Source organism: Oncorhynchus keta, chromosome 17 (genome assembly GCF_023373465.1).
Source record: "Oncorhynchus keta strain PuntledgeMale-10-30-2019 chromosome 17, Oket_V2, whole genome shotgun sequence".
Taxonomy (NCBI): domain Eukaryota; kingdom Metazoa; phylum Chordata; class Actinopteri; order Salmoniformes; family Salmonidae; genus Oncorhynchus; species Oncorhynchus keta.
The window spans coordinates 25,887,348-25,959,436 of NC_068437.1; the positions used below are offsets into that span (position 1 = coordinate 25,887,348).

The 72,089-nt window shown below is 40.7% G+C and overlaps 1 protein-coding gene and 1 long non-coding RNA gene across 7 annotated transcripts; one reads left to right on the forward strand and one right to left on the reverse strand.

The window, feature by feature from the left end:
* Positions 1 to 46,779: 46,779 nt before the first annotated feature.
* LOC118396142 (uncharacterized) lies at positions 46,780 to 48,697 on the reverse strand. Its single transcript, XR_004828139.2, has 2 exons — positions 48,505 to 48,697; positions 46,780 to 48,309 (listed from the first exon to the last, which is right to left on the reverse strand). It is a non-coding gene; the product is annotated as an uncharacterized LOC118396142 (long non-coding RNA).
* A 156-nt stretch (positions 48,698 to 48,853) lies between these two features.
* On the forward strand, positions 48,854 to 57,258 carry LOC118396705 (arrestin domain-containing protein 4-like). Of its 6 annotated transcripts, none has more exons than XM_035791063.2 (9): positions 48,854 to 49,132; positions 49,256 to 49,553; positions 53,435 to 53,504; positions 53,693 to 53,840; positions 54,172 to 54,274; positions 54,416 to 54,669; positions 54,897 to 55,059; positions 55,234 to 55,388; positions 55,506 to 57,258. In XM_035791063.2, the coding sequence occupies exons 2-9, from the start codon at positions 49,268 to 49,270 to the stop codon at positions 55,530 to 55,532; spliced, it is 1,206 nt and encodes a 401-aa protein (XP_035646956.1). In that variant the 5' UTR covers positions 48,854 to 49,132; positions 49,256 to 49,267; the 3' UTR covers positions 55,533 to 57,258. The 6 variants fall into 6 exon arrangements, with proteins under 6 accessions (XP_035646956.1, XP_052321719.1, XP_035646957.1 ...); XM_035791064.2 differs by having other exon boundaries at positions 48,855 to 49,132; positions 54,416 to 54,672; positions 55,252 to 55,388; XM_035791062.2 differs by having other exon boundaries at positions 48,858 to 49,132; positions 54,416 to 54,672.
* Positions 57,259 to 72,089: the final 14,831 nt, after the last annotated feature.

Sequence of the window (72,089 nt, forward strand, 5' to 3'; positions counted from 1 at the left end):
CGTCAGTATTGTGAAATCATTCTATGGTTAAGGTAAAATTTCAATTGAGAAAGCTGATCCAAGATCAGCGCTCACTTTTTTTTATCCTATAAGTATTGACACATGCTGCAATGACGCACATAGCGACCGTTCACTCTGCGGAGTGTTTTGGGAAACGCATTGTTAAAACACTTGTAAGCCTAAATTCCATCGCTATCGGGAAACCGTGCTCATGTTAGCAGTTTACACAGATGACTTCAGTCAAATAAAAAACATTCCTTAGCAAAATATACTGTACCTAGATACCTTCCTTTTGCTTCTCATCCAACTGGTGAAAGCTAGCTAGCTACAGCTGCTAACCTTCTACTATCTAGCTGCTACTGTTGCACAGCAACCAAGTTTTAATCCACCGTCTAGAATTCGAGCTAGGTTTGAACAAAAAATTGTCTGGCGACCCTAATGCTAACGACCCTGTCAAAAATCCAATACAATGGTTCTCGGTAACTACTGGACAGATCATAGATGTTATGTACATCCAATCAAGTTGATTTGTGAATTTCATTGATATTGGTGTCATATTGGCTTCCATCTGATGATAGAGATATTTGAATTACATTGAGCCAACTGGAACGACTATAATGTTAGCTACTTATCAACTCAAAAGTGCATAATTATGCAATGACATATGCATATACATCCTCCAAACTTTACCGTAAGTGCCATACAAAACATGATGATTTGTACACTTGGCCAGCTTGCACCTCTTATAACGGCCAGCTTGTACCTCTTATACCTCTTATACCGACAATTACGCCAAAAAGGGTGTTAGTTTGCAGGTCTGTGTGCATCAGCTAACCCTTCTCTTGCTTCTTTTTCATTTCAAATGGTGTGGCTGAACTATGAGGCCCAAGCAGTGAAGAGATGGAGGGGGAGGGGTAGAAGTCCTTTAATAATGTATTTAAGAGGGGGAAAGGCAGCCAAGGGGAACAAATAGTGTTTCTCCCAGAACCAGGCCCCTCTGACCCCAGCCCAGCGTACCTGAAGCCTCAGCCCCATCGCATTAGTGAAATTCCTATTTGATGGCATTTTAATATTCTGCCTTGATGACTTTTTAGCAACATTTACTTTCGGAGGTCTCGAGCGCTTACCCCAGAGGAAATGAAACATGTCAAAACCCATTACGAAAAAATCAAAATGTAAATACCTCGGCCGTGTTAGTGGTAATACACACAATCCCCGCCGCTCTGAGGCAAGGCTCACAAACACTCATCTGCTTGCTGGCTCGTAATGAGTCTGTTTGATGGGTAAGCGATTTGTGGGTCACAGAGCATACGTTACAGATCCAATTTAACCCTTGATTGCTTGTACTCTGCAGGACCCCAGGAAATGTGTTATTGAAATTCAATACCAGATCATTTCTTTTTCCTCCCATGCTGGCACAAAGGTATACTAATACAACTCCTTCCATGGCCTGAGCATGTGGGGGAGGCAGTGGGAAATGCAACCAAGAGAGAAGGGGAGAGAAAACGACAGTGAGAAAACAAAGACAATTTTATGCATGAACGAAGTCCCTGCCTCCTCTCGGGGTCTTGCTAAACACCAATCCAATTAGCCTGTGAAGATGTTACAGTGGGTTGCAACTCAATTGGGTTTTTCCATCATGTGATGTATGACTTTTACAATGCAACAATGTGATATGCATGGTGGTTCTGAGGGTCCAATACGACAGAAACAATGTAGGGACATTTCACAGACAGGCAGAGTATGCCGTGATGTAGGGATGTTTATGTCCCAGATGAATTGACAGTTAGATCTCACAAATAGTGTAATATGGTACCAAGGTAAGACTTGTACTTTCAACTGCTAGACTACATCAAATCCTAGATTGTTGCATTGTTTATTCATTTTCTTGAAAAGGAAATTGAGTGCCATGTAACATAATGCAGCTGTGAAGAAGACCCTGTGTGCTGTGTCATCTCCAGGATATAGTGCTAACAGAGGAACAGCCATGTGAGAAAGTGAGGAGGATGTTAAGTGGGGTGATGACTAATCTTTACCCTCTGAGTAACACAGGAAAGGGAGGCCAAACATCACTTCACAACATAATGTAGTCATAGATTACGTGTTTTACCGTCTAGGAACCACCTAGGTAAAATTGTATTTATTTTACTAGGCAAGTCAGTTAAGAACAAATTCTTATTTTCAATAACAGCCTAGGAACGACAGCCTAGTGGGTTAACTGCCTGTTGAGGGGGTTTGAACTTGCAACCTTCCGGTTACTTGTCCAATGCTCTAACCACTAGGCTACCCTGCCGGCCAAGAAAATAAGTGAATAGCAAACCACAGTGTTGTTTGTCATCCTAAAAGTGGGCTAAGTGTAACAAAGTTATCGTTATAAGATTAAGAGGTAGTCAATGGAATTATCATTCACTTCTTCTAAATACTAATTCAAAAACTACTTTTGCTACTATACTTTTACTACTACTACTAATACAAATACTTCTTCGGCTACTGTACTTTTACTACTATTACTAATAGGATAACGAACACTTCCATGCCTTCGTTTTTAGACATTACTCCTGTATCATTTTTGGGGGAGTTCTAAGCACATCTGTTCTTTTGAAAGCCTCTCAGTAAAACATCAAACATTATGAAGTATGAATATAGTTCTGTGGAGGAATCAGGAATATCTCTCTTGTTCCAGTATCCTTTCAGGGCCCTTTGATGATGAATCAAACATAATGGAGTTGTTCTTCTGCCCCACATGGATGACAAACCTTTCGCACAAGTACTCTTTCACTAAAATGTTTTTCTGTAGTTGTTGATTTTTTAATATTTGTATCAACTGACCTGTGTTCATAGTCCTCTTTACATTTACCCTACAATATATCATCTGATACAGCTATGCAATCTAAAAGTATACAGGTGTGTATGCATTGTTTCATTTAATTGTTTATTATTGTTTACATTTCCTATAGCCTTGTTGCTGTATCATTAGCTGGCAGTTTGAACAGTCTCACCCCAGCAGGGCCGTATACAGGCAGAAGGCAGGAGGACTGGTAGTGCAGAGGAGGGTAAATGGTAAGGGGGCTAATTGAGAGCTCAAGCGTGCAGTCAGCAGGCTGGCTCAGGCTCAGTTCATTCACAGTGTTTGTCATTAGACCCCACTGTGGAGAGAGAACAGTGTGCAACACCACTCATGTGTAACCAAGATTTATGCTAATGGGCCCTGCATATGCTTATTCCACATATCTATATTAAAGTTAATAGACTGTTACATTGCTTCTTAACCCCGGCTTCCATACATGATTACCTTTTCTGATTTCTTTGCAAAACGCGATATAAACACGGGGCAGGGATTTTGTCAACGTGTCAGTGGGTTTGTTTCCAGTGGCAGCTCAAGGCTGTCATAATCGTTTTGTAACTTTAGGGACTCCATCATAAATGCCTGCCTAAAGAGCTGGGCTCTGTCTAATGTTCCCAGGCTGCAGAACAGAGCAACCTCCTGGATTTATCACTGTACTATATAGCCGACAGGGAATCTGCCACTGTCAGACCAACTGATATTACCACTGCTCAAAGGAGAGCATATCATACAATATGAGTAACATACCCATTGTAATGTTCTGCTTCATAGATATTGGATGAACCGCACAATACGAACATTTTACAAAGCAGCCTCTCCAACATTGCCTTGAATTAGAGGGTCCTATTACTATAGATAAGGCTTTTCCAATTGTTACCAAACTGAATTAACATCTGAATGAATATCCACTATCACTTTCCACTAATGTGCTGCTGGTGCCTGACCACATGAGCTAACCACAGGACAGGAGGCCAATGAGGTGGCAGGCAAAGCTGCCCAGTTTTACTCGCCCCTGAATAGACCCTAGGCCCGAGCTTCACTCGCCACCACCGTTCAACTCCTCCCTCCCCACAGAAATCCACTCAGCCAGGTTCTTGACTTACAAATTACTGCTTTAGACTTGGTTTCATTGTAACAACTTTCTTGGGAGAGAAAAAAGCAGGTGAAAAAAGCACAGACAGGACACTTATTTCCCCATGCAATACAGTAAACCGGTCCTTCGATAACAGTCAGCACATTGTTTCCGCTTGTCTCTCAAAAGTACTGACCACAGCGCTGTCAATAACCTCTCTTTCCATTCTCTATCCTCCCCATCTTTAGAATTTACTTGGCTGGATTTCAAATAATGGCCATGAAAAAAAAGTTAAAATGCTCAGGACATAAGCCCTCAATAGCTCTGCTTAATTCCCTCTTTAATATGTTAGACAAAAATATCAGGGCTCTTTAGCATGCCAATGAGAGTGCACACAGAGAACTGTTCCCAGTGGTCTGCTGACAGGGAGAAGGGCAAGTCCTTGCCTAGCATAAAGAGCCACTGTGTGCTTCAAAGCCACTGAACTACCATGTGAGTAACAAGGGGAAGGAAATCTCAAACAGGGGAATGCTCAGGCGCCTACAAACATTTGTTCGTACAGTACATACGCAGGCACACATGCACATGTACATGCAGTGTACACATAGTGTATGTATGCGTCATCCCCTGGAATTCACATACTTTCCTCTGTCAAATAAAGTCCACAACAACATTGTGTTAATACGCTTTATCACATAAGCTATCTCAATGTCAAGGGTCAAAGTCTCATCTTTTAAATGTTTCAATCACCCCCTGAACATTCACCTCTTGGTTCCCAGCTGCTATCTATATAACAACAGGCTGTTGAAGCTCCAATCTCATTGAGAGCAGTAAAGGCAGTTTTTTTCTCTGAAAATACCACTTCATTCAACAGCATACATTCCATCACATCCTCCATGGGTAAAAATGTAATGAGTATTAAAATAAAATATTAATTAAATTATTGCAGGGTTTTCACTTAAGCGCACCATTTTCATAATTGTTCCATAAATTATATTTTCCAGTACATTGGCTTTAGATGGATAATTAATTTCTGACTTTACCCTTTTCAATTTGAATTTGATGCAGAAACTGCTGAACACAAATGTTTGTGCCTCGGTGTAAAGATAAGAAGGATGGGGGTGTGGTGGGTGAAGAGGGGTAGCGGGGACAACAGTGATTAGGGCTACAGACAATGGCAGCAGTCTGAGAATGAGGTTCCAGCTCCACGCTTAAGCCGCCACAGACACTGCATCAGAGAGAGGACTCAATTTACTAATCAACGTTAAACTCAAGTGGTAATTGGGATTTCATCATTGACTGATTTGTGCAATATTACAGAGTTAACCCTTTGCAATGCCTCATGCCAGGTAAAGTTCATGTGGAATATTTAGCCAGGAAGCCATTGAATCTTACAGAGGTACAGTTTTCCTTTCAGACAACAGAAATGCGTTTTTTTTTGCTTGTCACCCAAGCCCCCTTGACACATACCCTGAGGGCGTTGGTACCATCCCTTTTCATGCTTTAAAACTGCAGGGGTTAATGTTATCTGAAATGGCAGTTCTATGGCTTCAGTATCCAGTTGATGTGTGGCTGTTTTACCATTTCACAAGGCAAAAACAGAAGGTGACATATGCCCAATACCGTCCTTTGGTCCCTCAGACTCAAAACATTCATCAAAAAGCGCTGCTCTCCCATGAGCTCACCGCCATATGCTGCTAGAAAATGTCACCAGTGAAAGTCATATTAATTCACCAGTTTGAGGACACCATTTGATATTCATGCTTTCCAAATATTCTGACCCAGATTCTCTGCTGTGGTGTTAGATCCTGTCCAGCACAGAATACAAGACAGCTGTTACCATTGGCCTGTGTGTGTGTGTGTGTGTGTGTGTGTGCGTGCGTGCGTGCGTGCGTGCGCGCGTGCGTGCGTGTGTGCGTGCGTGTGTGTGTGCGTGTGTGTGCGTGTGTGCGTGTGTGCGTGTGTGTGTGTGCGTAGTGTGTGTGTGTGTGAGCATGTATCAAAAGTAATATGTTGCTGACAAAAAAAGCAAAGAAGGGAAGTGACAGTTGGTAAATACTCCCAAACTCACCATAGAACAATCTGCCTATGGCCAGGCAAACAAAGGGAGGCATCAGAGACTTGCCTCCACTAACTATACACATATACACTAAGTCACAGGATGAACCTTGGGGGGTTTATTCTGGATAATACTGGACATCACACACACACTGGTGGGAGCAATAGTATGGTTATCTTTGAAGTGTGCCAAACAAAGTCCCTTTCCTCTTACACATTTCTGCAATGACTGAAAATGTACTAACTGAAGCAGAGCTAAAACAAATCCTGATTGAGATTTGTAGAAGGCTGAAAATTCAGCTTTTCCATCCAGTTTCAAATGTTATGTGGCAGGAGCAAAGGAAAAGTTGTTATTTCCAGAGTGCTCCTAACAGCATGGATTGAGGCCTCTCTAATCAAAGGAAACAGAGAATGTCCTTCAGACTGCCGGGTTTTGGGGTTAGCTCCAGTTCAGTGACTTCATCTCATGAGAAAGAATCTCCAGTGTCCACAATCATCCACTTCCCTCATTCTTTCCCCTTAACTGTGTAAAACACAAAAATAGTCCGAATTTTCTGAGCTTTTCCCTCCCCCACAGCCCTCACACAAAAATGTTTTTTTGCTTTGGGTATCAGTGGGCTCATTGAGATTTCAGAGGGCCACCAGCTTTGCAAGGCCAAAAGATTTCCACAATTTCCACAGGACCATTTCCACAGCCCAGCCATGAGTTGGCGTTATATGAACCTGCCTTTCAGAAACAGCGAACTGAAAGCATCCTGACCTAACACCCAAGCAAACTCCACCAAAGACTAATCCCAAAGTTCACTCAGACTAAAAACCTCTTTCACCATGTAAAAACATGGGTCACCCTATGTTCCTACGCAATCACACCCGAGAGTTGTTGTCAGAGTGTCTTAAAAACTATTACCTGACATCCAGTGTTAACTCTTTTTTCACCACACCTGCTCAGTTTGTTCCTCTGTGTATGGGATTCTGTGCTTCTTCCATAGCTTTCATGAGTGTTGCAGACAGAAAGAGGTTGTACTGACACAAAATAGGGCGATTAACTTGTGGTACCAAGCCATTACATCACATCCAGGACCGTTGAGGAGAGAGATTATTGTAACCTGGCAGGATTGGTGAAAGCAGCTGGAGAAGCCTGTAACCTGAATGCATTAAGCTCTGACCAAGGAACAGGCATTTCTTGTTGCCTCTGTAACATGTTGTGAGAAGGTAAAGTGTTCTAGCTTGACCCATTGAGAGTTTCCACAATAAGTTTCTACCATGTCCAGAATAAAATTGTATGACATTGGCTAACAATAAATATGCTATCTAATCTACACGCTGTCAAACATACCCTCTTAAAACTGACAATCCTACTAATCCTCGACTTCGGCGATGTCATTTACAAAATAGTCTCCCACACTCTACTCAGCAAACTGGATGCAGTCTATCACAGTGCCATCTGTTTTGTCACCAAAGCCCCATTTACCACCCACCACTGCGACCTGTATGCTCTCGTCGGCTGGCCCTCTCTAAATATTTGTTGCCAGACCCACTGGCTCCAGGTCATCTATAAGTCTTTGCTCGGCAAAGCTCCACCTTATCTCAGCTCACTGGTCACCATAACAACACCCACCCGTAGCAATCGCTCCAGCAGGTATATCTCATTGGTCACCCCCAAACCCACACCTCCTTTGGCCGCCTTTCCTTCCAGTTCTCTGCTGCCAATGACTGGAACTAATTGCAGAAATTGCTGACGTTGGAGACATATCTCCCTCTCTAACTTTAAGCATCAGCTATCTGAGCAGCTCACCGATAGCTGCAGCTGTACACAGCCCATCTACTTACCTCATCCCCATATTGTTTTATTGACTTGTTTTGCTCTTTTGCACACCAGTATTTCTACTTGCACATCATCATCTGCACATCTATCACTCCAGTGTTAATTTGCTAATTTTTTATTACTTCGCTACTATGACCTATTTATTGCCTTACCTCCTTACTCAATTTGCACACACTGTATGTAGATTTTTGTATTGTTATTGACTATGTTTGTTTATCCCATGTGTAACCCTGTGTTGTTGTTTTTTTGTCGCACTGCTTTGCTTTATCTTGGCCAGGTTGCAGTTGTAAATGAGAACTTGTTATCAACTGGCCTACCTGGTTAAATAAAGATTTTAAAAAAATGTTTTATTAACTACCTATTTATGTTGTTCACTCACTCAATTACGCAGACATTAATAATACCCACACCTAGACAATGTCTACATGTGGTTGTACTTAATGAAAATATTCCAACTTGCTCTGATCCAGCCACAACTCATGTGAGTATTAGAGTATATCACTGGAAAGCTGGGTACAATGGTGTCAGAACTAAAATACCAATGTCTAGTCCAGGCCTGGAGGCTCTAGCACTATTACAGTACATCACACCACTGCACTCTTATCCCCTGATACATCTTTCCCTGGGAGGATTTTTACACTTCAGCTAACAGCATGATTCAGAGGTATATCAGGTGCATGACCTCAGGGTTAGGGAAATCTACAACCAAGCACACTCAGTGGAGAAAAGTCAGACAAAGAAACACACCTACATGCGCACACAGTTACACACACAGTTACACACACACAGTTACACACACACAGTTACACACACACACACACACACACACACACACACACACACACACACACACACACACACACACACACACACACACACACACACACACACACACACACACACACACACACACACACACACACACACACACACACACACACACACACACACACACACACACACACACACACAGTTACACACACACACAGTTACACACACACAGTTACACACACGTGCACACATATACACACAACACGCTTTCTTTCTCTTCTTAGCCGTTTAGAAGGCGATCTTATTTCAAGGCATGTCCGAAAACTCCAGCATTTTTATACAACCTGTGTGGTCCTTCCTTAGTTCTTGAGTCGACAAAAACTGATGACTATCAAGTGTCTGCTCAGGTGGAGGCCAACATCTAAGTAAAGTCAAGGTTCATCTCCAGTGTGATGCCTAACAGAGGCCTCTTCATCCTCTGCTTGTTCAGTCTTTGTTCCATGCATTCCGTTGTAAGTAATTTCTTGAGATAAGTGAAATCTGTTGAGCTTGGTACCATGGTAATGATCTATTTCATATGCTGCATTTGGAAGAAATATCAATTCATATTGGATTTTCCCTTATTAACCTTTAGTTCATTATTTAATGTATCACAGGTCAAAGGGTATTGTAATCTCTCTCAGTGGACATGATGTACTTGATCAGTAGGCCTCTTGGTCAGCAAACTGCATTGTTTTATTTTTCCTGCCTGTTTCAGAGAGAGGTGTGAAAAGATCATTGCAAGACTCGAAGGGGAGGCTTCCCCCAATATCCTCAAAGTAGCAGAACCCACCCGCTCAATTGTTCTCTGCATGATCATATAAAAAGATTCAGGAAGTGTTGTGTTTTTTAATTGTTGTTGTTGTTGGTGTTTTTCCTCTCATGAACAATGCCAATCCGGCACAAGGTCTCATAACAGCCCACCCCTCCCCACTCTGCACACCTCCACCCCTCACCCCACCCATGCTATCTCCTTTTCCTCATCTGGCCCAGGCCCACTTCCACATCCCAATTCCATTGTCTGGGTTGTGGCAGCACGCGCAGGACCGGGGCCAGCCCAAACATACTCATCTCATTCTCTGGAGGACTGCAAGCATCCTCCCAAAAAGGTGAATTGTGTGACCTTCTAAATCAATGAAACAGTTGTGTTCTACTTATAGACTAGATTTAGACGTGACTTTTTTATTCACTCGTTAATAATAACTTAACACATTGACCTGAATACATTTTGTGTATATCTCAATCACTGTAATATATCAACTGTGTGTGTGTGTGTGTGTGTGTGTGTGTGTGTGTGTGTGTGTGTGTGTGTGTGTGTGTGTGTGTGTGTGTGTGTGTGTGTGTGTGTGTGTGTGTGTGTGTGTGTGTGTGTGTGTGTGTGTGTGTGTGTGTGTGTGTGTGTGTGTGTGTGTGTGTGTGTGTGTGTGTGTGTGTGTGTGTGTGTGTGTGTGTGTGTGTGTGTGTGTGTCTTTCTCTGTGTGTGTCAAAGAAACTAGATCCAAGTCCGTAATGCAGTCCCTGAGCTGGCCTGTCCAGTGTGTGTGTTTGTCACTGTCCGCTTTCAGGAAGGAGGGTTGGAGTGTGTTCTCCAGACTAACCTCCTTTGGTCGAGGAAGTGCTCCTCTGTTTCGGCCTCTTTGTGGCACGCTAATCGAGCCTTCCTGTCAGCCGGCAGCGTGGTCCCTGTGCAGGGTGCACTACGTGAGACAGACCTACTCTGGCGCTCCAGGGGAAGTTCTGGGATCAGCAGATAACAGCCCAGCTCCCACATCTGACACGCAGTCGGTACAGGGCGGCCTCCTTTAGCTGTCTCTCTCACTGCTCTCTCTTTCACCCTCCCTTTGCTCTCTTTCTCTCTCTCTCTCTCTCTCTCTCTCTCTCTCTCTCTCACTTTTTCTCTCTCTCTACCTTATGACACACACACTCATGCTGTATCTTCCTAGCATGTACCATTTGCTTTTAATGTGCTGCACCACTGGTATTTCAGAGGTCTATTGTGATGTTATCGTTATTGGGAGAGAATTACACAATGATTCAGATTTTTTTTCCTTTGGTTAGAATCATTTCATGTCTTAATAGCTAGCTACTTAATCCAAGATTGCAAGAAGGCGGCCATTGAATAAGATCCAACTCTTCAGAGATCAGCCAAGCTCACAGTGCTCATAGTACTCTAACTTTATGTCACTTGTGGAATCACCACCTTACAGTGTGTAGCCTTTAGATTTCACTCATCCTAGCTCCCAGTATGCACCTCCTGCCCCCCCTACTTTGGTACCATGTCTGCCGGGGAGTGGCGAGCCAGTAATTAGAACAGACTGTTATCCCTCCCACCTGAATCCCTTTACTCCTCTGTGGTCCATCCTGCACACGGTACAGCTCTATTCAAATCTAATCGGATTTAAGTCCTATCTGTGAAAAGTGGCCTCCCAGGACTCACAGTGTAATATTCAAAGTCTTTTTGAAAGAATCTCAACGGGCACCTCTTTTTATCTGTTTAAATATTAAGGTTATTCAGGCATTTATGGATTTGTGTCAGGGGGGATTCTTCAAGGACTTCACTTCTCAGAATGGTCCAGGCATCACATTGAATATAGAGGAGGCCAGCCTCACAAATAGTCCCTCTGCCATTGTCTACTGTTTAAGTGATTATACTGTATGTGCGCATTTAATGTTGTAATTTTTTGTTGTATTTCTTGTAGATCTTGTAAAGCAATAATTCTACTAGTCTCCTCACCATTACACATTCAAGCAACAGGGACACTAACATGCATAAGCAGCATTCACAGTCTCACACTGCATGTAAACCTGTTTTTGTGCGAGCATTTTCATGGGTTTATTAGAGCGAGAATGAACCATACGTCCTTCTCTTTCTAAAGTACATTTTCCCAGACACACGTCTTCTTCCTATTGTCATTATGCCTCTTCACCTTCATTGTACACCTCTGTAAATGTCTGGCAGGAATACATTTCATATGAACAGATATCACAGCTGGGGAATGAATGGGAGAAAGTTTTTCACCTTAGTGTGTGTTTCTTCTAATGTGATTTGTAGGACAAATTGTGCCATTAATCTGGTTCTGTTTGACAGAGTGAGTGAAAGGTGGAGGAAATAAGCACCCCGTGTGCAAAACCCCCCTTTCATATATATATATATATATAAAAACTGAGTTCACAGACCTCTTTCTTTAAGGTAAACATTTATTACTTGAGGGTGGCCGGCGAGCTGGAGGCAGTCACTTCACAGGGCTGTAAATGTCATCTTTCCTTCGACACAGTGGTGACAAATGAGTCAAGGCTCCAGTGGCATGAGAGATCCTTGGCCTCCTCTTCCTCTGTCTGGGCAGCTAGAGGGCTAACGTCACTGTGTTTGTTTTATAGGTTAAGGATAAGAAGATGACTTTCTATCTCAAGGGCAACATTCCAGCAGAGTATGCATACATTGTAATTGATCGGTCAGTTGAAGTAGCTTCAAGCAACTGCTAGGGAAAATAAATACTATTCAATCAAGCTGCTTTACTAATAAATATTGACATTGACTTAGTTGTTTTTGAAATGGTGGCTTCCCTTCATGAGTGAGTAACTTGACATGCAAATCAGAAGCCTATTTCACACACTGTTGCTTTTCCAAGTCCAGGATGTGTCACGTCAACTAATAATACAGTGATTCCGTGAGCTTATTGGACTGTTCACCTCAATGACAGGTTCAGGTGGAATAACTTCCCATTCATTGATTGATAGAGCTATATAGAGCTATTTTTAAACAATTAACAGGAGTATCATTGCTAAAAAACATTTCAGTTTATTTTCTGTTTGTTGTTGTTATATGGTCGTTATATGGTCATTCTCACAATGCTGTGTGAAGAGTGATTTGTACTGGGCCAGCTCCATACTGCCGGGTGCATGGTTCTGACCTGAACCAGACAGCAAGGCTTCAGTGACATAGCAGCACTGGCAACTGTCTCTCCCCGCCATTAATCAGACACAGAGAGGACTGTCTTCCCTCCAGATGGGGAGGCTCTCGAAGACTAAAGAACAATATATAATAAGCAGGCTAATTAATTATTATCAGCACTGGGAAATTAGATGAAGAGCCACCAAATTAAAAAAATGATGTCACCTTTAACTGGGCAGTGGACTTACGATAAATTAGCATAGATGAGCATCCTTCCTGCATGAGAATGTATTGTATGTCATCAAATGGCGAGGGAATGAATGTTGGGAGGCCAGAATGACACCACAGTTGGAGGTTAATGAATGATAAGCAGGGTGGTGCACTATGGGACATTGTGAAACAACGATTACCAGGGCCCAACTATGAAACAATCAGACTGTAATCCTACAGTGCAAGGGCAAGTGGTATTACAATAGAGCATCCTTCCACTTCCTTCTTCATTCCTTATTAATGTTCAGGCTATAGTGATTCAGAGATATCCTAGGCCTTCACAGAATCATATTCTTTGGACGCAAGAAGAGCTAGTTGCTACAGTACATCCATTTTTGGCCTTAATTAATTATATGTACCCATTGATTCTTGAAGAATATAATAATAAATGCCTAGTGAGCTTAGTTCAACTGTTGTACCCCATCAGAATCCACAATATAAGCTTGTTTTACTCCAATGTTTGTAAACAAAGTTAATGAAAAACAAACACTATATAGCCTCACAACATGGTTAAAACTATAATTGTGGATGGTAAGTCCCTGCATCCATAGCTATATCTATGTATTTGAGAGGGGTTAACTTTCTCCAGACCCATCTCTTAGCTTTTTATCGAAACAAGGGTGGGGAGAGCGCTGCTCTGTTATTGTTTCTACTGCTGATTGTTGCTTTCATTACTCGGCGTACAGTAAAGAAGGAAACTCTGGCCTCACTAATACACATATTTCAGGACAGAATCATTAAGGGAAGAAATTACATTGACATCCTCTGTAATCAACAACAAAACTCAGCGGGATTCAGTGGCCTAGTCTTCAGTACTCTAGATTCACATAATTTATAGTTCTGCCAATACAGACATACTGCTAGTGTTACTGTGTTACTGTGTTTAGTTTGACTATGGTACTTTTCTCATTTTGATATTGAATATTTGGTTCCTCCCAGAATGAATAACAAAAATGCATCCCCGTACATTTTAACCCTTTGTTATATCTCTCATTTGTGGATCTGCACTTTTCAGCATACTTTGTGTCGTTCAATGGATGAACTTTATCCTCATCCCCCAACATCCTCTGTCCATCAAGCTTGTCAGAGATAACAAAGACACTTTGAGACTCTTTAGTCTACAGTCAAAATATACAGTTGAAGTCGGAAGTTTACATACACCTTAGCCAAGTACATTTAAACTCAGTTTTTCACAATTCCTGACATTTACTCCTAGTAAAAATTCCCTCTCTTAGGTCAGTTAGGAACACCATTTTCTTTTAAGAATGTGAAATGTCAGACGAATAGTAGAGAGAATGATTTATTTCAGCTTGTATTTCTTTCACCAAATTCACAGTGGGTCAGAAGTTTACATACACTCAATTAGTATTTGGTAGCATTGCCTTTAAAATGTTTAACTTGGGTCAAACGTTTCGGGTAGCCTTCCAAAAGCTTCCCACAATAAGTTAGGTGAATTTTGGCCCATTCCTCCTCACAGAGCTGGTGTAATTGAGTCAGGTTTCTAGGTCTCCTTGCTCGCACACACTTTTTCAATTCTGTCCACAAATTTCCTATAGGTTTGAGGTCAGGGCTTTGTGATGGCCACTCCAATAACCTTGACTTTGTTGTCCTTAAGCCATTTTGCCACAACTTTGGAAGTATGCTTGGGGTCATTGGCCATTTGGAAGACCCATTTGCAACCAAGCTTTAGCTTGACTGATGTCTTGAGATGTTGCTTCAATATATCCACATAATTTTCCTGACTCATGATGCCATCTATTTTGTGAAGTGCACCAGTCCCTCCTGCCGCAAAGCCACCCCCACAACATGATGCTGGCACCCCCATGCTTCACAGTTGGGATGGTGTTCTTCGGCTTGAAAGCCTCCCCCTTTATCCTCCAAACGTAACGATGGTCATTATGGCCAAACAGTTCCATTTTTGTTTCATCAGATCAGAGGACATTTCTCCAAAAAGTACGATCTTTGTCCCCATGTGCAGTTGCAAACCGTAGTCTGGCTTTTTTATGGGGGTTTTGGAACAGTGGTTTCTTCCTTGCTGAGCGGCCTTTCAGGAAATGTCGATATAGGACTCGTTTTACTGTGGATATACAGTATATTCTTTTGTAACTGTTTCCTCCAGCATCTTCACAGGGTCATTTTCTGTTGCTCTGGGAATGATTTGCAATTTTTACACCAAAGTACATTCATCTTTAGGAGACAGAACACATCTCTTGCCTGAGCGGTATGACGGCTGCGTCGTCCCATGGTGTTTATACTTGTGTACTATTGTTTGTACAGATGAACGTGGTACCTTCAGGCATTTGGAAATTGATCCCAAGGATGAACCAGACTTGTGGAGGACTACAATTTTTTTCTGAGGTCTTGACTGATTTCTTTTGATTTTCCCATGATGTCAAGCAAAGAGTTTGAAGGTAGGCCTTGAAATACATCCACCTCTAATTGACGCGAATGATGTCAATTAGCCTATCATAAGCTTCTAAAGCCATGACATCATTTTCTGGAATTTTCCAAGCTGTTTAAAGGCACAGTCAACTTAGTGTATGTAAACTTCTGACCCACTGGAATTGTGATACAGTGAATAATAAGTGAAATAATCCGTCTGTAAACAATTGTTGTTAAAATTACTTGTGTAATGCACAAAGTAGATGTCCTTGCCAAAACTAGTAGTTTGTTGAAAAGAAATTTGTGGAGTAGTTGAAAAATGTGTTTAATTGACTCCAACCTAAGTGTATGTAAACTTCCGACTTCAACAGGATACACTACATGAACAAAATAATGAGGATACCTGTTTATTGAACATCTCATTGCAAAATCATGGGCATTAATATGGAGTTGGTCCCCCCTTTGTTGCTATAACAGCCTCCACTCTTCTGGGAAGGCTTCACACTTGATGTTGGAACATTGCTGCAGTGAGTTGCTTCCATTCAGCTGCAATAGCATTAGTGAGGCCGGGCACTGATGTTGGGGGAATATGCCTGGTTCGCAGTCGGGATTTCCAATTTATCCTAAAGGTGTTCGATGGGGTTGAAGTTGGGTCTCTGTGTGGGTCAGGAAAGTTCTCCCACAACGATCTCGACAAACCATTTCTGTATGGACCTCGCTTTGTGCACGACAGCATTGTCATGCTGAAATAGGAAATGGCCTTCCCCAAACTGTTGCCACAAAGTTGGAAGCACAGAATCGTCTAGAATGCCATTGCACGCTGTAGTGTTAAGATGTCCCTTCATTGGAACTAAGGGGCCTAGCCCAAACCATGAAAAACAGCCCCAACCAGTATTCCTCCTCCACCAAACTTTACATTTGGCACTATGCATTGGGGCAGGTAGCGTTCTCCTGGCATCTGATTCTTCCGTCGTATTGCCAGATGGTGAAGCGTGATTCATCACTCCAGAGAATGCGTTTCCACTGCTACAGAGTCCATTGGTGGCGAGCTTTACACCACTCCAGCAAATGCTTGGCATTGCGCATGGTGGTCTTAGGCTTGGGTGCTGCTGCTCTGCCATGGAAACCAATTTCATGACGCTCCCGACAAACAGTTCTTGCTTTCAGAGGCAGCAACCGAGGACAAGTCGATGTTCATTCTCTACACACTTCAGCACTCGGCAGTCCCGTTTTGTGAGATTGTGTGACCTACCACTTCGTGGCTGAGCCGTTGTTGCTCCTAGACATTTTCACTTCACAATAACAGCACTTACAGTTCACATACTTTTGTATATAAAGTGAATCTTAAGATGAAGGGGTGAGCCCTTAAAAAGGGTTGATGTTTTTCTGACCTTTACTCTTTAACAAAGAAAAAGATCTTCAAACAGAGTCAGTCACAGTAAAAGGTTAGCGCCATCATGCAACAGATTGTGTGAAACACTTTCACAGAGGACACTTGAGGGAAACCTTTAAGGTGTCTGGGACAAACACAGAGCAGCAACAATAAGTGGTTGATGATGGAGAAGTCTTCAGAGACCTAACCTAATTATCTCAATTTCCATCGCCCCGGAGCCTCGCTTGGCATCTGTGGCACCTGGTGTGAATGTCCACCTGAGAATATGACACATCTGGAGGGCTATGTTGTCAGAATACAAATCACGTAGACCACATACTTTGGTGATAGATCCTCAACCAATGGTCTGTGTGTGTGAGGTATGGGTGTGGCGGGCGGGGTAGAGTGTTCGAGGGGTAGAGTGTATGCATTGTTGCTCTATAGGCCAAAGCCACTTGCTCCTTTTCATGTGTAGGCACTGCTCTTCATGGTCCCGTGAAGGCACTCCTCCACCCTGCATGTCGATGTGGGGGAAACTATTATTTCCCAATCCTGAGGGAAGGAGAAACGTCTCCAGCATCATTATTTTCCTTCAAAATGTAACTGACTTCACTGTACACCCTAATTTGCTTGCCGTAATTAAAGGTCATGATCCCCTTTTGTAATATATAAAACCTTTTGTTCTTATCAATAATGAAAGGGCTTTGGCAAATCACGGCGCTATAATATTTTGATATTATGAAAATGCTAATGCATCAGGGACCTCGAGCCTTATCGGCCAAGTCCGATGCGCTATTAAGCAGCCAGCAGAAGAAGTTGAACGCAAATTGCTTATGTTAATGCCCCTGTTGTACCCAGACAGGATGAGGAGTCTGCAATTAATTTCTTCCAGGCGGTGGATGGACAGGCACATTTATTTCCCTTCCACAGGATGGTGCCTCCCCCTCCTTTTCCTCAGGTCTCTACGCAGAGTTGAAAACATGTGTGAGAGAAAGAGAGAGAGAGAGAGAGAGAGAGAGAGAGAGAGAGAGAGAGAGAGAGAGAGAGAGAGAGAGAGAGAGAGAGAGAGAGAGAGAGAGAGAGAGAGAGAGAGAGAGAGAGAGAGAGAGAGAGAGAGAGAGAGAGAGAGAGAGAGAGAGAGAGAGAGAGAGAGAGAGAGAGAGAGTGTGTAAAGGGGAAAGAGAGAAGGGAGCTGCTGCTCAGAAACGATCCATGACCTAATAATTGAACGGCCACAAAAACCAAAGGCAGAGCGGCAGCAGAGAGAAGAGTGGCAGCATCTTCATTCATTCCGCTGACAGTGTTTTCACAACTTAAACCTGTTTTATTAATTATGTTTGTCATTTCCCTAATTAGTTTCATTTACATCACATCAGCTCCTAGCAGATGATTGCACTGTACATCAATTCACTGTAGCCTTAGAGCTTTGCGAGCAGCAAGGAAAGAGTGAGAGAGATAGCAGATGCCTTATTTTATTACAAAAGGTAAGCAGTGAGAAATTGAATATATCTAGTTATGGTACATATAATGTCTTATATCCCTACATACAACCATTACCTTATTAGAACCACGTCTGGCAGAGCAGGGGACTACCAAATCTCTCTAGTCGAGAGTACTTGTGGTACTTCCATGGCAATTGCATTGTCCTATTTGTCACTTATCTGTGATAGAATGAGTCACCAGTGTGCCCTAACAAAAACAGACAACATACAGTACCTCGGGTGCTTACCTTCAAGCTCTGAAGTCCCTCTAAAAAATCAACAGACAGGACAAACCTTGAAGTTACAACAGTAGGCCACAGTGCTACAAATAACCACTCTCCAAACTTCTCCAGAGTAGTAGACTCTGATCTTTCCTGGAGAGAGACCAGTAAACACTTGACTAATTGACACTACTGTTGCATCACACGAGCCCTGGCTTTGAGTCGACCAACCCAGGTTGAAAACCATAGAGAGAGCCCTATTTTTACCCGGTCTCAACATCAAAGGCATCTGCTCTCAGGGACCATGGTGCAGGAGACAACATACGTACTGTATTGTAACTATGCCCTTAATTTTCATCTTGTTAGAAACCCCTCAGTGGGGCTCTCAGAGGAATAGACGGCTGGAGACCCCACACCCTCTCCACCATACTGGCCTCTTATCTGTTGTGGTAGCACTCTCCCTGGATGGTTCAGCTACAGCTGCAGTGATGGGGTTGTTTAAGTACACCCTCTTAAACATGACAATATGCTTGTGTGTACCATTGACTGCAGCGTATGATGTCCCCATCTGGCTAAGAACAATCTTTGTATAGTTTTTGCCCTATGTTATACAGTAGCTTCATAGTTGGGGTTTACATCTCTCCTCACTAATAGTTTGAGAAAGTATGGAGTATTACAGTCCCTGCTTAACCTTAAGGTGTGTAAGACGTACATTGTGACTTGATCCAGGGATAATACAGTGTAATTATAATGACTAAGAGCTGATGTCATTGAAGCACTGTAGGACCAGACTCTAAACATATAGTAGGGTTTGCTTAACAGTTTCAAAACAATGAACTACTCTGATGCATTGTATTTCCATCATGCATTATAGTGATTTCTCACGCAGCTCATATACTCTAAAGACATTTGGGGTCTGTAGATCATAGTCTGCCTTGTGCCTGTTTGTTTACAGTATTCAGAATTCACATCACACATTGGGTTTTCTCAACATAATGGCCAGAAGTCAGGGCTTTACGAATTGACTCCTTCCCCTCCAATTTACTACCCATCAGTCTTAACAAATTCAGAATTCTCAACAATTGCATGCTCAATCCGAATAACAGTAATTATTTCATTTTAAATACGTAATGGGAATGCACAAGCCGAGGACTACTCATAAAAATGTATATCCCACCCTCCAGGCACATATTATTCAAACATTAATAAAAAAAGAACCTATACATCAAAAAAGCTTCACATTTCACATTTGGTGGAACTTATATTCATGCATATTATATATAGAGAGAGTGGCTTTGACTGCTGCCCATCTTATAACAATTATATATTAATACAGGCAGATTGATGTATTGAGGGATAATGCTCTGGTTTTGTATTCAATATACTTAATTTTTAATGACCTTTTCAAAACCCTTACTAAAAGCCTTCTATGCTTAGATAATACACTTTATGCAAATTGTATAATTCTATACATTTTAGATTTGTCTCAATTCATCTTTCTCTATGTTTGATGTGCTGAACATGTTCATTGTGAAATGTGATTAAAACTCAGAGTAAATTATTTATTTTCTTAAATGTAATACTTGTAAGAGTCTCGTTATTGAAGTTTCCACTTAGCCAACAACAATAATCAAGAACATCATGTAGATGCGAGAATTTTCCATGAAGCTAAAACATTTTTAAGTAAAACTTATGCTTTGTGGCCATAGACTGACTACCTTAGGTGACCAAACCCCTTCTCATAGAAGTACTAAGTGATTTTCATTTAAGATATCAATCCAGATATTCCCACACATAATAGACACACGTGATCATATACAAATGTACGCAAGGTTTGAAATTGTTACGTTTTAGTCATATCTGTTTGGACTTCTGTGGTCAATTTGCTACAAATGATTTGTAATGTACCGCCCCCCACCACCATCCGCTCCAGGAGAAAAACAGCTCGCGGCTGAATCTGGTTGATGATCCCTGATATACAGTCTATATTATTTTTTTAACCTTTATTTAACTTAGCAAGAACACATTCTTATTTATAATGATGGCCTTCCCCGGCAATGCTGGGCCAATTGTGTGCAGCCCTATGGGACTCCCAACCATGGCCGGATGTGATGCTGCCTGGATTCGAACCAGGTACTGCATTGACACCTCTTGTACTGAGATGCAGTGTCTTAGACCACTGTGCCACTCAGGAGCCCTGATTTCTGTAATTTATTATGGATCTATTTATTGTTTTTTTGATAAACACATTGATTATTCATTAAGGGCAAAATGTCATACTGTTGCGCGAATATCACCAATGCTTAACACACTGTGAGACCAATACCATGTCTATTCGCTGTTGTTTAGCTTTTCAAACACTGGAGCTAGTGACCACTGACAATCGCAGTATAAAGAGTACTATCCTGCTGACAAGCATGAAGAATTGGAATATTGATTGTCTTTGCATTTGTCATTATCTACACACCCTGTTGGTAGTAGCAGATTGTTTGCCTCAGCTACAGGGGTCTAGATAAACACTCAAACGGCATTGTTTGTTTTTACCCGTTTCAATCCCTAATGTCTGGTAATCGGGGACGGTAAGTCATAAGACATCAGCTTGACTCTATTAATTACCACCTGATCCTTTCTTCCTGGATAATTAGGTACCCATTAGTTCTAATCAAGTAGTTACTTAATTATTGCAGTAATTAGTCTAATGGTCTAGCAAATTGAAGCTTTATCACTTTCGGATACTTAATGTTCTTGGCAGAGTGCATCACAAGTGTCAAGGCTTAGGCTCCAGCAATCAAGCAGAGGAAAATAAAGTTATTATTGTGGCAAAGATGTTTTCAAGCTTTTGCATAAGTAAATGTGTCTGAATTTAATGTTCAAAATATTTAGATCTAGAGATTGGGTCCATGGTGGGGAGAAGCACACAAAAAAATGAAAATGCATTTCATCCTAACTGAAATTGAAATAACCAAATTGTTATTTTCAATTCATTGAACTTGTATTTGAGAGGTTTTCTGTATTGTCTACCACAACTGAAATTGTGCAGCCTGCTGACAGTGATCCTTACACCCAGAAACTATCCATTAACAGTATTTGGTCTGATCAAGGGTCAGGTGCCAAACATCTCAATTCCATTTCAAGATAATTGCCTGGCCATCGCTTAGTTGTGTTGGTGGAATGTTATTGAGAAATGCCTTCGATCTAATCTACCATCAGTGGAGGAAAAATAGATTTGCACCACCAGCATGTCCTTTCAAAGAATGCAGGGTGTATTCAAGGTTTGTTTTCTCTGCGGCTTGTTTCAATGTTCCATCAGATTGTGGTGACATCGGGAACCAACTGTGTGCACAGAGGTGAGTGAAAAAGCTATGACCCACCATGAGGGCTCACCTGAGCCATAGAGGCGAAAGTGAATGGGTTGTCTCCAAACTACTGCAAATGGAGCCTGGCTTTTCTGTCATCACCTCCCAATTAGCTGCAGTATATTGAGTCTGCAGGAGGCAGAGCATGCTGGCAGGTGTCTGAGAGGTGCCTGTGCCAACCGTGCAGGACAGGACTGACTGTTATGACCCTGACATCAGAATGATACCACCACACTACAATCATGCACGCTACCTCAACCCCCACCTACCTCTCACCCCTTGTCAAGGAGAGACAGGTTACCTAAAAAATAGAGATTTTTCAGACTGTTTTCTTGTTTTCATAACTCAGTGGTAAAGAACATTCAACTCATGTTGTAATCTCCATCATTTGCGACAGCAGCTGCAAACCAGCACACAGAGGCCCCTATAAATCTTCCCCAATCAACATGCAGATGATTCTTCATGTTCCAATGTGCAAAAAGTTGAATCACTAGTCAAAACCTGAACAAAAACAAGGTAGTCATTTAGAGCGCAGCAGGAAACACTTCAATAAACTAACTACTGCTTAACAAAATGTGATGATTGCTGATGAATGATTGCACAAAAAGACAGAATAGCAAAAGAAGCACATTTGACTGAATGGTACATGGAAGTAATCTGAACTCCATACTATTAATGGCTGCATGCAATCCCACATCCAAACTTGAAGTTGGCTTTCTTAACTTGATCTAGATGTCACACATAAAAACTACCAGATGCCTCCACCATAAAAACTAGAGAAAAAAACACAATGCTCTTTGCGAGAGCCTTATATGCTCCTTGCCATATGACAGCATCGTGTGAAAACTGACACGCAGAGTTTTCAAATTGGGGCCCGGGGAGCTGAAGCATAAAATAACTTCAATCTCACCGGCTCTCCAAGGAACAGAGCAGAGGTGTGACCAACAACAACACAACAACGGAGAGGCAGGAAGGGGTGAGGGTAGGAGTTATTAGAGGATAAAACACGCCTCTCCATCTCACTCCCTCTCTCTCAGGAACCCCAAGGATGATCAATGGATTTAGTCAGAGGGATATTCAAGCAGAAAATTGCTGCCTTTTTGCTTTTCTTCAAAGTATTTCCAGAATACATACCAAACCCCCAGTCCACCAGGGTTGAAAATAACAGCACAAGAGCAGTCTCTACGAGTAATCCTGAAAAGAAAAGGAGAAGAATGTGGGGGAGGGTGGATGGGGGCACTGAATGTTAAAGGAGGTAGAGAAGGCCTAGATTGAAACTTTGCAGGTATAAAATTGAAGGCAGCCAGCTGAACAGTCATAACCAAATTGGGGCTATATTTCAAAAGAGGACCTCTTTGACCAACTTCGGATCTGGAGCACTGTCTCCTGCTTATGAGAAATGACCAATGCAGAGCTTGGTAGAAACATTCTGTGTCTACTAAATTAGCATGTTGTTCTCTGTCCAGTGGATGTGTGGTCTTAGGTTGGTGTATCATTAGTCTCTAGATTGGTCTCTATTGCTTGTAGTGGAAGTCAGCAGTATGAGTGGAGGATGTTTTTTGTAAGCTCAGTATGACAAGTCCTTGTGGCTGTAAAGGTTCTCTAAATGGGGAAAAGCCAAGCTGTGCCAATGAGAGGTTGAACCCTAGTGTTGGACAGGGAGGTCTTCTTCTGTCCCCTGGGGGCATCTGTGGCACTGTGTGGATGACAGCGGAGGCATGTGGCACACTCGTGGCATTATGGATAGGGCTGGGCGATGTGGGACTGAGCTCCGCTGCTCCCTGCCGCGCCGCTTGACGGCCTCATCCGTTTTCCATCCCAGCCCTAATACATCTGCAGTGTCTTCCCTCCCAATTAAAAATATTCCACAGTTCTATTTGTCAAAGGACTGAAGGGATAGCACAGAGGATAGTTTAGCTGTAGTTTTTGGAATAATTGCCTGGCAAATCACCACAAATGGGAATGTGAGGTATGTTCCATTAAGTAAACCACTGGTGATAAAAAAAAATGTGTTTAAAAAAAAATCTGTTATCATTATGACTGGGCTGCCGCCATGAGGGATAGCCCATGGTTTATCACTAACAACATTTCAATAGGCAATTCCTCTTGAACACAAAGGCACTTGAATCAACATTCACAGTTCAATAGATTCTCTTTAAAAAATACAGTAAAACATTAGTTGAAGATGAAATATGAGAAAGAATATAAGAAACATATGATGGGGCATATCAAATCAATTGTTTTGGTTAAACAGTGTTATAACAGAATGCATAGACAATGGTATTCTTTGCACCAAACGGAACTAGACTGAAGTACCGTGAGGAAGGGTACTTCAGCTGCAAAGTTTTAAAGCTGCAAAGTTTTTGGGCAACCTGACCACATTCACATAGAATGTGAGTTATAGATCTGTCATTCTCATTAAAAGCAAGTCTAAGAAGCGGTAGATCTGCTCTGTGTGTTGTTTCTATGCTTCCCGTTCTTTTACTTTCAGTTTTGTACACCAGCTTCTAACAGCTGAAAGTACAATATTTTGGTTAGGAAAATATATTTCACAGCGGTTTGGATGGTACAATAATTCTCAACACTATACTTGCTTGTTTTTTCCTACATAAACCGAAATTGGTGAACTATTAGAATTTTAGAAACCAGGAAATGGCAGAACGATTTCTGCATAGTGCACCTTTAAAAATGTTCCATTTACCAGTAATCAAAAGGAAAGCTGCGACCGTTAAACCAATAATTCTAATGAAATACATAATTGTGTTAAACACACAAACAGACACCTACACACACTAGCACTCTTCCTGTTACACACTCAATAAACCTAATGCTGAGAAAGGAAGAAAAAAATATGTTATTATATTTTTCTTTTTTGGTGTGTTTTCTATCATGTCAAGGGGGGAAAGGATTTCTTTTTATGGTTTAATTCAACAATAACATTTGTGATCAGGGTCTTGGGCATCTCAAGGGCATTCCTGGTGAAATTACTGAGACTGCGCCATTTATCATAGGCTGACATGTGTCATGTTCCAGGCTCTGGTGAGGAGAGGTTACAGCTGAAGACAGCTCTTTCTTTGTTGAGCAGCCATCAAAGACTACATCTCTTATTTATTAAAAAAGAGATGGGAAAAACCAGACAAAAGACAGAAAATGTAAGACCTACAAACATTTTGTATGTTTAAAAAAAAATGCATTTGATTCAGATCTATTAATCTGATACATGATGTCAGTGTATGCCTCCATAACCCTACAAACCGTGAGCTTGTTAGCACATGTGCAAAATCTAGTCAGAGGAGATGCTGATGTATGGAGGGCTGGGAAAACTAGGCAATTCTAGATACAGAGTTGCAAAATAGATTGCTGACTATTTTGTATAGTATATCTATGGGATTGCACTTTTGGGACCATTCCATTAGTTCCATTGCCAGGAATGCTAAAATCAAGTGCACCTCAAGTATTTGGAAGTATTACAAACTGGTATGTATGTAATTGACCAAGGTCTGGTGCACTGCTGTAAGACAGAAGCCAAGACAGAAGCTACTTCTTTTTATAAGGTGTTTACAGTCATGACTTTGTTCCAATTCACAGTACTTCCCATTTTACTTTGAGTAGTTATAAATGATAATACTAAAGGAAAATGCACAATCATTAGTCACACTATTGTTTCTACCTGGTATTACCACCTCTGTCTTTCAGCAGGCAGTACGGTGGGCCCAATATGCACAGAACAAAAACAAAATACTGCGGGAAAATGGTTTCCCTCATTTTGAAGTAGCAGTAAATATTGATGGAGGATTGAAAATGGTGATGGTATGGATTCCCAGTGTTACAATGACACTTGAATTGTGTAATTGTAGATGTGCCCAGTACTACACAGTCAACACTTGGGGGCTCTGTGCTTGGTCACAAGGATGACATAACACATATTAAGAATATTGTAAAGGAAGAAAAATGGCTTAAGTCATCTATGTTGATTTGACATATTTCATGCTCTCAATAGTCAGGATTTTATTGAAACAGTACATATTACTAGTCAATATTGTTTATTATAAGACCTGCATTATACAAGATATGTGAGAAATATTGGGACCAGTGGCTCTTTCTTGGCCATACATAGCAAAGTGAGATTAAAAAAAATAAAAAAAATAAAATGTATGCTACGATAAGCCTAAAGTCTGCCTCCTACTTCAAATCTACAAGTGATTTTCTAGAAAATCGCTCAGAAAAAAAGTGGCCACCTGAAAAATGCATGTTTAAGGTGTGCATAAATAATTGCTGACATAGTTAAATGTAAAACACTGTGTGTGTGTGTGTGGGGGGCTGCTTATACAACTAATTAATTCCATTGGCACGTTATTTATGACTTAATATGATATACTGGTGTGCTTTACAATAGTACTGAATGTGCACATTTTGTAGATACTAAAAGACAGTAGAGTAATTATGCAGAATGCCTTTTTGCCATGGACATAAAATATAAATAACAGGCGCTGTTGTTGATCAATTACCAAACCCTGTTTAAAAGGTGTTTGGAGGATTGCCATGATGACCTAAGCCTGTCTCCTATCTTCTACTCTTAACAGCTCATTATGTGACACAACAACCCTCTCTCCAAAGTGCTGACTGTCAGGTTAATATACACAACACGACCAAAAGTATGTGGACACCTGCTTGTCGAACATCTCATTCCAAAATCATGGGCATTAATATGGTGTTGGTCCTCCCTTTGTCGCTATAACAGCCTCATTGGAAGGCTTTCCACTAGATGTTGGAACATTGCTGCGGGGAGTTTCTTCCATTCATCCACTAGAGCATTAGTGAGGCACTGATGTTGGGTGATAAGACCTGGCTCGAAGTCGGCGTTACAATTCATCCCAAACGTGTTCGACGGGGTTGAGGTCAGGGCTCTGTGCAGGCCAGTGAAGTTCTTTCACACCAATTTCACAAACCGTTTCTGTATGGACCTTGCTTTGTGCACGGGGGCATTGTCATGCTGAAACAGGAAAGGGCCTTCACAAAAATATTGCCGCAAAGTTGGAAGCAAATAATAATCTAGAATGTAATTGTCAGCTGTAGTGTCAAGATTTCCCTTCACTGGTACTAAGGGGACTAGCCCGAACCATAAAAAGCCCCAGACCACTATTCCTCCTCCACCAGACTTTACAGTTGGCACTATGCATTGGAGCAGGTAGCGTTCTCCTGGCATCTGCCAAACCCAGATTTGTCCGTTGGACTGCCAGATGGTGAAGCATGATTCATCACTTCAGAGAACGTGTTTTCACTGCTCCAGAGTCCAATGGCGGCGAGCTTTACACCACTCCGGCCGACGCTTGGCATTGCACATGGTGATCTTAGGCTTATGTGTGACTGCTCGGCCATGGAAACCCATTTCATGAAGCTCCCGACTAACAAATCTTGTGCTGAGGTTGCTTCCAGGGGCAGTTTGAAACCCGGTAGTGAGTGTTGGAACCGGGGACAGACGATTTTTACTAGCTACTTCGCACTTCAGCACTCGGTGGTCCCGTTCTGTGAGCTTGTGTGGCCTACCACTTTGCGGCTGAGCAGTTGTTGCTCCTAGACGTTTCCACTTCACAATAATAGCCTATTGTGTAAGATGAATGGAGAAGAACCTGACCACAAGTGTGATGAAAGTGGGTGTCATTACACAGAACAACCTATAGACAATGGCAGTGGATGCTCTCCCTGGATATAAAAGATACCATTGCAATCAGAAACACAGCAGGACTGATTTTTGTACCTAGAGGTGACACATGTACATGAGCATTCAACACGCTGTAAAGATGAATCACAGGAAGGCAAGTGCTTGCTCAACAAGTATCTGTATTACTAGTTTGTGATAGAGACATGGTATGGTGCTCATGGTTTTAGCACTACATACAGTATATGCTTCCAGGCAGCCCAGTAGACTTGCTCACTTCATCTACAGCATGTACAAACAGCCAGGAAACAATTAGGCCCATGTCCTGTTAATATGCCACGAATCCTGCACATTATGCTGGATGGGAATCTGTGCTCAGTGTGTCTGAAGTGCCAAGGAGGATTTGATCCCTGGACCTTCTGTCCCTGAGTGACGTGCAATGATCATCTGACACAAGTGACCAAGCAGCGAGCAGTGTGTCACAGTGGCACAGCATCTGTGTGTGTACGTATACAGTGAGCTGATATCCTCAATATAGTCTAAACAACGAGTTCTGTACACACAAGGTGTCTTAAGTGTGTGTGTGTCTGTGTGTGTCTGTGTGTGTGTGTGTGTGTGTACTTGTTTTCCTACCTTATCAGGACCCCAATGTTCTAACAATTCACACGAATGTCCTGACAAGATAGGAAAACAATAACTTTTTTGAAAAGTCAGGACTTTTTTCATGTCCTGAATTTGTTCAAATGCTATTTTAAGCTTAAGGGTTAGGTTTAGGGTTTTGGGGTTATGGTTAGGGTTAAGGTTAAGGTTAAGGTTAGGGTTAGGTTAAGGGATAGGGTTTTTGTGGTTAAAGTTAGAGTTAAGTTTAAGGGTTAGCGGTAGGGTTAGGGGTTAGGGAAAATAGGATTTAATGGTCAAAAAATGTCACCCCTCAAAATGTCCTGAAATTTCACAAAAATAAAGCTGGGTGTGTGCTTGCGTGTTTGTGAGACAGTAATAGAGGAATAGAGAGAGGGAGAGAGATGGATGGAGAGACAGAGAGTAGCATTGGCATTGAAAGATTTGGTTGGGCTTGAGCTTTGAGAATTTAAATTGAGCTGCGAGAATTCTTTAAATACGGTCAGTTTCTCTTTACCCCTTCTTTATTTTAACTCAGTTTTATCTTACTTTAGTCTTTGTGAAATATGCGGTCCTTCTGTGGCTCAGTTGGTAGAGCATGGCGCTTGTAACGCCAGGGTAGTGGGTTCGATTCCTGGGACCACCCATACGTAGAATGTATGCACACATGACTGTAAGTCGCTTTGGATAAAAGCGTCAGCTAAATGGCATATATTATTATTATTATTATATAAATGTAAAAAACAAAACACTCCAAAAAAGCAATAATACAAAAAGTCTCTGTCAGTATTGCAGCTTTAATCACCATCAACAGATGATGGAGTGTAAATGTGTGAAAGTACATTTTAGGAGAAAATATTTAAAATAATTCAAATTAATTAGTTATTGAAATAAGTATTACTGTTATTACAGCAAATTCTAAATGAAAAGTGATTCATTTAATTACCTGACATACTATTTTGACCCCCAAAAATAAATAAATTGTTGCAGACAACACTCCTGGCTTTGAAGCTAAATGTTTTGATGTCATGAATATCTTAGCATTTTATCATTTCTATAAGCATTAACAGCATTGCTGTAACATTAGCACAGAGTGAGATGTTGTGCACAGCACAGGGCCTGCGGAAGGGAGCAGAGCAGAGGACTGGTTCAGGCTGTGCCATGTGTCTTCGCTGCCCTCTACAGGTTGAGGAGTGGAGATGTGTGGAGATGTGTAGTGTCATGGTGCCCCACCAACTCCTCTGATTAGTATCTACAGTACTCCTGTCCCAATTTAACAGGTGATTCAGCATGCCATGACAGCGTGCTCAACTGCGTTCCACTCTCTGTAATTTCTGAATGACTCATTCTCTCTGTTACAGTGGAGATGTATCAGTCAATGTGACAGAAATGTCCTTTGCTAATAGAATCTAACTTAATAAATACTCTCATAACCATCAACAGGTTTGCAAATAAGTGATGTTCATATCCGATTAGTGTGTATGGTATCTGTTGTGGTGTTGTCTGTCACCCACTGCACTCTGTAAAGAAGGGCCCGGTCAGATTATCTGAGGTTGAGGTCATTGAACTGAGTAGCCTAACATTTAACCAGTAGAGTAATTAACTTTCAACAATTCCCATGAGCCAGCCTTACTCAATTGTTTCTGAGGAAACTTCCTTCAAACCTGCTCATCCTAAGGGGCTTGGCTAGTTTTTCTTCACGTTCGGCAGAATCTGGATGGTTTTTCAACTATAAAATGAGATTGGGGGAAATTCCATAGAAATACAAGATAATAAAACGGATAACAAACATTGAACTTTAGGTCACGGTTTATTTAACCTGGCTGAGTTTTAAATGTAATACATTGTTGACATTCTCCAAAATCTTTTTGTGTATTTGGACCAGCATATATCCAGAGGTTTGTTCTCTAGTGGTTGTGGAATATTTTGGAATATACTGTAAAAGAGAGTTACATACTGAAAAAACAAATATTAAACAATACTGAAGTGCCTGTCGTGCCTATGCAGTATGCTCCTGAAAGTTGTAACTCTTGAGATTATAAGTCTAAGAAAGCCAACTTTATGAAGGGATTCAAAAGCTTAACGTTTAGGATCACCCAGTGGCCTTATTCTGTTTCCAGAGTCTCTCTTTCTGTACATCCCTGAAAACCAATTGGGGTGCCAATCATCCACTCAACTGTCAACAAAATCCTGACATCTCTATATTGCAAAGCTAGACGATAGGAGACACACTGTATATGCTTTCAACTGTTCAAGTTGCAAACACAACTAATCTTTTGTATACACAAGTCTACATTATATCACCACCCCATGAGTCTGTGACTTGTTGGAAAACACTGCGGCAATGTAATCATGTTGCAGTAACTACATTTCTGATGACGGATAATAATAGTACCATGGAGCCAATGAATTATTACCACATCTGATGCTGAAGAAAAACAGAGGTTATTGAAGAGTTGTGAGAACTAAGACATTACTTTTTTCGAATTTGTGTTTGACACCAGCACAGTAATGTGCAGGACCAAGAAGGGACTATTTTACAGTATCATTGGTTACAAATGGTATTTTAGAAAATGTTTTGATCTCACATTGGTCTGGTCCATTTGGTTTCATACCTCAAATGGTCATCATCCACCCTTTCAGTATTCCGTCATTTAGGTCTAAGCAATCAATACAATCTCTTAATATACAACCTTTACAATGCTTCAACATTCAAAACTACTGCCTGATACAAGTCATCTGTGTATGGATCATTATAAGCACCAAATCCTTTCCTGCAGTTAACACATGCCAGTCTGCCCCTTTAATGCATGAATCATGGTAGCTTTTAGCATTAGCATAACCATTCAGCTGTACACAGTTGGATCTGAAAGACCATTGACATATATGCCTGCTTTGATCATAACCCTGTGTAAGGAAGTAACATTATTATTAAGAATAATAGTCAAATGCTGCGGTAGTTTAAATAATCAACACAGCAAGAAGTGTTTCTAAATATATCTCCTTAACTTCTTGGTGACAGGGGGCCAGTATTGAGTAGATTGGATGACTAATATAATGCTAATATATGCATATTATTACTAGTATTGGATAGAAAACACTCTGAAGTCTCTAAAAATGTTTGAATGATGTCTGTGAGTATAACATAACTCATATGGCAGGTCGAAAACCTGAGAAAAATCCAACCAGGAAGTGGGAAATCTCAGGTTTGTAGTTTTTCAACTCTTTGCCATTCCAATATACAGTGTAAATGGGGTCATAATGCACTTCCTAAGGCTTCCACTATATGTCAACAGTCTTTAGAACTTTGTTTGAGGCTTCTACTCTGAAGTGGGGGCGAATGAGAGGGGATTAAGCCAGGTGTCTGGCAGAGTGCCACAGGCTCTGACGCGCGGTCACGAGAGAGTTAGCTCTCGTTCCATTGCTTTTCTATAGGAACATAGGAATTCTCCGGTTGGAACATTATTGAAGATTTATGTTTAAAACATCCTAAAATTGAGTCTATACTTAGTTTAACAAGTTTCTGTTGTAACGCAACTTTTTGAACTTTTCGTCCGATGTTCGGCTGGACCTGAACGCGCGTTTGGATTTGTTTACCAAATGCCCTAACAAAATAAGCTATTTGGACATAAATAATGAACTTTATCGAACAAATCAAACTTTATCTTGGAACTGGGATTCCTGGGAGTGCATTCTGATGAAGATCATCAAAGGTAAGTGAATATTTATTATGCTATTTCTGACTAATGTCGACTACACAATATGGCGGATATCGTTTTGGTTGCTTTGTTGTCTGAACGCTGTACTCAGATTATTGCATGGTTTGCTTTTTCCATATTTAAAAAAAAAAATCTGACACAGTGGTTGCATTAAGGAGAAGCATATCTCTAATTCCATGTATATCACTATGTATTACAGTATTGCTGTAAATTGATGGGGCTCTGCAAAATTACTGGATGTTTTAGAACTACTGAACGTAACACGTCAATGTAAAATTAGATTTTTTTTAGACAAATATGCACTTTAGCGAACAAAACATACATGTATTGTGTAACAAGTCCTATGAGTGTCATCTGATGAAGATCATCAAAGGTTAGTGATGAATTTTATCTCTATTTGTGCTTTTTGTGACTCCTCTCTTTGGCTGGAAAAATGGCTGGGTTTTTCTGTGACTTGGTGGTGACCTAACATAATCGTTTGTGGAGCTTTCGCTGTAAAGCATTTTTGAAATCAGACACTGTGGCTGGATTAACGAGAAGTTTATCTTTAAAATGGTGTAAAATACTTGTATGCTTGAGGAATTTTAATTATGAGATTTTTGTTGTTTTGAATATGGCGCCCTGCACTTTCACTGGCTGTTGGCGAGGTGGGACGCTACAGTCCCACATATCCCAGAGAGGTTTTAACAATCAGTAGTAAACACATTGCAGGTGATTTGTTTGTCATGAGGGAAGTATTGTGTATCAGTAATGCCAACTTCTACAGAGGATGTGCTGAAGAAGTGCTGAAGTAGCATTGTCTTTTGATAAGAGAAAAAAGAGATATGACTCTCTTTCTCTTCATCTCTCTCTCTCTCCCACTCTCTTTCATCTTTCTCTCCCACTCTCGTCTCTCCCTCTAGTCTCTCTCCCACTCTCTCTCTCTCCTCTCTCACTCGCTCTAGTCTCTCTCTCTCTCTCTAGTCTTTCTCTCCCACTCTCTCACTCTCTTTCTCTCCAGTGTCTCTATGTGGTGTGTAAACAGACAGTTGGCTAAATGTGCCAAACTGATATATTTAGGGTCACAATGTTCTGCACATCCCAACTCACCAGGGATTCAACCCAGCCAACTTTCACTACAGTTACTGCAGGCGGTAGTTCATGGCATTTTACCCTTTATTGCGCTTGAACTCACTTACCAGATTTGAATGAACTAGGCCAACTATGTAGTATATGGGACTTCCACTTTGACCAGGTCCCATTATGGCATCTGTGAGAGCACAGGCAGCACCATTGATGCCATCTTCATTTTGAAGTAGTATATTTTATTTTTGTATTACTTCTATGAATTGGCAAACAAACTGAAAGGGCGCATACTACCACCTGTAGTGTGTTCTTTGAACAAGTATAAAAGCCAAGATTGACAATTTACTGCCACCTGCAGTTATGGAAAGCTTGCTCACTAGTATAATTAATTTACTGATCCCTCCTGGTGACCTGGATGGAATTATGTGATCCTTCCTTAACCCATAGTATGTCCCACCCAGTTGACTACTTCAAAATGGTGAAAGTCCATGCTAAAATTGGCTTTTGGGCACTAGAGTCCTCTATCTATCTCTATGGTATGTCTCTAAATGAATGGAGAGGAAACAGTGACCTGCACCTTTAAGAGGTTACAGGGGGATGTACAGACCGTGTGCACAAGGCCAAACAGAGTAGCTGCTGTCACTTTTAATGGCATCATAGATTGCTTTGGAGCCATCGCCACTAGCTTTGGGTTCTAAGAAAGGCAGAAGCAGACGTAGCAGAGTCATCTAAGCCCCACTGCTTCCACCCATGCTCCTCCAAAAAGCTGTCATCCATGGTCAGCAGTGAGATGTGAATGGTCAATGGTTCTTAACCCACTGAATTCTCTCATGGCAGGGAGTCTAAGATCAGACTACACCATTCCTACATTGACAACACATTCTCATAACTAAAATGTGTTCTTTGTGTGTTCATTTTGTCCCCTTTAAATAATTGGCAAAACTGTCCTATTATATGCAATGAACATACCAATGTAAGAATAGCAGTGTGTTTCTTCCTCCTGTCACTCATTTCTTTGAGTGCCAAAATACAGTAGATTTCACAGGAGAAGGGGGCGGCAGCGTGACACTGGTGGGGTGTGAGACGTGGGGGCTTCAGTCAGCCAAGCAAAACAAGCTGCACTAATCTGGCGTGACCTGTGACTCCCCCTCATCGTCTCATTCGGTGTGAGATCCGGGGTGTGGTTATTAAGGACATTGATCTTAAATGGTCCTTATGCTCGGCGGCTGATTATTCCTTCATGGGCAACTGGGGATGGGATCACTGAGCTGAGAACAGAACTAGACCTTGTTCAAATCTTCTATTCTAAATTTACTGAGTTCTGGTAATACCAGAAAGCATTTCATTCTATTTGTTTATTCCCAAAAAGGCTATTTACCAAGTGAATAATCTGCTACATGAGCCAAAGGACATACATTGTATGGAATGTTCTTTCCCGTCACAAACTGTACATATACTGTATATAGTCAGTGGGACATTCCCTTACACATTTACTTCCTGTGAAAGTTCCCACCCTTGCATATTCCCTGTTACTACAGAGTTTCTAAACCCAGAGGTGCAACATTACAAAATTTCTGGGAACGCTTATGAAGTAGACCAAGCAGACCAGGCTGGGGTTTGAGAAGTTAATGAGAGATGTGAAAAAAAATTGAAATCTAAAGGAATAACCTAGATCCGAGCCAATGTCTTAAGTAGTTGATCCTCGTGAACGTGACAACCTGATATGATTTCATTTTAGTCAAAAACAACTTTATTTCAAAGGAGTGCCTTTGATCTAGCGGCCTGCGTATGCGCAGTTTGGTGCGAAATGACTGTTAGACCCAATGACCTGGTTTTGCTCATGAGCTTAGCTAGCCAACGTCGCCATGACATCGCCTACAAGCGTTATCAGAATTTACATTGCAGAAGAAGTTTCTGCCTTCTTCAATCTGTACTGTCTTTGGTGTTGCTCTACTCAACAATGATGTCATGAAAAAGGAGGGCCATCAGTGAGAATGTTGGTCATATCAGTGTGGTGCTTACTGTATTGCTGATCTGAGTGTGCATAAGGGTCAATGGGAGAGCGTAGTGACAAGTCATTGTACTGTAGATATTTGGTTGACCCTGGTGGGAACTGTGGCTATCCTCATTAAAGCATTGGGGCTGTGTGTCAGGACTTGTTAGGATTTGAAGAGTTTCATCCTAAATTTACACCCCGAACCAGGGGTGCCCTAGGTCACACCCCCAATTTACCCTTCCAACAACCTCTGCCCTATCCTGTTCATCTCTCCCAAGGGTTAATTCCCTGTCCTGGAGCTAAAACAACAGGATCACAGCCACAGCACTAATACTCAATAGACATTGACCTACTTTGCTGGATTAGGAAGGGAAAAAAATCCTGATCCGCTGCACTAATGCCAGCGATGAAAGCGATATAATGGTCCTAACTGCTCCGTTTAATCTGAAAGCATGCTCATGTTATTAATTTCTCATTATGGGAATGCAGTTCTGCTGATGGGATTAAATGCTTGCTCTGTCTCTCTTTCATTCGGTGACCTCCACATGGAAACACACAGGATTAAAACCATCTGGCTGGACACCCACTCAAAGACCTGGTTTATTTGTTTATGTACCTCTCATTTGCTTGTTTGTGTTTAGGGGCAATGACTTACTCATCTATGCTTTTGATTTCATCATGCTCAGTTTAGGGGAACTGTCCTCGTGATATAATAACCCCTGAATGCAGATTGCAAGGCACAACTATTCCTGTCCTGCAGAAAGCTTTTCACTTGTTTTTAGGTTTCCAAATAACGCACTCACTCCAAAGGTATTCTTAGTATCTGAAAAATGGGATGCTGAATCCTCATACACTGTTCATGAACTATCAACCTGACAGCACTGTCTCTATATGCTATGACTCAAAAGTGTGACATGCACTTTTGAATACCTTTCTCAGTTTGGAATCTGCACTGAGATATCCTTGCACACAAGAAGGAATTGTTTGCAAACCATATTCTCCTTTCATTTTTGATTAATTGTTTGCATTATTAAAAAATCTATATCAGATGCTTTTAGCTCAAAGAAGTGACTCTGTTTGATTTTGTAGCTAAACAAATTAATGCTAAAACTGGCATAAAATGCCTTTGGCTGGTTCTGGTAGTACAGCCAATTTGAAGGATCAAAATGTATTTTTCTGGTCCATTAGACCTCCACCAGGGGGCACTTGCTTCCTCAAGCAGTCAGTGTTGTCTGAGAAATTACTATGGAGCTCATATGAGTATTTATGCATGTGCGTATACCATTACAGTAAACTGAAGAGAAAACACTGGTCTAAGATGCTCTTTATCAATCTAGACTTAAAGTTGGCCATTGGTCAATATCTCGAGACCTTTTAACATGCACACCACTCCACATGTCCACAGGCTCCATTATGTCATGCATATTAGGTCTGGTTGATAGGGCCTCATAGAGGCCTTAATTGATTAGGTACAGTGTTTGCTGGGTTTGTTGATCATGGGTTTGTCAATAATGTTGGTTCATCTCAGAACATACAATGGAGCAGCGTTGGATCTACATTAATGTTGTTGTTTTTTTTATCTATGAATGAAGTTTTTTTCCTTTGTTGCTGCTTTCTCTATTATGTGTAAAATGTATAATGTATCTAATATATACAAGTAGAAATGTAAGATAATACATCACCATATATTTAGCTCTCCTGTGTCATATTGTCCTTCAGAAAAAGAAGGTAACCACATATTTTATCAGCAGATCTAGAGAACCATAGTCTTACTGTTAGTGACTGCATCCTCATCAATCTAGTGTTAATTTGGATATGAAAGGCGTCAACTCAAATGGCTGAATAAGCATAAAATGGGTCTAAACCTGAGGCTTTCAGCATATCTAATAATGCAAACATGACATGTAATACATCATAGTACCCATTACCAGTTAGCCGAGGAAAACAAGAGGAAAATATGCAGGCTGGTGACAGATCAAAATAGCCATTTGCATTGCCCTGTGATATTTTCTGTTTCATTCTACCAGCAGCAGCCCAAAGAGTGCATGGGAAGTATTTGGTAATAGCATAATTACAAAATCACATGCAACGAACGGTGTAGCAGGCAGGCTATTGTAGCAGGCTTGGTTATGCAAATTACCATAGTTGATTCTGATCAAAATAACTGATATTTCAACATGATTTGACATTTTGATTTATTTTATTATACTTAGATGTAGTCCATGCTCAGTGCATAACACTTATTATATCTGTAAAATATTTCTGAAATATATATATATATATTTATTGTATTACATAAGTATTGCATATGTATTGTAAAACAGATGTCTCACACTTAAATGTGGCATTTGACAATAGTACAACTATTTTTAAAACCTTATTCTTTTAAGTTCATAGAGTAAACCTTTGAGGGCCAGCGCAATAAATTATTTGTGAGGGAAAGGCATGATGCATCTTTTAACATGTGCAGTCATTCCAGAGTGCAAAACCTACAAATGTCATGTCCCCTTAAGATCAAAAGTAATTGGTCCGGCTGCACAACAAGGCACAGGGGTAACTAGGCAGTTTGCCAGTGTAACAGACTCAAATGACATACTGTGTAGCATGACCATGAGCTAATAGACCCCATCACACTGGGGAAACCACAGTTCTACTGTGTCTTTTCTCATCTACGTTAACTACAGCGCCACAGTCTTTCTTGGCTTAAAAATACATCCATCTGTGGTTTCTGCAGATGGACTCACCCACGGCACACATTACCAACTCTAGCAGTGCAGTTTTTTGTAGCTCTTTTAATTTAAGGTAAGATTCAATGAATGTCTTTATAAAACAACTATTATATGTCTGTGCTATATCCATTCATATATCTGGTCACATCACTGTTAGAGTAACTGCTATAAAAATTATATCCCGATATAAATATATCCTCAAGAAATGTGGGAATGAACAGAACAAGGTTCAGTAGGGCCTGAAAGATGTGGAGTTAGTCCTGGGTGCTGTTTGTGGTTGTGTCAGCCAGTATTCTAGGCTAGAATGATAGAGGGAGCATGGAGGCCAGCATGAGGGCAGAGAGGCGAGAGGGGGGTGAGGGGGGGATGGGGAGTGGGGACGTTGGCTCAGGGAGCAGTGACCAGGCAATGTGGCGCCTCTCAGCACACAGGAGGGGGTCACTTGGAGGGAAGCAGGTGTTGTGCTCTCAGTCTCCCTCTACCGCCACATCATGTCTGCAGCGCAACCCAGCACACCCCCCAGACATCAGATGTCAACTCTGATGAGTGTGTGGATCAAATAGCATTACACAAAGAATTAAAGTTTTGGGCGAGAGCAAAATAAGTTTTGCATCAAGACCTGAGCACAATGTAAAAATGTAACTGTAAAAAGGCTTTAAGCAAAAACGTTCTTAAGGTTCTCAAAGAGCAACATGATGTACCAAGCACACTGACATAAAGAGATGGAATGAAAACTTTCCTGTTTCAACCAAGAAAACACAGGAACAAAAATATCTCTAACGTCAGACTACTTAAGTCAGGAACACATTTGCCAATGTAGGGCAAGCTGTCCAGTCCAAAACACTTCTTAAACTACAGTAGTAAACAAAATAAGTTTGTCATGGGAAATGGAGCAATAGCTAATGCAACAATTGTGTTCAAAGCCAGAGTGTTTCCCAATAGGTAAACTGTATAATGCACTACAGAAAACACATTATCAAGCCTTATTAATATCACCTTGAAAAAGTTCAGCGTTGAATCTCTGCAGTGACGATCACAGTGAAACTATTTGGAGGTAAATTTGATGCCAGATCATAAAGGAACAGTCTCCCATCATGTTGTAAGTGGGTTACAGGACTGTACGTGACCCAGACAGAGGTCTCACCCCCAGGGTCAGGGGCCAGTCAGGCATGAGGTGCCAACTGAGTGCCTCTGATTTGACTCCCAGTTAGTTGGCCTGAGCCTAGCCCCTCAGCTCACCCTCAACCCTCAACCCCCACCCTGCACACTCACCCCACTGAGGCAGGAAGGGCTCTGGAGAGGGACCTCAGGGTCCACAGTCACGTGACTGGGGAAAGGACATACTCAGCTGCTACAGTATGCTAAAATTGTACTGCTCACCCTTTGTCAATGCAGTGCGTGTGAGTGTGCATGCGTGTTTACAGTATGTGGGTGTGTACAGTAGGCATACTTAGGTTTAGACTAAATCCTTATTTGTTGTGGTACTGTGGTCTGCATCATACTTTTTTTAAACAATGTTTAGTTTCAAGACACTAACCCCACGCTACATACTGCATCATGTGGCCTCCACGAATGAAGACGTATTATTCCATGACAGAGGCATGCCCCTCAGTCTTGTAAAGATGGACTCACATTAATGTGACAGGTTACTGGAGTGAGGCCTGCTGTGATAGATTAACTGGATGTACTGTACTCTCTACCTTGGTTGTTACAGGGAAGAAAAAAAGGATTCCACTATGATTCTTGTGACTATTTGTTCTAACAATAATTGGGTTGTCCATGGTTTGTCCTTGACGCAAAAAAATTACTGACACATCAACACTTATTAGCCCTTGAGAGTGATATTTCCTTTTGCTTTAGAATTTTTATGGAGGTTTCAGAAGGGCAATAACAAGAGTACCTCTGTATGGCATTTTTATGTTTCCATGGATACTGTCAGGAGACAGTTAAAAAAGCAATTACGTGTGAAGAGAGGTAGGAATTCATCCCTTTTGTCAGGATTTCCTAACAGCTGTAATAACACAGCCATCGTAACGCTAATGTAAAATAACGGAATATGTCTGTCAAATAAGATGGAAAACAGATCATCTCTTACTGTCCAGGGACAATGCCCTCTCTGTTTTATGGACAGAAGACACATCTAATTTGATAACCATGCATCAAACCACAATTAGCCTATATTATTTTTAAAAGAAGAGGGAACAGACAAAATGCAGCCATCTCCTCTGATACCATATAGTCCATGCAAACAAAGACATGGTAAAAGCACCTGACTGGGTGGATCCCAGAGGTGGGTGGATCCCAGAGGTGAGGAATGATGCTGCAGGCACATGCAAAGCCCGACCCAGGCCTTGGCCTGGGAGTTGGCCCCCTCTTTAACTTTACCCGTCTCACATGAACTCAGAGACTGAGTGACAGACATATTCAAATGTTATACTAAACAAAAATATGAATACAACATGCAACAATTTCAACAATTTTACCAAGTTACAGTAAATCAGTCTTTTGAAATCAATTCATTAGGTCCTAATCTATGGATTTCACATGACTGGGCAGGAGCGCAGCCATGGGTGTGCCTGGGAGGACATAGGCCCACCCACTGGGGAGCCAGGCCCAGCCAATCACAATGAATTTTATCCCCACAAAAGGGCTTTATTACAGACAGAAAAACTCAGTTTCACCAGCTCTTCCGGTGGCTGGTTTCAGATGATCACGCAAGTGAAGAAGCCAGATGTGGAGGACTGGGCTGGCGTGGTTACACGTGGTCTGCGGTTTTGAGGCCAGTTGAACATATGGCCAAATTCTCTAAAATTACAATGGAGGCGGCTTATGGTAGAGAAATTAACATTTAATTATCTGGCAACAGCTCTGGTGGACATTCCTGCAGTCAGCATGATAATTTCACGCTCCCTCAAAACTTGAGACATCTGTGACATTTTGTTGTGTGCCAAAACTGCACATTTTAAAGTGGACATGTATTGTCCCCAGCACAAGACGCACCTGTATAATGATCATGCTGTTTAATCAGCTTCTTGATATGCCACACATGTCAGGTGGCTGGATTATCTTGGCAAAGGAGAAATGCTCACGAACAGGGAAGTAAACAAATTTGTGCAAGAAATGTGAGCGAAATAATATTTTTGTGTGTGGAGCATTTCTGGGATCAACACAGGGGCGGCAGGGTATCCTAGTGGTTAGAGCGTTGGACTAGTTACCGGAAGGTTTCAAGTTCAAATCCCTGAGCTGACATGGTACAAATCTGTCGTTCTGCCTCATTTCTCCTTTGCAGTTAACTTGCTTGCTATGCCATCATTGAAAATAAGAATTTGTTCTTAACTGACTTGCCTAGTTAAATAAATAAATAAACACATTGAACATTTCTGGGATCAACACTTTACATGTTAATTTGATATTTTTGTTCAGCGTAAGTGTGGGATTGGAACATGGTGAGAAAACCGATCCAACCTCCAGCCAACATAGATATGGCACTGACGCTGAAGAGATATGAGTCACTCATGACCTGAGTGTAAGAGAGAATGTTATGTGTGAGGGTTAGTAGCTGTGAGCTGTGCCTGCTGGACCTTCTTGCCTGAGTCCTATGATCACTGATCAACAACGCAGCGCTTGGTTTTTACACAGTTACTATTGTCGTCTCCAAAAATATGTTCCATTTCAAATTCTAGCTTGGTAGCAGTGTCAATGCATCCGGCACTTTGCACTTCAAGAACAATTTCTCACATTGTTAGATACATGTATTTGGTTATTCATGATTCCAGTACACAAAATATTGTTTCAAGAACAAATGCACCCTTTCTTCTGTAAAGTTTTCATGTGGAAGGATTTTAGCAATACATATTTGATTTCTGTCTTGAACTGTCACAGATGTAGCTACACTGCACAATTTAGAGCTATTGCTTATAATTCATGTTTAAGGCTGTGTGTATTCTACTGTACCTTTTGAAAAGACATGGCATATCAGGTTATGTCTAATAGAAAGTATATGAAACCGAATGGAATAAACAGATAAGGGAGCACTCAGCCTGGTGAGGTCTTGTGTAGACTGAATGCCTGCCTGCCTGCATGCCTGCATGCCTGCCTGCATGCTCAACTTTTTATACCGTTGAGTAAACCACATGTTTGTTTTTGTCTGTTTACTTAGAAAAACACTATTATTTTGAGGTGTATATGGGCTGCGGATTGAAATATACCTCACAATAACACAACCGGCAGGAATATCAACCTGACATGGCGTGTGCCTCTCCCTGTATGGGGACATAAAAGGTCCTATTCACTGCAGGTTAATGGTCCTGTTTTTAGAAGGCTTTGGTGAAAAGAGTGGCCTTGGAAGCAACCTGACAGAAATGAATTTCAAAGCAGAGAGGAGAAAATATGTCAGGAATATAGCCGTGTAATGACAATCTAACTGTTATTTTGATCTCTCTTTAAATATTTTCTATTAAAAATGTATATTTTGAAATCCATGGAAGTATCATTCTTAATATATAATTTGTCATCTTAAATAACCACAGCAGCTAAAATACATTTTCAGCTTTTAACGCGTATGACTTTTCACATTTACATGTTCTATCGCACATTTACATCTTCTAGCACAATCATGAAAGTAAACTGGGAGCTGATAACAAACCATCTCGGTGCCCCCCTCCACTCCCTCCACCCCTTAGTAAGAAAGTTTGTGGGGGATATTAGAACGCCTTCCTAATTAATTCCACTGCCCTATGTAACCCTTAAACAATTTGTAATCCAGATGGGAACATCTTTATTGATCTTGGGAATGCTTCAGTAGACTCCCAATGCTTATCTCAGCATAAAATGCATATCTTGTGACGAGCCACGGTTTAATTAGATGACAATCACTGTTAACAATGCACAGCCAACATCACCAAATTTGCACATGGGTTCTGGCAGTGACATTTCAGCACCACAGCAGGGACAACTCACACCCTTGGTTTACTCTTTCCTTGTTAGGGCTTTAATATTTATTACATTTATAATATGACAATTGACAATATATACCAGTTTATAAAGCAGGTAAACACATCAAAGCATTTCATTAATATTAAATTCATTTGAGAGAACATTGTAATTCAGAGCTCTACTCATAAGCCTACTTGCTAACCTTCAGTCATGTAACCTTCAGACATCCTTTTCAGCTAATATCATCTTTATTGTCACCCTGCAATAGTTATACAACACAAAAACCACTAGAGGGCAGTGCATATCATTTCAGTAAACCACAATATAAACCGCAGTACATCTACAGTATTTTATTGAGAAACATGTACAGTTAATATATTTGACCATATTGTTTCTTTTTTTTAAGAAAGAAAAATAAATACTGACAAAAATAAGACGCATTGATTATTGGCATGTTGCTATGATCCTCTCAAATGTATTGGGAGCTCATTGGCAGATGCAAGTGGCTGTTCCACTGGTTGTCATAAGGTGTATGCACCAATTTGTAAGTCGCTCTGGATAAGAGCGTCTGCTAAATGACTTAAATGTAAATGTAAATGTACTATGCCTCTCATCAACAATCTAGTCTGCAATGAATGTGTACAAACATCCAACCATACACAAAAGACAGAGGGGAGTTTCTCTACATTACAATACAACTAGAACTGTACAATGAAGCATGGAGAATATTTGGCCCTCAACAGCTAGCATTTAATACAGCACATCATGAACAAAACATTGTAAAGTCCCTATATTTTTTGGAAGGGGCATAGGTGGAGGCCAGGGGCTAATGGCAATGAAGGATTTGTCAGTCATCCCAACATTAAATAATCCTTGGCTCTCCATTTTCTGCTGTTTGTTTATATTAACCTTTGGTTGAACCCACTTTAGAGGCAGCCTTTGTGCCAGAAAGTTCAGTGAACATTCAGCACAGTACCGGAGAGCATGTCATCTCGAATCTATTAGCCCACAGGGGAGTTTGTAGCATCCAGCAGTCTGTGTGCCACATTACACACACACACACAAGGACGTAATCTGCTAACTTGTACATTTTCCATACTGATGGCGCATGTAACTGAGATTATTGCATTCAATAACCTGGTTTTGACCTTCCTTTTTCATTCATGCCGAATAATCTCATCATACCATGCACTATATGACACTATTTTAAATCCCCTTCTTCTCTGCCTTGGAGTAGGTTTCTATCCAAGCATCGCTACCTTTCAACTACACATTTTAACCTTATAAGATTCAATGCATTGGCCATACAAGAACAGTGAATAGAGATCATACTAGTCTAGAGACAGAATGGCACATAGCATGGTAGTGATAGAATGACATATTGCTACTATTCTGTAATACTACTCCTGTAGTATAGGACCTAGGCTCACTAGAACATTTTCCTTTCTCCTTTCAAGACATCTTAGAATAATAGCCTGATTCTGAGTTTACTGTAGGCAATACTTTTATAGTAACAAAAACATAAATCATGCTTCAATGTATCATCTACAAACTCCATAATATATTAATGTAATATAGGCTAGGACTATAGTAATATAATAGTACATTACATTATATATCTTTATTGTAGATTAACCTATATGGATTTGCAGATTTAGATCTTTATTTACTTTTATAGTAATAAAAAAGTATTGCACAAGCTTAATTGGCAGTAGGCTATACTACACATACAGTGGGGAGAACAAGTATTTGATACACTGCCCGATTTTCCCACTTACAAAGCCTGTAGAGGTCTGTAATTTTTATCATAGGTACACTTCAACTGTGAGAGACGGAATCTAAAACAAAAATCCAGAAAATCACATTGTATGATTTTTAAGTAATTAATTTGCATTTTATTGCATGCAATACATATTTGATCACCTACCAACCAGTAAGAATTCCAGCTCTCACAGACCTGTTAGTTTTTCTTTAAGAAGCCCTCCTGTTCTCCACTCATTACCTGTATTAACTGCACCTGTTTGAACTAGTTACCTGTATAAAAGACACCTGTCCACACACTCAATCAAACAGACTCCAACCTCTACACAATGGCCAAGACCAGACAGCTGTGTAAGGACATCAGGGATAAAATTGTAGACCTGCACAAGGCTGGGATGGGCTACAGGACAATAGGCAAGCAGCTTGGTGAGAAGGCAACAACTGTTGGCGCAATTATTAGAAAATGGAAGAAGTTCAAGATGATGGTCAATCACCCTCGGTCTGGGGCTCCATGCAAGATCTCACCTCGTGGGGCATCAATGATCATGAGGAAGGTGAGGGATCAGCCCAGAACTATACGGCAGGACCTGGTCAATGACCTGAAGAGAGCTGGGACCACAGTCTCAAAGGAAACCATTAGTAATACACTACGCCATCATGGATTAAAATCCTGCAGCGCATGCAAGGTCCCCCTGTCAAGCCAGCGCATGTCCAGGCCCGTCTGAAGTTTGCCAATGACCATCTGGATGTTCCAGAGCAGGAATGGGAGAAGTTCATGTGGTCTGATGAGACAAAAATAGAGCTTTTTGGTCTAAACTCCACTCGCCGTGTTTGGAGGAAGAAGAAGGATGAATACAACCCAAAGAACACCATCCCAACCGTGAAGCATGGAGGTGGAAACATCATTCTTTGTGGATGCTTTTCTGCAAAGGGGACAGGAAGACTGCACCGTAATGAAGGGAGGATGGATGGGGCCATGTATCTCGAGATCTTGGCCAACAAACTCCTTCCCTCAGTAAGAGCATTGAAGATGGGTCGTGGCTGGGTCTTCCAGCATGACAACGACCCGACACACACAGCCAGGGCAACTAAGGAGTGGCTCCGTAAGAAGCATCAAGGTCCTGGAGTGGCCTAGCCAGTCTCCAGACCTGAACCCAAAAGAAAATATTTGGAGGGAGCTGAAAGTCCGTATTGCCCAGTGACAGCCCCGAAACCTGAAGGATCTGGAGAAGGTCTGTATGGAGGAGTGGGCCAAAATCCCTGCTGCAGTGTGTGCAAACCTGGTCTAGAACTACAGGAAACGTATGATCTCTGTAATTGCAAACAAAGGTTTCTGTACCAAATATTATGTTCTGCTTTTCTGATGTATCAAATACTTATTGCATGCAATAAAATGCAAAGTAATTACTTAAAAATCATACAATGTGATTTTCTGGATTTTTGTTTTAGATTCCGTCTCTCACAGTTGAAGTGTTCCTATGATAAAAGTTAGACCTCTACATGCTTTGTATGTAGGAAACACTGCTGATTTTGCAGGTTATCAAATACTTGTTCTCCCCACTGTATATTTAGAATGTACATGCAATCATTTTACACCATAAATTAATCACTTAAGGATTTTTTATTTCTTCCTCCTCTCCATCATCTCTTATCGATGGAACATTGGGAGTGAGAGTAGCACTGACTGTCCACATGGATAATACAACATAACATAGAGCTCACCAGCTTAGTCATAAAAAAACAGATGTCTACCTCTTTTCAGCCATTTCCTATGGGGGAAATTAATGGGGAAATGGGGAAATTAATGGGGAAATAATGTGGTGTTGGGATAAACACCGAAAACAAGGGGACACTTTTCACATCACTTCGAAACAATCATTTTCGTAGCAGGTTAGGAGAACATTTTCACTAACCCTAATTATTTTCCTAACCTTAACCTCAGTCTCTTAACCTGCTGGGTTAATTCTCCTAACCTGCTACATAAGTTCTCCTAACCTGCTGTGAAAAAGAGTGTTTCCCAAAAGCAAGTACTTAGGAGATCTTATACATTTTGTTCTATGAAATAATCAGTCAGCTTTATGTGCTTGTTTTGATTATATAAATGCTTCAAAATCCACAAAAAGTGAAATTAGCTGATGAAGATGAATTTATAGAACAAAATGTATAAGATTTCCTAAGCCTGTTTACCACAGACCTTATTTTCAGTGTTTATCCCAAAAAATATATTTCCCCATAGGCTTTGGCCAAGTTAGTGGGCGAGTTTGAATGGTAAGCCAAAAGTAGACGGAAGTCGACAAAGTTGGTGGAGGTACATATGCACCAACAGCAAGTCGGACAACTGCTGTTTCTAGGAAACGCTACAATGGCAGACATTGATTTCGCCATTGTTGTTGCAGATTAAATGGATGCTATCGAGTTTCCAATTCTCCTACACAAAGCTGAAGATCACAATGGTCCAAGGAATTAATATTCTGATAAGGTAATTGGATACCGGCCCAAGCTCTTTCTAGCATTCACAAGACTTGTTTTGTATTTTTTTGATGTTTTTCTCAAAATATAACCAGGTATTGAGTTCATGGGCTACTAGAATGAGAACATGGGTGTTTTTGCAGCATATGGGATATTCTCTGTTTCCCATTACATCATGCCACTATTATTTTTGATTGTGCAAAATGGAATTGTAACAGATGTGATTAAATGGAGTCCACAAAGATTCTTACCGTATGGTAATTTATTGCATGTCAGCATCACTACAGACTGGATTGTATTTATTTAATGCTCAACCTGTATGTTGTTTTTGTCAGTAAGCATGTAAAGAACATAATTTGATTCAATCACAGGAAGGACAAAACACTTACTGCACAGAAAAGGATTAGATTATGCATGTACATTAGTTCATATAAATTACTGGGTAAACAATATGAAAAGTATTAGCCTACATATACATCAGTTCACATAAATGACTGAGTAAACAACATGCCAAGCAATATGCCAAGCAGTCAAATGCACTTGATATTTACCCCGAGTCGGCGGTATATGCTCAGACTAAGCCTTTAACATTGCCAGTGTAGAATTCCCCTACAATAACCCATAAGCCTACAATATGTATTCAATTGTATTCACACTTGATAGACAATCAACAAATGTGAATTTGTTTGGTGATAACAATATTACAGACCAGACAAATGTTATGCTATAACATAGGACACAACATTACAACAACATCTAGATAAATACATTAGCTATATTGTCGCAAGTAGGATATTTCACATATTTAATTTAGAAATGTGGATCACATGAAGTCCTATGTAATTAGATTGAAATGATAAAGATGGATTTAAGCTCTAAATAGTCATCCATCCAAAACAATAAACATGCATTGATAATAACCAATGTTAGTTGGCGACATTAAGCATTTTTGTGAATGTAGTGCCTTTTGCTTCCAAAAAAACTGGTTGTCTTCCACAATGCCTTGGTTCTGACTTCAAGTTGCAGTTGGTGAGGAGGAATTGCAGAAATTTCAAAAGTTCATGACCTTTGATCACATGGTTGTTGTAAAGGTCATGCAGTTGACATATAGTCACAGTTTCTAAACACAGAAGTGAAAAATCACGAGACTTCCAGGAACACTTGTGAAACAGACCAAGCAGACAAGGAGTTTGAAAAATCTATTAGAGAAGTGAAAATGTTTCCTTAGTTGTACATTTTAATTAAATCTAAAAGGCACAACCTAGAATCAAGCCAATGTCTTCAGTAGTTATTACGCCAACAACATGAAAGTGACAAAATTACACATTTTTGTCAAAAACAACTTTATATTGAAGGAGTGTCTTTGATTTGAGGATTTGCACATGCACAATTCAGACCAGATGACGTCTCTGCCCATGAATTTAGCTGCCAACGTTGCCATGACACTGCCTACAAGTGTGATTGGGGATTTCTATTGGAGAAGCACACTGGAGGCTGGTAGGAGGAGCTATAAGAAGTCGGCTCATTGTAATGGCTGGAATTAAATAAATGGAATGCATTAAACATATGGAAACCACGTTTTTCACTGGACTCCATCAATTCCAATCCAGCCATTATAATGAGCCCGTACTCCTATAGCTCCTCCCACCAGCATCTACTGGAGCAGCTTCTGCCCATCTTCATACTGTACCGTCTCTGATGTAGTCGCAAGTCGGACGATTGGTATACCCACAATGCAACACACGGGCGAAGCCGGTGAGGGAGGCGTAGCCTGCTAAAAGCAGACAGTATTCTGCATTGCAGTCATGTTGTCAACAGCGTGTTGCGTCATTCAGAAACATACAATATCTCTTTTTCATAAAATATATCTTCGAATGTTCAAACTAGTTTTCCGTTTTTATCAAAAGCAATCACTTTTGCATATGTGAAAACAGAGTATCCTAAACATTACGCCACGTGCATAACCTACCTCACATTTGTGTGACTCAGGGTGAAGCCCGGTTCCAAAACGAATGCAATCAATCATCATCACACGTTGCAAACTACGCCCACCTTGGCGCTAAAGACAGAATCGAATCTCCTCATGACTCAACTGTTCACGCGCACTGGCTTGTCCCCCATTGGACCAATGTAATGTATCATGCGTGATGGTAAATATCGCACTTCCTTGGCTGTGTACAGTCCGTCATCACAGTGAAAATTCTGTCCAATGGTAGAGCCTATACGTTCCAAAGTCAAACCCAATTATTGCGTACACTTGGGTGTAAGCAGTAGTCCAAAACGGGAGTTTCTATTGGAGAAATTCAGACAGGTCCCTCCCCATTTCGTTCTGTTTGCTTCCGTTTAAGAATGTTTTTCAACAGAATCCGCGTAATGAATAGGTCCCTGAGCTCTCTAGGTGTAGCTAAATCATTCGCTCTGCAACCCCGCTTTCTCTGGACAGCGTGGGAAATTGGCCCAATTACTGTAATGTAAAACAATGAGCATGTCAATTGTGTTTGACCTATTCTATTGAATGTTTCTCATGAAATGTGTTACTAGCTGGTCCATTGCCAAATTCGAGTTTGACGTTCCCATATCGAATCCCAGGACAACAGGTACATTTAAGATTTTCATATTTCTAGTCTAGTCGATAGGCAATCTATTCTAGTGAGAAATTTAGAGCGTCTGATCATCATTATAGACGTATGTATAAAACCACCTGTCTCCTTTTACATAAGTAACGTCCAACGATGGCTGACAAAGTGAAGGTATTCTGTATCATGTTCAACAATGAAGACAAGCGTGAATACAGTCCTGGTGAAGTTCTCTCTGGACACGTTGTGGTCGAGGTGTCGACGGGTGTGTCAGTACAAATCAAAGCTGTCAAAATATCGACTAGAGGATGTGCCCAGGTCTGTTGGGGTGAAGGGACTCGAAAAGCATCATCACCGAGCAGTGCTGTTATAGCAAACACATCATCTCAGTGTGAGCAGGTGGAATACTTCTGCATATCTCAAACTCTCAAAGAAACATCAGGTACTGATCTGATTTTGCAACCTGGTCTCAGACCATTTCGTATTATTCTGTACGTGAATTTGAGGTCTTCATTTAGTGTGATAGGTTTCGAATGGTATGTATTAATTTGTGGACGTCAATTATCCATTTTGTATGATATGTTAAGAATTTGCTAAATGTATAATATGTCATGAATTCCAATTTTCTGCAGCTAACGTTAGCTAGGCTGGGGGTTAGGGTTAGGTTAAATGGGAAAGGTTAGCTAAAAGGATTGCGGTTAAGGGAAGGGTTAGCTAGCATGCTAAGTAGTTGTAAGTAGCTAAAAAGTTGCTAAAGTTGTCTGAAATTCAAACATGCAACCTTTGGTTTGCTAGACATTCGCTAGGCTTTGAAATTGTGTTTTATTTTACATTGGATAAAAGTAGAGACTCCGAACTACAAAATGGTATATTATACACTGCCGTTGAGCAACAATGAGAACGTAATTCTGCTTTGAAAGTTGATAAACTTGTAACCCCAGTTTATTATTTTCCTTTTTTTGTTGAGAAAATGGCCCTGACATGTTTTTGGTAGACCTACTGGATAGCTCTTCTTTGTCTACACCTATTCAGCATCATTCACATCATCTTAAGGCTTAGCCCCACCCATCTCTTTACAATAAAGAAAAACTCCAGGTAAAAATGCACTATCTAGTCCTTGACCTAAATCCTAATCTGAAAGTGTCCAGATAAAAATACTGTATAAATATTTTATAATTATTAGATTACGCTTACCCAAATCAAATATATTTATATAGCCCTTCTTACATCAGCTGATATCTCAAAGTGCTGCACAAAAACCCTAAAACCCCAAACAGCAAGCAATACAGGTGTAGAAGCACGGGGGGGGGCGCCAACCCAGACAGGAAGATCACATCAGTGACTCAACCCACTCAAGTGACGCACCCCTCCTAGGGACGGCATGGAAGAGCACTAGTAAGCCAGTGACTCAGCCCCTGTAATAGGGTTAGAGGCAGAGAATCCCAGTGGAGAGAGGGGAACCGGCCAGGCAGAGACAGCAAGGGCGGTTTGGTGCTCCAGAGCCTTTCCGTTCACCTTCACACTCCTGGGCCAGACTACACTCAATCATATGATCTACTGAAGAGATGAGTCTTCAGTAAAGACTTAAAGGTTGAGACCGAGTCTGCGTCTCTCAAATGGGTAGGCAGACCATTCCATAAAAATGTAGCTCTATAGGAGAAAGCCCTGTCTCCAGCTATTTGCTTAGACATTCTAGGGATGATTAGGAGGCCTGCGTCTTGTGACCATAGCGTACGTGTAGGTATGTACGGCAGGACCAAATCGGAAAGATGGGTAGGAGCAAGCCCATGTAATGCTTTGTAGGTTAGCAGTAAAACCTTGAAATCAGCCATTGCCTTAACAGGAAGCCCGTGTAGGGAGGCTAGCACTGGAGTAATATGATAAAAAATAATTGGTTCTAGTCAGGATTCTTGCAGCCGTATTTAGCACCAACAGTCACCCTCGAAGCATCATTACCCATTGCTCCACAAAAGCCGCGGCCCTTGCAGAGCAAGGGGAACCACTACTTCAAGGTCTCAGAGCAAGTGACGTCACCGATTGAAACGCCACTAGCGTGCACCACGGCTAACTAGCTAACCATTTCACATCAGCTACATCCGCATAACGTTGAAAGTTAACTTTATGTTTTCGAATGACATCCCCAAGAGGTAAAATATATAGTGGTCCTAAAACGGAACCTTGAGGAACACTGAAATTTACAGTTGATTTTTCAGAGGACAAACCATTCAGAGACAAACTGATATCTTTTCGACAGATAAGATCTAAACCAGGCCAGAACTTGTCCGTGTAGACCAATTTGGGTTTCCAATCTCTCCAAAAGAATGTGGTGAATGATGGTATCAAAAGCAGCACTAAGGTCTAAGAGCACAGGACAGATTCAGAGCCTCGGTCTGACGCCATTAAAAGGTAATTTACCACCTTCACAAGTGCAGTCTTAGTGCTATGATGGGGTCTAAAACCAGACTGAAGCATTTCGTATACATTGTTTGTCTTCAGAAAGTCGCTGCGCAACAGCTTTTTCACATTTTTTTTGAGAGGAATGGAAGATTTGAAATAGGCCGATAGTTTGTTATATTTTCTGGATCAAGGTTTGGCTTTTTCAAGAGAGGCTTTATTACTGCCACTTTTAGTGAGTTTGGTAGACATCCGGTGGATAGAGAGCTGTTTATTATGTTCAACATAGAAGAGCCAAGCACAGGGAGCAGCTCTTTCAGTAGTTTAGTTGGAATAGGGCCACTAGCGCGTATGCAGCTTGAAGGTTTAGAGACCATGATTATTTTCATCATTGTATCAAGAGATGTAGTACTAAAACACTTGAGTGTCTCTCTTGATCCTAGGTCCTGGCATAGTTGTGCAGACTCTAATTTGCTTTCTTATGATCATGATCTTTTCCTCAAAGAAGTTCAAGTTCACCCAGACACTTATCTAAATGTATGGGTCATGTGAAATAAATGCTATAACCCCCTCCCCCCACACACACAGACATCTAGCTAAGTGGATGGGTCACTATTGTCTGGACATGTACATGTGTTCATGAAAAACAATAGATGGCCATAATTACACCCAGACACACCTGGCTAACTTGATGGGTCATGTAATCATTCTCTTGCAAAGTGGTATTTTTTTTAGACCTGTAGCTAGCTAGCTAAACATTTTACCGTAATCCCAATCCATAGCTACAGTACAAACGGGTTGTCATAGCTAGCCACTATGCATGAAATGCTGGAGTATGAATCTGCAGGTAGCTAAATGCTAACCAACTAGGTGCAATGTTAGCTAGCTAGCTAACATTAGGCTATAACTAGCAATTTCAAATTGATTTCTGAGATACAATTAATATTTTTACACAGATCATACACAAATGTATCTAGCGAGCCAGCAAACAAATGTTTGCTAACTAGCAAACGGTAAGCTTTAACTTGCAATAAAAATGACTCTGACAAAATTAGAAACGTATAATCTGAAAAAGTAGCAAGACTCTTACCCGTATACATGGATGAACGCTTCACGGCAGCGTCTCTTTTCTGTTAGGTTTGTAGCTAGCTACAGGTTGTTGTGTTGAGTAACTCTGGTTCACACTGACCTTGTGCAGAAAAGTAGACCACCAAAACCTTTTTCCCCCTGAACTTTGTTGATAGAGCCTGCTATATTCTGGGCAGCAATGTTGAGAGCAGTAGCAACACTTTTGCAGATCTCTATGGCTAACGTTATATCTTAAAAAAAATCAGCAGTAGCAAGGATTATCTACACATACTGACCAGCTCATGTTATAGACAGAAGCATGCTTCATGGCAGACCAATCCGAACTCATCTGTCCAAACTATCCATTATCTCAGCCAATCATGCTAGGGAAAAGGTTCCTGTCTTTTTCCGTGGCTAAACCAACTAGGCTTGTAATTTGACCATTGTTTTTGTATTTACAGATGGCATAGTCGTTTGTTAATAAGGCATATGAAAGCTAACATGCCAAGTAGTTGCAAAGAACAAATAAATAGTAGTTGAAAAGTTGCTAAAGTTGTCCATGCTCAGATTCGAACACGCAACCTTTGAGTTGCTAGACGTTCACGTTATACAGCAACCCATACATCCATACATTATACATCCATCCACCCTCTTTACATTACTATGTTATATATAGTCTATGAGACCAGGCTAGATTTTGATGTAACAAAGAATTTTATCAGGGCTGTAATGTACACTACCTTTAGGAAGTTATGGAATCGCTAGACCTTTAGCAGGCCCTATGCTTTCCAGTCAGTGATTATAATAAAATTGTTGTAAAATGTTGATTACTATATTTGACTGAATTGTCTTTTGTTTCAGATGGTGAGGAATTCATCAGTCTTGATGAAGGGCATTATGAGTTCCCCTTTCATGTGGAGCTCACTCAAACGTGAGTGAGGACTTTTCAGGCGGAATAGGAAATTATGCAATCAAAGCTTGATTTGCCTCATGATGATGTCTGGCTACTGTACTAACTGCAACAGCTAATGGAGACTTCCATTGTACACTTTTCAGCATGCCTGAATTAATTTGGCTTTTTTGTCAAATTAATGAGTGACATTCCATAATGTCTTCCAGGCCCCTTGTTACCTCTTTTAAGGGGAAGTATGGGAGTGTTTGCTATGAGGTGACAGCTGTATTACAGAGGCCCTTGAATCAAGATCAAACTGTCAACAGAGAATTCTCTGTTATCAGCCATGTTGATGTCAATTCCCCATGGTTACTGGTGAGTGATAAGTCTTCAAAATAGATTGCATTGGCACGTCAGTGTTTGTGTGTTTTGTATGTTTTGTCCTACTGTATGTTTTTAACCATCTTGTGAGTTGGTTGGAAAGGATGGTCAGTTTGGTTTTCATACATGCAACACATTGGCTCTCAACCATCTTGCTGTCTATTAAAACATAGATGACACCTTTCAGATTTTCAAGTCTGACTGTGGGAACTTCTTTTAAATGTTGTTGGTGTATCCGACAGTAACCACAAAACATTTAGCAAAATGTTAAGTGAAAGTAGCATTCTTGGAAATCTCCCTTGACTCGTTTGTCATTATTTTGCAGTCCTCTGTGTCTACAAACAACAAGAAGATGATTGGCTGTTGGATTTTTACCTCAGGCCCCATCTCTCTGAATGTCAATATCAACAGAAGGGGCTACTGTAACGGTAAAAATGTTTCTGAAGTTTGTTTTTCATCATTCATGTTATAATGAATGAAGATGTGCTGTCTCTAATAACAACAGTTAAATTATAGTGCAATGTCCTCAAGATTCATCTTTTTCCTCAAGATTCATTTCTTCATTCTAGGAGAGTCAATCCCCATCTATGCTGTGATTGAAAACTTTTCTTCTCGACTCATCGTGCCTAAAGCAGCTATCTACCAAATACAGACCTTCATGGCAAATGGCAAAACAAAAAGTCATACAAAGTTGGTTGCCAGTGTGAGGGGTAACCACATTCCATCAGGCTGCACAGACACCTGGAATGGAAAAACACTGAAGATCCCACTTGTCTCTGCCTCAATTCTCAACTCTTCAGTCATCAGAGTGGAATACTCCCTGGTAGTGAGTGCCCTTTTCTATGGATACTTTGTTACTCTATTCTATTAAATTGTCAAAGTGTGGTAAATAATGCCATTGTAGACTACGTTGTGTTGTTATATCATCTGCATGTTTTTTCCCTTGATGTGTGTATGCTACAGTAAGTAATATGTAAATAAGGTGATTTCAACTAAGTCACCATTCAGATGGTATAATGTATGCCTGCTTATTTCCTTTCCTATGTGGAGGTCATGGCACAGATACCAGGTGCTAAGAAACTCAAGGTGGAGCTTCCCATTGTGATTGGCAGTATACCATACAATGGCCTTGAAAGCAGAAGCTCCAGCTTGAGCAGTCACTTCAGCATGGACATGAGCTGGCTTGCACTGGCGCTTCCTGAAGTGCCTGAAGGTAAGGAGAGGCATTACAAAAATGCTCTCACACACACACACATATGAACATATATGTACTCCCGTTTATTGCCATGGTCTACCTTCATGTATTTGTGTTGAAGCTTTCACCAACACAGTTTTGAGTAGATACAAAGTTGATTCTGACATTGTTTACCTTCTGGTTAATCCCCAGCCCCCCCTAACTATGCAGATGTGGTGTCTGAGGAAGAGTTTGAACTGCACAGCCCCTCTTACTCTCAGTCCGAGGAGTTAGAGAGACAGCTTGGTGGACCAGCCTTTGTTTACATCCAGGAGTTCAGGTTCCAGCCTCCACCACTGTACTCTGAGGTGAGTTCTCACATTTGGTGTCTCACATTGTTAACTAAACATTTGACTTATTCTGAGTAGTGCTTCAGGCTAAATGTTACGTTTCTGCTTTCTAACAACGGTCTTCATTCATAACAGGTTAATTCCCACCCAGTCCATAGTTAGGCTAAATGTTGAGCCTCGACATCATCTGTTAAAGAACCAAAGTGATGCCGTCAAATTGCAATGTTGCACAATATTTATATTGTGGTGGAAAGAGTGTAATATAGAGTGATCAAGTCGTGAACTAATTAAACGTTGGATTTAAAGCAGATTAACAGTATTGTTTTGAATGATTATATACTAGGCTGTGTTGAGAAACGGAGCCTACTCTTTACATGACTATTATTAGAAATGGAATTACTGCACAGCACATTGTTGTAGCAGGTAGGTGCAACATAATATAAGATAACACCTTATCTACTGTATATAATGTAAAGCACTTTGAAAGCTACTGAAACCGATTTTGTCGTTGAAATCTACAATAGATTTATTCCTGTATGTCATGAATCCTTTCCTGTTCAGGGTGTATAATATAACATGGCCATTATTTTTGATGCATTGTAACTAAAACGTTGAAAATGTCTGAGATGTCTGAGCAGAAAGAGTAATATGCTTTGATAGTTCAAAAGTTACGCAACGGTATTAATTCCAGGTGGATATTTTGACCTTGGAGTTGTTCCTTCTCAGAATATATTGCCTTATCTGAAATGTAACTGATGTTGAGTTTACATGGTTGGTTTTGAATTGTGAGTGCCTAGGGAAAACCTTGGATCATGCAGTGTTATGAATGTTTATCAGGTACAGACGTATGTACAGTGCCTTGGGAAAGTATTCGGCCCCCTTGAACTTTGCGACCCTTTGCCACATTTCAGGCTTCAAACATAAAGATATAAAACAATTTTTTTGTGAAGAATCAACAACAAGTGGGACACAATCATGAAGTGGAATGACGTTTATTGGATATTTCAATTTTTTTTAACAAATCAAAAACTGAAAAATTGGGTGTGCAAAATTATTCAGCCTCCTTAAGTTAATACTTTGTAGCGCCACCTTTTGCTGCTATTACAGCTGTAAGTCGCTTGGGGTATGTCTCTATCAGTTTTGCACATCGAGAGACTGAAATTTTTTCCCATTCCTCCTTGCAAAACAGCTCGAGCTCAGTGAGGTTGGATGGAGAGCATTTGTGAAGAGAGCAGTTTTCAGTTCTTTCCACAGATTCTAGATTGGATTCAGGTCTGGACTTTGACTTGGCCATTCTAACACCTGGATATGTTTATTTTTGAACCATTCCATTGTAGATTTTGCTTTTTGTTTTGGATCATTGTCTTGTTGGAAGACAAATCTCCGTCCCAGTCTCAGGTCTTTTGCAGACTCCATCAGGTTTTCTTCCAGAATGGTCCTGTATTTGGCTCCATCCATCTTCCCATCAATTTTAACCATCTTCCCTGTCCCTGCTGAAGAAAAGCAGGCCCAAACCATGATGCTGCCACCACCATGTTTGACAGTGGGGATGATGTGTTCAGGGTGATGAGCTGTGTTGCTTTTACGCCAAACATAACATTTTGCATTGTTGCCAAAAAGTTCAATTTTGGTTTCATCTGACCAGAGCACCTTCTTCCACATGTTTGTTGTGTCTCCCAGGTGGCTTGTGGCAAACTTTAAACAACACTTTTAATGGATATCATTAAGAAATGTCTTTCTTCTTGCCACTCTTCCATAAAGGCCAGATTTGTGCAATATACGACTGATTGTTGTCCTATGGACAGAGTCTCCCACCTCAGCTGTAGATCTCTGCAGTTCATCCAGAGTGATCATGGGCCTCTTGGCTGCATCTCTGATCAGTCTTCTCCTTGTATGAGCTGAAAGTTTAGAGGGACGGCCAGGTCTTGGTAGATTTGCAGTGGTCTGATACTCCTTCCATTTCAATATTATCGCTTGCACAGTGCTCCTTGGGATGTTTAAAGCTTGGGAAATCTTTTTGTATCCAAATCCGGCTTTAAACTTCTTCACAACAGTATCTCGGACCTGCCTGGTGTGTTCCCTGTTCTTCATGATGCTCTCTGCGCTTTTAACGGACCTCTGAGACTATCACAGTGCAGGTGCATTTATACGGAGACTTGATTACACACAGATGGATTGTATTTATCATCATTAGTCATTTAGGTCAACATTGGATCATTCAGAGATCCTCACTGAACTTCTGGAGAGAGTTTGCTGCACTGAAAGTAAAGGGGCTGAATAATTTTGCACGCCCAATTTTTCAGTTTTTGATTTGTTAAAAAAGTTTGAAATATCCAATAAATGTCCTTCCACTTCATGATTGTGTCCCACTTGTTGTTGATTCCTCACAAAAAAATACAGTTTTATATCTTTATGTTTGAAGCCTGAAATGTGGCAAAAGGTCGCAAATTTCAAGGGGACCGAATACTTTCGCATGGCACTGTATATATGTTAGTTATCATGTTGCTATTTACCAGTTTATCTATTGAAATGTATACTTTTGCAGGATGAATACAAAGACATATTACCATACTACTGTATGTGTTAGATTGTATCAGAATGGCATGTTGCTATTCCATACATCCTTCAATCTGAACCCAGTGGGTTTCTGTTAAACCTTAATTTTTGTAATTTTACAAAAAGTTTGAATAAAATCATTTGAAAATGCTTATATTGTTCACTTTTATTTCTTCCTCTATCAAAAACACAACGTTTGATGTTTAACTTAAACTTAATCTGCATTGTCATTAGTTTAAACAGTTAAACATTACCATCCACAAGCTAAGCAGTGAATGCGCAAGTGTATTGTGAAATACAAACAAGGTTGAAAATGCACTTAGTACTTCAAGCACAGTTCGAGCCCTGACTAGTTATGAACAAGAATAAGAGGCTGTTATTCAGATTCCCGACCCAACATTTTTGATGGGGTTCCAGATTATTTATTTGTGACGTTAGTGGTCAGCTGCCTCCCAGCAGCACAGAGTAAACAGGACAGCCACAAGGGACACAGATCAGCCTTGTAAACAGCCATGTAAATCACTGAACAACGTGGGGAAACACACCACAGATATCCATCTCACCTGTCAGAGGGAAGCTACGCTACATAAACACAATATGTATAGTGTTGGTCCCATGTTTCTTGGCTGAAATAAATCCTTAATGTTCCATATGAACAAAAAGCTTAATTCTCTCAAATGTTGTGCACACAGTTGTTCACAACCCTTTAAGTGAGCATTTATCCTTTGCCAAAATAATCACTCCACCTGACAATTGTGGCATATCAATAAGCTGATAAAACAGCTGGACCTTGTGCTGGGAGAATAAAAGGCCGCTTTGAAATGTGCAATTTTGTCATAAAACACAATGTCACAGATGTCTCAAGTTTTGAGTGAGCGTACAATTGGCATGCTGACTGCAGGAATGTCCATCAGAGCTGTTGCCAGAGAATTGAATGTTCATTTCTCTTCCATGAACTCTAACTCTGTAGCATCTTTTAAATTGTTGGATGTTGCATTTATATTTTTGTTCAGTATAGTTGTAGTAATTAACTACTCAGAGTATTTTTAAGTAGTTGGTGGGGTTACTAAGGTCAAGTTTAGGAACAATAATAATCAACGTTAGATCCTCTACCAACTCGCCAAATAACAATACACTCCCAACTTTCCAAATGAAACTTATTCTCTCCTATTTATGTCTCAGGACTTAAATACCTTGTCTGTCAGGGTGGTTCCCCATTATCTAATGTAAGAGTCCTGCCACTTCCATTGTTGATTGTCTTACACATCTGTGATCTAAAGACGTTACTTGAGGTGGACAAATGTTCATTCCATTAAAATACAAAATGGAAACATGTTTATTTTTTGCCTGATGTGTGGAGGTCAAAAGTCTAAACTTGAAATGGCCTGTTTTTTTTATAGTCAAAGGAGGTATCTTGTGTTGGCTTATTTCTTTTTTGAGTAACAGTGAATGTGCAATATTTATCAGGGCTTTGCATTATTTAGGTTGTGGCCATTGCCTGGCCAGCTGTTACCTTCTGAAATACGTCATACTGTAGGAATATAAAAAAGGTCAAGAAAAAATGACAAGCAACAGATAATACCTAACCAATCAAAATATTGTGTACATGGAAATGATAATTTTACAAAGTCCATGAAAAGAATTTGCTGATTTCTCATACAGTATATTGTACATTGCGTAGTGATCCGTGAACACATTTGTGAGACTGCTTTATTTAGTTTAGTCTAACGCTTCAAGCATGCTGTGAACATGGTACGAGCATTTTGGAGTGTTACAGTATGTGAGGTTTGAACATCACTCTAAAAACTGTCTGTAATATTTCCCTCATATCTGTGCTGGAGGCTAAACATTGTATGCCTGGCACCTCTGGCACTTTGTATTCATGGGGAACCCATCAGGATGTGACAGCTTAGTTTATGGTCCAATGGGGATCTAATAAAGCAGTGGTTACCTTCACAAACCAGACCATCGGATTCTTATCCACTGTCACCCTCCCTGACAGCAGAAATCAGTTAAACCACACCCTTGCTCAGAATTCTGAATGAAGACAACATAGACTGTGTCAGTCATTATGTGCTCAATGTATCATATACTATCCTTCGCCGTTAGTCAATCCCCTCCACAGAAAGCACTGCATGTGTTGTGCTGCATGTATGACTATGTACTGCATGAATATGTACACATTGATGCTTCTTCTATAGATGCTGTTGATCTGCTTGGCTCTTCGTGGTAACACATTACAGTTTAAGAGTCTAAGGACTACAGGGTTATGCACAGCACATAAATGTAATGGTGCATCAAAAGACACTCAATTAGCTTTATGTAGCTCCAGTTTACAATTGAAAGCACAATAGTAAAATGCCAGAGTTAACATAATAGAGTACCTAAGGGAGCCAGTGGCATGATATTAGTGCACTTAACTATCAAACCCAGAACAAAAACATATTTGCCATGTGATGTGTGTCGGAAGACCTTGGTTTAGAGAAGCACAGTGATAGGAGTAGCCAGCACATAGTTTGTTGTTGTGTTGCATATGGTTTGAACAAGACAAGTCTGCCATCTACTGGTCTGTAGACCAAGGACATATTTTCACCGTTTCTAAACTAAAGTGTGACCTTGAACTGCAGATTTTGAGTAAATACTTGAGGACCATATTCTTTCAAAACAGATTATTTTGTTGTATAGAGCACTTATGATTTACTTAAGATATTTGTCAACAATGTATGATTTGATGTTACAGTACATTATATTGATAGTTCCTTTATGCAGTATAAAGTATGAACCTTGTTCTCAACTTCATATTAAAATGTATTGTTTCAGGTGTTCAGATTTAATCAATCTGTTTGGTTCATTTTGTGGAAAGACCCCTCTTTCTTAGTGAATATTTCTGTTCCTCAGACATCTGTGACTGTATTAACTGTCTGCATGGTCTGAGCTACTACCAGAAAACACTTGGAGCTATTTGGGATATTTCCACCCTGCCACTTTCTCACTACAAGTTCAAACTGAAATATGTGACATAATCCTATCCCCTGTAAAGCCAGAACTTGTTAGGATTATTCCTGTAAATCCCCTCTCAGGATTGAGGGGGAAAACTCATTAGTGGAAGTTCATCCTTGTGGGAGAAGCCATTTTCATCCTCATTAAATACCTTTGTGTGTCTTCCTTTATCAAACTGCCCCGTTCCCCCTAAAAAAACAGGCTGCTTAACCTGAGCCAGCTGTCTAACTGTAATGGCTAACCCCAAGCATACACCCCTGGCGTCTCTCTATAATTGATCATATTCAAACAGTCATTTCCCTCTCTTTATTTCCTGAAGCCTGTTCATGTTAATATGGTACCAACTGCCTAAATATCCACACTCTGGGACACCACAGATTTATCATATTTCACCTTTTATAACTAGCATTAAGATTCATATGGGTGGAAAAGTGGAGAAGTGCACTTGTCTTGGCTTATCGTCACACTTAATATCCACCCTCCTAGGCTAGCGGAAATAATTATGAGAACTCAGATAACTCTTTATGCATTTTCAGGTTAAAAGGTAAGGTAACGCAAGAAAGGTGTTGTAATCTCAACCAAATGGAAGAACTGACACACAGGCCATGTGAATAAACTTTCTTTAGTTAGGTAAACTACAGTTCAGAAACTTTCAAATCATATCCAGACATTCTTCACAGAGTCGCTGTCTAGAGCAGGACTAAGGAGAGAAGCAACTCTACAAGGGATTCAACTTGGCTCAGTAGTTGTGCACTGCTGAAGGTAAAGGATGAAGGGGTCCCATAGGATTTACAGTAACTTCCCATCAGAGAAAACACTGCTCCCAGACTAAATATGATGCCAGAGAAATGCTGCATAGCTATGCAGAGAAATGCAACCAGAGAATTCATATAAAATCATACAGGACTTGTTATTCACATCTTTGTAATTAATAAAGCTCACACTTAAGTGTGTCCTGAAAAAGATTATTAGCATTTAACACAAGATTACATAGACTAAAGATGAGGTCAATTAAATACAGCAACTACCAAACACTTCAGTTTATTGAAAGAAAGAAAGAAATAAAGAAAGAAAGAAAGAATCCACACATGCTATAATTCAATAACCTCTTTTCACAGGGCAGTCACAGATGACTAGGTTACTTAAATCAAGGACGGGGGTCCTTGGGGTTCTGTTTCCTGTGCAGGCACCAAGGGTGATGTTACATGGCGCAATGCCAGTATTCCCCCTGTTCTTGTACGAGGGGTTAAGTGAAGGCAGTAAAGGTTTATTTGCTTCCATATTGCTCCCTGTCACCATCAATAAGCGGCTACAATGTGTCTTGAAAGTCAGCTTATAAAAGTTGTAGGAAACTCTGAGAGCTTAAGTGATCCTCTCCAGCTTTGCAGTGGCCCTCAGCATGCAGGATGTCTGCTTATATTAATTTCATGGAGTTTAAGGGGTCAGCAAACTCATTTGGAGATTTTTACTCATTTATGAACTCTGCAGCCCTCTGTTCTGCAGTGCTCTAAGCTACTGGACTTCAGATGCTTAAATTTACATGGAATATTATATTGCTAGGTGTTAAAAAGTATAGTGCACTCTGAGAGAGTTGAAAGCACAGGGGCCGACTGAAAAATGCACTTTGAAATGACGGTTACCTGCTTTTTAATGAAACGTAAGGTGAGCGAACTCATGTTATATCTGTCTTGTGTTTTTGGGCTTCAAGGGAATTGCTTTATCTCATATTCAGAAGAAGTCTAATGAGACAATGGGTGTCTCAGAAAGAAGCTTAGCTGGTGAGCAGACAAACCCAGACATTGAAACTGAACAAATTAACTTGCCAGCTGCTCTGACTCTTCAGGCATGCAATGTAGTCTGCATGAGCTATCATGAAAGAACCATTACTTTCGAATAACGTTTTGAAAAAAATGGTCAATGCACAAAATTACTGCCACTAAGAAGACTTGTGGAAGTGGCAAAGTTGACTGTAGTACAAACTGGTAACAGACTACTACTAGTGATATACTACCACAACCAGTGGTGCTGGAGTAGAGGAGTGAACTCCTCAGATGTAAACTTACTCCTCCAGGATGGTCTGAGGCATGACCTGAAGGAGTTAAAGCTCAGCTCAGCGGTTAATCTGTTAGTGCTCACTCTCACTGTGACCTCTCCTCAGGGCTGGCTGCCATTCATACTGGGGACAACCTCACTGGCCACAGGAAGCCCTTTGCCCCAGCCAGTCTGCGCCAGTCTCACATCTGTACCAGATCTTTAAAAGCTGTGTTTAAAAGCAATGAGGCCTCACATCTGTGCAGGGGCCGGGATTGGTCTGGGGGGTAGGGAGTGATTAATTGACGGTCACATCTTTGCGACTGCTGCCCACATTGCGTTGATGAAGAGGGATTAGGTTGCGCACCACAGGCTCAGCTGATAATAGGAGACTGGAGAGGAAACACTCATGTCACGCTCCATGACAAGGATTTCAATCAAAGACCCACTCCATTACATCAGCCAAGGCTGTTAAAACAATACTCTGAATCTACACTTTTTCCTATGGTGAATAGTTGCATTTTGCTGCATATTAAGAACTTACACTACCATAGAACTGTTACTTGATTGTCTTAATGAATTATACAGTAGATCTACATTCTACATTCATTTAATTCAGCATGTCTAATGTCCTTAAGTAAAATACATATGAAAATGACTTTTTTTTCTTCTTTTTTTTTTACATGTGCCTCATGTCGACAGAGGGCATCTGATATTTCCTCATATGTAAAACAAATTGATTTCTACAAATATATCAGGGAAACCACTGCATATTTTTTTCCCCGACACCGTGGCTGACTTTCCACTCCCCTAAAACCCGACTTCATCCCCGCTAACAAGATTTCCCTCTGATTTATATTTGTTCTATCTCCTGGAGCGCTCCTGGGATTGATATTATGAAGAATAAATATTTTGCAGTTAATGCAAGCGATAAGCTCAGGGCAGAAACTCATGAATAATGAGCCATTTGCTGGCTCTCTCAGATAGTAAAATGACATGTAACTAACTGAGATATTTTGTCCACTTTCTTCATTTCAATCAGAATATTGCCCAAATAAAATTGTACTTTGATCATTAGAGGTGGAAATTGAGCTTGTGATTTCTTTTCATTCTGTGCCGATTCCAATGGACCATTACAGTGCATTCACAAAGTATTCAGACCCCTTGACTTTTTCCACATTTTGATACGTTACAGACTTATTCTAAAATGTATTAAATATTTTTTTTCTTCATCAAGCTACACCTTTGGCAGAAATTACAGCCTCGAGTCTTATTCGGTATGACGCTACAAACTTGGCACACCTGTATTTGGGGAGCTTCTCATATTCTTCTCTGCAGATCCTCTCAAGCTCTGTCAGGTTGGATGAAGAGCGTCGCTGCTCAGCTATTTTCAGGTCTCTCCAGAGATGTTCGATCGGGTTCAAGTCCGGGCTCTGGCTGGGCCACTCAAGGACATTCAGAGACTTGTCTCGAAGCCACTTCTGCGTCTTTGTCCTTTTGGAAGGTGAACCTTCACCCCAGTCTGAGGTCCTGAGCACTCTGGAGCAGGTTTTCATCTAGGATCTTTCTGTACTTTGTACCGTTCATCTTTCCCTCGATCCTGACTTTTCTCCCAGTCTCTGCCGCTGAAAAATATCCCCACAGTAGGATGCTGCCACCACCATGCTTCACCGTAGGGATACTACCAGGTTTCCTCCAGGCAAGACACTTGGCATTCAGTCCAAAGACTTCAATCTTGGTTTCATCAGACCAGATAATCTTGTTTCTCATGGTCTGAGAGTCCTTTAGGTGCCTTTTGGCAAACTCCAAGCGGGCTGTCATGTGCCTTTAACTGAGGAGTGGCTTCTGTCTGGCCACTCTACCATAAAGGCCTGATTGTTGGAGTGCTGCAGAGATGGTTGTCCTTCTGGAAGGTTCTTCCATCTCCACAGAGGAACTCTGGAGCTCTGTCAGAGTGACTATCAGGTTCTTAGTCACCTCCCTGACCAAGGCCCTTCTCCCCCGACTTCTCAGTTTGACCAGGTGGCCAGCTGGCCAGGTGGCCAGTTCCAAACTTCTTCCATTTAAGAATGATGGAGGCCACTGTGTTCTTGAGGACCTTCAATGCTGCATAAATGTTTTGGTATCCTTCCCCAGATCTGTGCCTTGACACAATCCTCTCTCGGAGCTCTACGGACAATTCCTTTCACCTCATGACTTGTTTTTTTGCTCTGACATGCACTGTTAAGTGTGGGACCTTATATAGACAGGTGTGTGCCTTTCCAAATCATGTCCAGTCAATTGAATTTACCACAGGTGGAATCCTAGTTGTAGAAACATTTAAAAGATGATCAGTGGAAACAACATGTTCAACATGTTCAATTTCAAGTCCCAAAGCAAAAAGATCTTAATACTCATATAAATAAGGTATTTCTGTTTGTTTTTCATACCTTTGCAAACATTTCTTAAAACCTGTTTTCACTTTGTCATTATTTGTCATACATTATTGTATGTAGTTAATGAGGGGAAAATTAATTTAATACATTTTAGAATAAGACAGTAACGTAACAACATGTGAAAAAAGTCAAGGGGTTTGAGTACTTTACGAATGCCCTGTAGAGTAATCGTATTGCTACTGTCTACAGTGTTAATATAACAAAGCAGTATTCTAAAACTATTTGGATTTTTCTGAAATCTCTATTTTCTACAATTCTACTAGTGTGTTGTGTGGTGCCCCTATATTAACATACCATTTATATGTCTACATTTGCAAAATGCGTCAATTGGTGCATAACAGCTAACCTTATTCAAGGCCAGTAGAAAAACAGTTTGGGCAAATGAATAATCATTTAAGGAGTCATGGTTAGTTCAAGCCTTAAAATTAAGTGGCTTCGTGGTTTATGGAAAACTTCTGCTAACTACATTTTTCAGTGGTATGAAAGTGCTTTGACCAATGTATTGAAAAATGAAGTATACGAACAAGTTTAGTAGATACATTTTGATACTCCATGTGTTCTAAGCCAGGACATAAGTAAAGTACATTTTAAAATGCATACATAAGAGAGGTCTGGTAATTTCTGAGCTTTGAAGATAACAGTCAAAACACACAGTATGAGATGAGAACCTATGATAGCCATTGAAGTCATTACATTTGCTATAGGCTCCAAGGAGGTGTGGTATATGGCCAATATACCACGGCTAAGGGTTGTTCTCATGCACAAGGCAGCTCGGAGTGCCTGGAAACAGCCCTTAGTCGTGGTATATTGGCCATATACCACAAACCCCTGAGGTGCCTTATTGCTATTAGAAATAAACTGGTTAGCAACGTAATTAGAACAGTAAAAATAAATGTTTTGTCATACCCGTGGTATACGGTCTGATATAGAGTACCACGGCTTTCAGCCAGTCAGCATTCATGGCTCGAACCACACAGTTTATAATAACATATAACATAACATAACATAACACATACATTTTTAAAGAAAAAAATATCAACTTTGATGACTTTGATTTCAGTACCTTCAGAAATCCACATAATAACATAATTCAATCAATATGATGAACATGTGAGCAGTTCTTAGAGGGTATAGGGAAACTCATTGTCTTGCAGGTTTTATGGTTTGGGTGGACTTTCATCCATCTGAGACATTTTTTGGGCTCCTTGTCTGTCCTATCTTGGTTGTCTCTGAACTGATATCAGTCTACAGTTTTCCCAAGGGATGACAGTAATGTCACATACCTGCTTGGCACACCCATATTTCACACCCAAACCAAAACCTATTATTAAGAATGACTACTTACCATAGGAATGGTGTGTCCTTCACATCAGCAACCTTCACACATTTTCTGCATGCACACTCATACACACATTTCTGTTGTATGTTTTGTTTCTATTTTAGTAACCAATGCTCAACAGTGTAAACAGTATACTGTAGTAACACTATTCATGACAGATAGTGTTTTCTCAGATCACAAAAGTACCCCCAACTCCACTCATAAAATCTATATATATATGAAGATAATTTTTGTGACAAGATGACTATTCTGTGTTAGTCTTCCTAAGATCTATCATATGTCAGTACCAGTAGCACCTCCAGTGAACAACAGTAAGTTTCTCTCATACTATGAATAATTCACCACAGCACCACCTGGTCACCTGTCAGACTGTACAGACAACCGCTGACTTGCCCTACCAAGACCCTAGGCTCTGGTCACGCATCCTCACAGCTCTCTTATTCTGTATGCAAACTGATTCTGATGACAAATACAGTAATCTTGTTGGCCTAGTAAGTCAAATATGACAGGCATTTGGAGGGGGAAATGATAAATGATGTGTATATACGCAAAAAAAAAGAAAAATTGTGGTTTTTGGCCTTGTGATCTGCTACTGCTAAGTATCTATCAATAAATCCACTCTAAATCAAACCACACACATAAGAACCCTTTGTTATTTTGTATACCTCCAAAAGGAGGCATCAAGATGAAACTCAAGGGAAAACCATCATTTTAAAATGTTAAGGCAACTATATAATTAATCATGTGATGCATAATGTTCTCTCTCAGAATAGCTTTAAATACCCCTCCCCTCATGTCATGCAATATTATATAACTACTTCATATTTACTGCAACCATATAAACCAAAGACATGTGCTTTCCTCTGAGAATAGATAGCTTGTGTTCCAACATTTTAATCATTTTTGTAATTCCACATGAAGTACATAAGCTATTTAATTGTCCTGTTTGATACTCATTTTGTTAAGCATAAAATAGAGTGTATGAGCATTGACTATGAGTATTGGTTTGATATGAGAGAGATTATAGACTCAAGTCCATCTATATTCTATGGCAAAGAACAACAGTTTGATTTATGATGCTACCTGTTTTATTCCTCCTGAACTATACAAAGGAACAGCTCCACCTTGACCACTCTATTAAATCCAGAAGCCAAAGTTATCAATCGAGCTAGAAGAGCGAAGGGAAGTCTTTTCCCAAAGCCATGCCTTCTCACCCTAATGGATCGCAATACGCTGCAAAGCCAGAGAGAGATGTTGCGTCTATGTTTTTGACTGATTATGCATTTTTTTCCTAAGCTATTCATAGAAGATAGATTCATCATTCCAATTTGTCAAGCCGGCAAAGTTTTCAATGAATGATGTGCATGGAGGGACTCTGGGTGTATTAGGCCCTTCTGTCAGGCCTAGTCTGAGTCCCTATTTACAGGCCTCAAAATAAAGGAGGTATCAGATAGGTGGTTGGACGCACCAGTAATTAATTTGATGAATTCCTTAACGGCACAAATAGTGGCAGCCGTGCCTATCTTCATCAGCCACCAGCAGTAGTCACCCTGTTCAGTGCTAATTTGAAGGGGGCAGCTCATCTGTATAGTGGATGTGTTTGCGGCCCAGTCTATTCTTCAAACGCAGCGCTCCTGGCCTCCTGCTGTCCAGACAGAGTGTGGGGGCCTTATGTTTTCTGTCAGCTTTGTCCTTGTGCCAAGCAACTTGCTCCACTTAGGGTCCAGTTTTTGACATTGTGGCCTGAACTTGATAGTGGGAGACATGTAGGATTTATGAAAGGGGGTGTCCCTTTGTTTCCCAGCTGCTCCTGTGGTTTTCAGACACACTATGCAGTCACCACCAGCGAACAGTGATCAGGTAGAACATACCAGGGATCTCCCTCCCCTCTAGCAAACAACATCTACATACAAATATGGTCCATCAGTGATCATGTCTGATTAGAATCTTAACAAATGAGGGTGCATCTATTTTACATGGATCTTCACAGTAAATAAAAAAGAGTGCAGGGTGGGAGGTGCGATTGCGCCAATCTAAAATGATGGATCATATTATTGTTATTAGGCGAAAGCTGGGATGGCAGCTATTTGCGATGCACACCATCAATGTTGACAGGAGCCTGAGCCTCACAAAGAAATAATTGGGCTGGTGCCACATAGTTAAGGTTCATATTTTCACAAGTGGGGAGACCTCATTATAAATCAGGTCAGCCACTGATACAACACCATAAATCAAAGATAGACATAGCTCAAACAATTAGATAATTACTAGACCACCATGTCACCACTGTTTTGCTCTACCACTTTAGTGGGTAAAAGAGAAAGCAACAGACCTGCTCTGAGAATACTACTATAAGTCTTTTGGTACCCAATGTGTGAGGGTAAAGGAAAGATGGATGTGAAGAATGTGACTAATTGTATGGGAGTTCCCTATGTACAAATAGATATGCTACAGCTATTTGTGATAATAAATCGTATATATATATATATATATATATATATATATATATATATATATATATATATTAAACATATTTGATCATCATGGTCATCATCATCATTATCTTGAATAAATACATTTAGAAATGCGATAGACTGTAATTCAGTAGATGAACTGTGTCTCGTAGTATTGGAACAACTGTCCTCATACTGTAACTTTGTTCTTAATTTGGAGTATATAGGAACAGTGTTCTACACCCCCACAACATGTTTACATGGATGGCCACTGACCCCTAGTGTTGCTGCAGTGTTCTGTTGCTCTGCCTGCCTGCGCTAGGGAAGCCTGTTACTCAATTACCAATTATTCCTTCAGCCTGTAATGACCCCTACACAGAGCAGCTATCTGAAATCAGGGGCAGAGGTCTAAATGACACCAATTGGAAGTGTCTTTTTTCAGGAGTGCCATGTTCTACTGATATACTATGCAACCCATGACAGAGGGACACTAATGCAGACACAGCTCCTACTCCCCTCTTCTTCTCTATTGTCTCAGAGCTGAGCTGCTCCTCCACTCTGTCCCTCCTCCACACAGACACCCAGACCCAATCCTGCATGGCTGGCTGGCTGGCTGGCTGGCTGGCTGGCTGGCTGGGCGGGTGGGCGGGTGGCCGGGTAGCTGTCTGTGCTGTGCTTGTGTCAACGCGGAGTGCAAGGAAGCTCCAACAACAGTCAAAAATCGAGGTCACAGCGCAGGAGTAAACCAAGTGGAACAGATTGTTGTGGAACCTCCAGGCTTTTGCAGACACGTGTTGATCCCAGCACAGCGTGTCCTGGCTTTTACCTCCCCCTCCTTTTCTCTCAACTCCCCTGACAGATGCTTTATAGAATATGAGGCAAATGCAGGCCTTTCAACTCTGGCACAGTCTCTCAAATGTCCACAACACATGCACTCAACACTATACTACCATCCCAGGAGCCCAACTAAACACTTCACGATATAGGTTTTTGCCAGCATTACTTAGCTACCTAGCTTATAACATTCACTTTAGCTGTGTCTATAAATGACTGGCAGCTATCATATTCATTTCATTTAGATGGTTGCAGAAAAAGCAATAATAACAAAATGTTTGTCTGTGCACAAACAAATATGAACATGACAGTAGCAATGGCTTTGGCTACCCCTCCCAGAGAAAAAAAAGAGAGATTTAGTTGTATCTTTAATTTTAGGCTGTTCTGACTCGGTAGTACTGAGTCATCTTATTAGAAATGTGTATGTAGTCAACAGGATGGCATCCACCAGACCCTTCAGGATTGTTTCAGTCCAAGCTGATTGAAACCCATAGGAACAAAATGTTTCATTAGATCAATGTCTGTAAACCTCTTTACATATAAAGACACTCTGCATAAGCCCCATCTGTTCCAACCATACCCCATGGTGGAGATGCAGTGTTTTAAGGCACAATTGATCTTTTAAATAATGTCATGACCATTGTATGACCCATAGCAGGGGCTGTATTTGTCTTCACAGGGGGAGGGCCTTCCAGGACACACACATCATGTTGAGAGAGGTGCAGAGTGTCTTAGGGTCAGGTAATGAGGGATGGAAAGTGGACAGACAAGATCCTTGTATAGAACCAAATGTCTCTCTTTCTCATAAAAACTGACTACATTTGATAGCATTTCTGACATTCTGTAATTATTGTCATTTTACATGAGAGCTGGAGCAGCAAAGGGGGAAGGCTCTGACAGCAGATTGACCCCAGCTGCTGTTCATTTGATTGATATTTGTACAGACAATGCTCTTTTTTCTGCACTGCAGTGGCGGTTACATAGGGAGGCGTTGGGAGGGGGCAAATACAGGAGAAATGTCACACCAGGGAAGCCAGCGAGGCATAAAGCCCTGTCCGACTAGCACAGGGTCACTGGCTCCTCTCTGCCCCGGGTAAAATGATCTAAGTGATTCTGGAGCTCAGCCACCGATCCACTGGAGAGCACAAATCCACAGCAGCAAAGGCAGGAAAGAGAGGGCTGATAAAGAGTGTATGTGGTCAGAGTGTATCTCTGTAGTGTGCTACAGTCTTGAGAATGACAACTATTTTCATAATTGTTCTCACTACTGTATGTATGTTCTCGCACCTTCGGAAATCATATATTGTTTTGTGTAAACAATGCACTGAAGAAAGATACAGAGATGGGTATATAGAAGAATAGGTTAACGTATGTGATGGTCTGTATAGACAAAGATACACAAGCATGTGAAGCTGCTCTAATGCTCACAATATTCCTGAAGTGGAAACATTTTTTATTGAGATCTGGATTACCTTAAGTCTCAGATAATGAATAAAGGGGAGTGGTTAAGATAACATTGTTCCGGTAAATTACTCTCAGAGAATGCCCCGCAGGCAGAAAGCTACAGTAAGGTCGAAACGTATTGTCACCCTTAATTCATAAATATGCAAAAAAAGACTGTATAAAATAAATAATACAAATACTGAGCAATATTGTATGAAAAAAAAGGGGGAAATGTTGTATTTTATACTAATACAATTGTTCTGAGAAAGAGTTCTTGTTTAACAAGTATTTCATTTTTCTCAAAAAGATAGGGGTCAACATTACTGACACCCCTAAAGATTGTTTAGCATTAACATTTTACTTTTTAAAATGATTCATCTTAGCTTAAGGAATGTATTGTGGCCTTCCATGGCTTCCTGCTGAGGTAAACATGTCAAACTTTTGTCATCCATCACCATGGATGGCTCCCGAGTGGTGCAGCAGTCTAAGGCACTGCATCTAGAGGCGTCACTACAAACCCTGGTTCAAATCCAGCCTACATCACAATCGGCTGTGATTGAGAGTCACATAGGTCGGTGCACAATTGGCCCAGCATCGTTCGGGTTTGGCTGGTGTAGGCCGTCATTAT

Coding starts and splice junctions, on each gene's coding strand:
- LOC118396705 (XM_035791062.2), top strand. CDS start 49,268: ATGGCTGACAAAGTGAAGGTATTCTGTATCATGTTCAACAATGAAGAC. Junction 49,554..53,434: donor AACTCTCAAAGAAACATCAG/GTACTGATCTGA, acceptor CTTTTGTTTCAG/ATGGTGAGGAATTCATCAGT. Junction 55,389..55,505: donor CTCCACCACTGTACTCTGAG/GTGAGTTCTCAC, acceptor CATTCATAACAG/GTTAATTCCCACCCAGTCCA.